Source organism: Balaenoptera ricei, chromosome 14 (assembly GCF_028023285.1).
Source record: "Balaenoptera ricei isolate mBalRic1 chromosome 14, mBalRic1.hap2, whole genome shotgun sequence".
In the NCBI taxonomy this organism is placed as follows: domain Eukaryota; kingdom Metazoa; phylum Chordata; class Mammalia; order Artiodactyla; family Balaenopteridae; genus Balaenoptera; species Balaenoptera ricei.
In genome coordinates this window covers 9105773-9177861 of record NC_082652.1, presented here as the reverse complement: position 1 = coordinate 9177861, position 72089 = coordinate 9105773, and the positions used below count along the sequence as shown (strand labels likewise).

The 72089-nt window shown below is 43.9% G+C and overlaps 1 protein-coding gene across 2 annotated transcripts; it reads left to right on the top strand.

The window, feature by feature from the left end:
- The first annotated feature begins 32418 nt into the window (after positions 1-32418).
- Positions 32419-53080, top strand: PPP1CC (protein phosphatase 1 catalytic subunit gamma). Of its 2 annotated transcripts, XM_059894738.1 has the most exons (8): positions 32419-32668; positions 42993-43124; positions 44017-44247; positions 48832-48936; positions 50039-50262; positions 50474-50608; positions 51825-51885; positions 52779-53080. In XM_059894738.1, the coding sequence occupies exons 1-8, from the start codon at positions 32614-32616 to the stop codon at positions 52847-52849; spliced, it is 1014 nt and encodes a 337-aa protein (XP_059750721.1). In that variant the 5' UTR covers positions 32419-32613; the 3' UTR covers positions 52850-53080. The 2 variants fall into 2 exon arrangements, with proteins under 2 accessions (XP_059750721.1, XP_059750720.1); XM_059894737.1 differs by having other exon boundaries at positions 51825-53080.
- Positions 53081-72089: the final 19009 nt, after the last annotated feature.

The window sequence follows — 72089 nt, the reverse complement described above, 5'->3', positions numbered from 1 at the left end:
GGACTCCCTCTCACCCTCCCTCACCCTCGGATCCCTCACACCTTGCCTCACCCGGGGCTCCCTCTCACCCTCCCTCACCCGGGACTCCCTCTCACCCTCCCTCACCCTCGGCTCCCTCTCACCCTCCCTCACCCTCGGCTCCCTCTCACCCTCCCTCACCTGGGACTCCCTCACACCCTCCCTCACCCGGGACTCCCTCTCACCCTCCCTCACCCTCGGATCCCTCACACCCTCCCTCACCCGGGACTCCCTCTCACCCTCCCTCACCCGGGACTCCCTCACACTCTCCCTCACCCGGGACTCCCTCACACCCTCCCTCACCCTCGGCTCCCTCTCACCCTCCCTCACCCGGGGCTCCCTCTCACCCTCCCTCACCCGGGACTCCCTCACACCTTGCCTCACCCGGGGCTCCCTCTCACCCTCCCTCACCCTCGGCTCCCTCTCACCCTCCCTCACCCTCGGCTCCCTCTCACACTCCCTCACCCGGGGCTCCCTCTCACCCTCCCTCACCCGGGACTCCCTCACACCCTCCCTCACCCTCGGCTCCCTCTCACCCTCCCTCACCCTCGGCTCCCTCTCACCCTCCCTCACTCGAGACTCCCTCTCACCCTCCCTCACCCGGGACTCCCTCTCACCCTCCCTCACCCGAGACTCCCTCTCACCCTCCCTCACCCGGGGCTCCCTCTCACCCTCCCTCACCCGGGGCTCCCTCTCACCCTCCCTCACCCGGGGCTCCCTCTCACCCTCCCTCACCCGGGGCTCCCTCACACCCTCCCTCACCCAGGACTCCCTCACACCCTCCCTCACCCGGGGCTCCCTCACACCCTCCCTCACCCGGGACTCCCTCTCACCCTCCCTCACCCTCGGATCCCTCACACCTTGCCTCACCCGGGGCTCCCTCTCACCCTCCCTCACCCGGGGCTCCCTCTCACCCTCCCTCACCCGGGGCTCCCTCACACCCTCCCTCACCCGGGACTCCCTCACACCCTCCCTCACCCGGGGCTCCCTCACACCCTCCCTCACCCGGGACTCCCTCACACCCTCCCTCACCCGGGGCTGCCTCACACCCTCCCTCACCCGGGACTCCCTCTCACCCTCCCTCACCCTCGGATCCCTCACACCTTGCCTCACCCGGGGCTCCCTCTCACCCTCCCTCACCCGGGACTCCCTCTCACCCTCCCTCACCCTCGGCTCCCTCTCACCCTCCCTCACCCTCGGCTCCCTCTCACCCTCCCTCACCTGGGACTCCCTCACACCCTCCCTCACCCGGGACTCCCTCTCACCCTCCCTCACCCTCGGATCCCTCACACCCTCCCTCACCCGGGGCTCCCTCTCACCCTCCCTCACCCGGGACTCCCTCACACCCTCCCTCACCCTCGGCTCCCTCTCACCCTCCCTCACCCTCGGCTCCCTCTCACCCTCCCTCACTCGAGACTCCCTCTCACCCTCCCTCACCCGGGACTCCCTCTCACCCTCCCTCACCCGGGACTCCCTCTCACCCTCCCTCACCCGGGGCTCCCTCTCACCCTCCCTCACCCGGGGCTCCCTCACACCTTGCCTCACCCGGGGCTCCCTCTCACCCTCCCTCACCCTCGGCTCCCTCTCACCCTCCCTCACCCTCGGCTCCCTCTCACCCTCCCTCACCCTCGGCTCCCTCTCACCCTCCCTCACTCGAGACTCCCTCTCACCCTCCCTCACCCGGGACTCCCTCACACCCTCCCTCACCCTCGGCTCCCTCTCACCCTCCCTCACCCGGGGCTCCCTCTCACCCTCCCTCACCCGGGGCTCCCTCTCACCCTCCCTCACCCGGGGCTCCCTCACACCCTCCCTCACCCAGGACTCCCTCACACCCTCCCTCACCCGGGGCTCCCTCACACCCTCCCTCACCCGGGACTCCCTCTCACCCTCCCTCACCCTCGGATCCCTCACACCTTGCCTCACCCGGGGCTCCCTCTCACCCTCCCTCACCCGGGACTCCCTCTCACCCTCCCTCACCCTCGGCTCCCTCTCACCCTCCCTCACCCTCGGCTCCCTCTCACCCTCCCTCACCTGGGACTCCCTCACACCCTCCCTCACCCGGGACTCCCTCTCACCCTCCCTCACCCTCGGATCCCTCACACCCTCCCTCACCCGGGACTCCCTCTCACCCTCCCTCACCCGGGACTCCCTCACACTCTCCCTCACCCGGGACTCCCTCACACCCTCCCTCACCCTCGGCTCCCTCTCACCCTCCCTCACCCGGGGCTCCCTCTCACCCTCCCTCACCCGGGACTCCCTCACACCTTGCCTCACCCGGGGCTCCCTCTCACCCTCCCTCACCCTCGGCTCCCTCTCACCCTCCCTCACCCTCGGCTCCCTCTCACACTCCCTCACCCGGGGCTCCCTCTCACCCTCCCTCACCCGGGACTCCCTCACACCCTCCCTCACCCTCGGCTCCCTCTCACCCTCCCTCACCCTCGGCTCCCTCTCACCCTCCCTCACTCGAGACTCCCTCTCACCCTCCCTCACCCGGGACTCCCTCTCACCCTCCCTCACCCGAGACTCCCTCTCACCCTCCCTCACCCGGGGCTCCCTCTCACCCTCCCTCACCCGGGGCTCCCTCTCACCCTCCCTCACCCGGGGCTCCCTCTCACCCTCCCTCACCCGGGGCTCCCTCACACCCTCCCTCACCCAGGACTCCCTCACACCCTCCCTCACCCGGGGCTCCCTCACACCCTCCCTCACCCGGGACTCCCTCTCACCCTCCCTCACCCTCGGATCCCTCACACCTTGCCTCACCCGGGGCTCCCTCTCACCCTCCCTCACCCGGGACTCCCTCTCACCCTCCCTCACCCTCGGCTCCCTCTCACCCTCCCTCACCCTCGGCTCCCTCTCACCCTCCCTCACCTGGGACTCCCTCACACCCTCCCTCACCCGGGACTCCCTCTCACCCTCCCTCACCCTCGGATCCCTCACACCCTCCCTCACCCGGGACTCCCTCTCACCCTCCCTCACCCGGGACTCCCTCACACCCTCCCTCACCCTCGGCTCCCTCTCACCCTCCCTCACCCGGGGCTCCCTCTCACCCTCCCTCACCCGGGACTCCCTCACACCTTGCCTCACCCGGGGCTCCCTCTCACCCTCCCTCACCCTCGGCTCCCTCTCACCCTCCCTCACCCTCGGCTCCCTCTCACACTCCCTCACCCGGGGCTCCCTCTCACCCTCCCTCACCCGGGACTCCCTCACACCTTGCCTCACCCGGGGCTCCCTCTCACCCTCCCTCACCCTCGGCTCCCTCTCACCCTCCCTCACTCGAGACTCCCTCTCACCCTCCCTCACCCGGGACTCCCTCTCACCCTCCCTCACCCGAGACTCCCTCTCACCCTCCCTCACCCGGGGCTCCCTCTCACCCTCCCTCACCCGGGGCTCCCTCTCACCCTCCCTCACCCGGGGCTCCCTCTCACCCTCCCTCACCCGGGGCTCCCTCACACCCTCCCTCACCCGGGACTCCCTCACACCCTCCCTCACCCGGGGCTCCCTCACACCCTCCCTCACCCGGGACTCCCTCTCACCCTCCCTCACCCTCGGATCCCTCACACCTTGCCTCACCCGGGGCTCCCTCTCACCCTCCCTCACCCGGGACTCCCTCTCACCCTCCCTCACCCTCGGCTCCCTCTCACCCTCCCTCACCCTCGGCTCCCTCTCACCCTCCCTCACCTGGGACTCCCTCACACCCTCCCTCACCCGGGACTCCCTCTCACCCTCCCTCACCCTCGGATCCCTCACACCCTCCCTCACCCGGGACTCCCTCTCACCCTCCCTCACCCGGGACTCCCTCACACTCTCCCTCACCCGGGACTCCCTCACACCCTCCCTCACCCGGGGCTCCCTCTCACCCTCCCTCACTCGAGACTCCCTCTCACCCTCCCTCACCCGGGACTCCCTCTCACCCTCCCTCACCCGAGACTCCCTCTCACCCTCCCTCACCCGGGGCTCCCTCTCACCCTCCCTCACCCGGGGCTCCCTCTCACCCTCCCTCACCCGGGGCTCCCTCTCACCCTCCCTCACCCGGGGCTCCCTCACACCCTCCCTCACCCAGGACTCCCTCACACCCTCCCTCACCCGGGGCTCCCTCACACCCTCCCTCACCCGGGACTCCCTCTCACCCTCCCTCACCCTCGGATCCCTCACACCTTGCCTCACCCGGGGCTCCCTCTCACCCTCCCTCACCCGGGACTCCCTCTCACCCTCCCTCACCCGGGACTCCCTCTCACCCTCCCTCACCCGGGGCTCCCTCTCACCCTCCCTCACCCGGGGCTCCCTCACACCCTCCCTCACCCGGGACTCCCTCTCACCCTCCCTCACCCGAGACTCCCTCTCACCCTCCCTCACCCGGGGCTCCCTCTCACCCTCCCTCACCCGGGGCTCCCTCTCACCCTCCCTCACCCGGGGCTCCCTCTCACCCTCCCTCACCCGGGGCTCCCTCACACCCTCCCTCACCCAGGACTCCCTCACACCCTCCCTCACCCGGGGCTCCCTCACACCCTCCCTCACCCAGGACTCCCTCACACCCTCCCTCACCCAGGGCTCCTCACACCCTCCCTCACCCGGGGCTCCCTCACACCCTCCCTCACCCGGGACTCCCTCTCACCCTCCCTTGACAGCGCTACCTCACACCATTCCTCACCCTTTTCTAATTTTTAATGTATTTAGACATATGGTATTTGGGCTTCCACTTGCACTCTTATCTCAGACTGTGCCAGTGTTTCAGGCAGGGACTAGATTCTGGTAAAGGAATGGCAAATATATGGCAAACACCACCACGACTGCCCCCTCCCAGAGCGTGGCAGACATCAGTTACAGATCTCAGCATTCTTTCTCCCTGAGACCTGGCCTCAGAACTCCTTTTTACGCAGCACTCTGGGAAGCCACCATGTGAGAGGTACAAGGGGATTTCCTTCCCTGTTCTAGTACTTTCTACATGGCAGTCTGCTCTGCACCCCACAGCATTGATCAAGAAGTCTCATTCTTGTCTGGAAACTTTTTTTTCTCCTGTTAAAAAGAAACTGCTGATGCTAGATATTTGTGGAAAGTAGATCAACCCTCAAATGCTGTCTTTGGTGCTCCTCAGAATGTTCTGATGTTATAAAGAGAAAAGGAAAAATGAATAAAATAATTCCCCATTTGGGGAGCATTTACTTATATCAAAAACGTTTTGTAAAGCCCACTCTTTCCTCTGAAAAGATTAATGTTCTGCATTAAGGCCTAACACAACTCACTGTGGCTCCCAGGATTTTTTGGCAGAACAGAAAATCCTGATGGCTCTTTTTGTTTGAATGGTTTATTTTATTTCTCTGCGTGGATCTGTTTCTTTGCCTTTTTCTTTTTGTTTCTCTCGTTCTCTGTCTCTTTATATTCTCTGCTCCGTGTGTGTATTTGTCTCTCCCAGTCTCAATCTCCTTGTTTTTCTCTACCTCTGTCCCCCTCTTTCCCAGTGGCCTGGCAGCCCATCTCTTATGTGAATCTTCCTCTTTGAATATTTCTGTGGGGGGGGGGGATGGGGTGGGTGGGTGTTTGTCTATGTCTTCCTTTCCATCTCTGTATGTGGATTTCTTGCTTTCATTCTGTCAGTTTCTTCCTCTTACTCTGTATGTTTGTGTCAGTCTTTCTCTTCCTGAGTCTATCTCATCTATTGTTCTACCTCTTCCTTTGTTTTTGTCTCTGTCTCTATATGAATTTCTCTTTCTCCATCACTCTCTCTGTGTTTATCTCTCTTCATCTCCTTATCTGAGTTTCCTCTTCCTTTTTCTCTCTCTTCCTCCCACTTCCTATCTATCTGTCCATCTGTCTCTCTCCCTCTATCTTTCTGTCTTTGTATGTTTGTGTCTGTCTCTCTAAGTGAATCTCTCCCCCACCCCACTTTTTCCTCTCACCCACCCCTTGCCTCCAATCCACCCTCAATCTCTGTCTCTGTCTCTCTGTCTTTGCCCTTCAATCTCTCTCTCTCTCTCTCTCTCTGTTTTTTCCTCTCCCCAACCCCCTGCCTCCAATCCACCCCTGTTCCTCTTTTTCTCCTCCCCCTTTTCCTCCTCTAGAGCCCTGAGGTTGGGTCCAGACAGCAAGACAGTGAATATAAAATGAAAAGTCACCCAGAGGTTTCCAGGCCACCAGATGTGCAACATATTTAGACAGAACAGCTGGATAATTTAACAACTTCCTTGTTTTCCCCAGAACATCGGCCACCAGGGCGTCTCAGACAGCGTGTCTGTGTGAGGATGCACACGTGTATGCACCATGTGTTCCCTTGTGGGACCCTGTCCGACAACGCACATATCCCCATTCTCTCAAAGCCCCCACTCGTATACTTTAATGTAATCTGATTCAGATTTCTTTCCCTACAACGTCCCTCTTTTTCCTCTTCTTGCGCTGTCTGGCTTAGACATCTCATCTTAAGCATCTCAGAGAACTTCCACCTGTGTCCTGTGATCTTCATCGTGATCTCTTGAGTGAAGTGTTTGGAAAGAGAAAAGAAAATGAGGTAGGAAGGTCTAGAGGAGGACCTAAGAAGAAAGCTGGAAAGAAACCCCTCAAAGGCAGAGCACTGTGTTATTCTTGGCCCCATTTTACAGATGAAAAAGCTGATAGGCAACTCTGGGGCCCAAAAATTCAAGAGAACTAGTTCTCTAACCCAGAACTGTTAACTCCCAGCAAGCAACTCAACTCCCAGCATCACAGACCAGCAAAGCTGGAGAAGACCTTACGTGAGGCAGCGTGGTGCAGTGGGCGTCACCTCGGGCTCTTGCGTCAAGCAGACAGCATGAGTGCACATCCCTCCACTGGAAGGTAGAAGCTGTGGCCTTGGGCAAGCTACTGCAGCTCTTTAAGCCTCTGTTTCCTCAACTGTAGAAGGGAAATAATAGTAGTATCTTCCTCACAGAGGGAAGTCTGATGAAATTAAACATGTAAAGTTCCTGGGTGATAGGAAGTACTCAAAAAAATGTATATTGCTGTTGTTAGTATTAGTAATAGTATTAGTATTAGTATAAAACTGAGGCCCAAGTTCACACAAATTAGTTGATGGCAGATCCAGACTTAGCATCCAGATCTCCCAGCTCTCATGCCAGTGTATTTTCACCAAGAGAGTCTCCTGCTACCCTCTCCCCACCAGAAATCTCAAAAACATTTCTTGAGCACTTTCTAAATGCCAGACATGATCACAACACCTTCCACACTTTCACTCATTTAATCCTTAAAACAACCCAGAGACGGAGGTTCCATTATCATCCCCATTTTATAGATGAAGAAACTGAGGCCCAGAGAGCATAAGAAACTTATTCGAGGTCACCCAGATAGTAGATGGCAGGGCTGAGGTGCAAATGCAGGTAGCTGGCACCAAAGCCCACTTGGTAACCCCCACACACTCACCGTGTTTTCTGTTCAAACTCTTGTGGATTTACCTCAAATCATGGTTACTTTTCTTTGCCTTTCTCTATCTCTCTCTCTGTATCTCTTCCTCTATTGACTTTTGCTTACATAAGTAACACACGAACACATTCTTGGTGGAAAAAATTAGGGGTGTTATTGATAAAACTAAAGTCTGCTTTGATGTTACCCCTCATTTCCACTGTTGACAATTTGGTGAAAAGTCTTCCGGACTTTCTCCTACACATTTACGTACGTACTTGACTATTACCTTTCAGATCCTTCCCACTGGGCCTCTAGAAAACAGTAGTTGAGGCAGCAAACCTGAGATTGAAGAAGGACAGTGGGGGCTGGAGATGGTCTTACTTTCCATTTTCTGAAGATCAGTTACCTATAAATACTCTGAAAGCTTCCGGCAGATAGACTTGGCCAAGGTCCCAGAGATTTGGATGCATAATCACGTTTCTTTGGCTCTACACATAGACAAAACCAGAGAAGGATGGCTTATCGCTTATGGCATTCACATGGCAGCCATTCCTAACATGTGGTTCTGAGACTTTGATATTGCTGGTCCAAACTGAGATGTGCTGTCAGTGTAAAATACACACCGGATTTTGTAGCCTTAATGCACTAAAAAAGAGTACAAAATATTTCATGAATACTTTATTTGATTACATATTGAAATGATAATATTTTAGATATATTGAGTTAAATCAAATATATAATTAAAATTAATTTCACTTGCTCTTTTTATTTTTTTAATGTGGCTACTGGAAAAATTTTAAACTCCATATATGACTAATATTTTACTTCCAGTGGCTAGTACCCTTGTAAACAGTTTATCAAGGAGACTATCTATTTTTAATTTTTATTTTATTTATTTATTTTAAATTAATTTATTTTATTTATTTATTTTGGCTGCATTGGGTCTTTGTTGCTGCACGTGGGCTTTCTCTAGTTGTGGTGAGTGGGGGCTACTCTTCATTTTGGCACATGGGCTTCTCATTGCAGTGGCTTCTCTTCTTGTGGAGTGTGGGCTCTAGGCGCACAGGCTTCAGTAGCTGTGGCACGCAGGCTCAGCAGTTGTGGCGCATGGGCTTCGCTGCTCCGCGGCATGTGGGATCTTCCCCGACCAGGGCTTGAACTCATGTCCCCTGCATTGGCAGGCGGATTCTTAACCACTGTGCCACCAGGGAGGTCCCAAGACACTCTATTTTAAAAATTTCACTGAGAATGGTAATAATAGTTCAATTATATCAGGTGCTCTTGGGCCAGACTGAACACTTCCCATCTGTGATCTCATCCCTCCTCTCACAATAGCTGTACAAGGAAAGCACTGTTCTTAACTCCGTTTCACAGAGGAGGAAATTGAAGTTCAGAGAGGTGAAGTCATTTGCCCAAGGTCACACAGCCAGGAAGCAGCAGAGCAGCAGTCTGAACCCATCATTCATGGGGCTAACCCTGTGCAGTGACAGAACAAGAAAGCCATTCATGGGGACTCACCTCAGAGATGAGTGTAATCAGAAGGAAGCCTTTGAAAAGTTTGTTGGCATTGGGTAAAGGGCAGAAGCCCCAAGAGAAATGCAAGCCCATGTCATACTAGCGTTCTAAGGAGGGGCTTCATTTTGTTAATCTGGGGGCCAGAGGAGAAACCAACCAGACCACTCCCACACTTCTTTCTCTGCCCTTCCCCTTGCAAAGTCCAGCCCCTGCTATAAACTGCTCTAATATGTAGCACACATTTGAAGAGTAGTGGTTTTATTTATTTACTAGTCTGGGGTGCCAATAGGCTTGGTGAGGCCCTCCCTAGAAACTTGTTCCACAATATCTGCTCCTTTTTTTGTTCAGTAGTAAGACCAGATATGGCCATCCGGAATAGAGACTACACTTCACTGTAGTTCCACTGCAGCAAGATATGACCATATGATTACCTTCCAGCCTATGGGATGTAAACAGAAGTGGTATGTGTAAGTTCTAAGAAGTGTCCTTAAAAGTAGGGGACATGCCCTTCTTTTCCCCTTAACAAGCTCTCCATGGTTCAAATGCAGACATGATGGCAGGCAGCCATCTTGTATCATGAGCTGGCAGGCACATGTTGAGGATAGAAGAAAAACAAGATGGAAGGAATCTGGACATCTGATGATTCTAGGGATACCATATAGCCCCAGGTTCTGTATTTGTATCTTCATATGAAAGAGAATTGTTTCTATCTTATTTCAGTAACAACTAGTTGGTGTCTCTTTGTTAAAACAACTATACCTTTATTAAAATGAATGCAGGGACTTCCCTGGTGGTTCAGTGGGTAAGACTCTGCGCTCCCAATGCAGGGGGCCCAGGTTCAATCCCTGGTCGGGGAACTAGATCCCACATGCATGCTGCAACTAAAAGATCCCACGGGCCTCAACGAAGATCCCATATGCCGCATCTAAGACCTGGCACAGCCAAAATAAACATATAAACACATAAAAATCTTTTTTAAAAATAAATAAATAAAAATAAAAAATAAAATAAAATGAATGCAGAACCATTGCTCAGAATGACAAGCTGTAGACTGAGTGGAGTGGGGAAGGAGAGGTCAGTGGGATTGTTGGGAGAGCATGGTACTGGATTGCTTCAGATGGCACCTTCAGCATTAGAAGTGGGATGGTAGCTATAGAGATTAAAAGGTTAATATCTTGGGACTATAAACCATCATGTAGGGTAAGCAAGGAGGAGTTATCTCAGTGGTTAAGCAAGTGATTCTGTGAATTGAGGTCAGGGACAACCTCTCCAAGCCTCAGTCTCCATATCTGTAAAACAGGTTGATAATGCTAATGAATGGAATAAAATAATAAAAAGGTGTTGGGAGATTAAAATGAGACATGGTTCTCAACACGATACCTGGTCCATCAGAAGTACACAATGTATATTAGCTGCTATTATTATTATTACTACTACTGTCTCTTGCTATGACTGGCCTAGCTGGTCTTCTTGCTCCCCTACAGGTTGCTGCCATGGGAGGCTGAATGAGCGACAATCTATTCTGTTCCTCCCAGATGGTACAAGGTGCTGCAGAAGAGGCTTCCAAAGGCAAAAATATCTTAGCAAATAAAGCAGAGACCGTCACAAGACCTAGATTCCAAGCCTTCTGTCATGACTAGATGCGACTTTTTGAGGTGTCTTCCTGGGATTGGGAGGGTGTATTTTAAGTGCAGATGGGAGAGAAGTAAATATTTGTGACCAAGAGGGCAAACATGGTAGATTGCATTCTTGTTCTCAATTTTTCACTCCTTCCTCCTTTGCCTGTAAAAGGATTGTACATCTCTGTCCCCATAGAGTTGGCCAAATGACATGCTTTGGGTAATTGGATGTGAGTAGGAGTAATGGACTTCACATCCAAGCAAGCGGTTTCAGAGGCATTGCTAGAGTTTTCTCCTGCTTTCTTTCACTTCCCTTCCACCACAAGAATGGGTATGTCCCATGGGGCTCAAAATGAGAAGACACATGGAGCAGAGCCCAACAGACCCACAGCTGTAGCCAGTGACATTAACAAGAGCAAAAAATGCATGTGTTTTGTAAACGACTGAAATTTTAGGGTTGTTTGTTATGCAGCAAAGCTGACTTACACATCCACCCCCAGCTTCTGGGAAGGGCTGAGATCTTTGGAGGAAAACAGACTTTGGCTCAAATCCCAGCTCTGCCAAACGTCTAATGCTGGGTGACCTTGAGCAAGTCACTTCACTCCTTGGGGGCCCATTTTCCTCATCTGTGAAATGGGATAATAACAGTGCTTATGGGACTTCCTTGGCAGTCCAGTGGTTAAGACTCCATGCTTCCATTGCAGGGGGCATGGGTTCGATCCCTGGTTGGGGAACTAAGATCCCGCATGCTGCAAGGTATGGCCAAAAAATTAAAAAATAAAATAAAATAAAAATAACAGTGCTTACATTTCATGGGGTTATAGTAAGGATTAGACAAGACAACATACATAAAGGGCTTGGTGTTGGGAAAGGGCTCGATTAAAAGGAGAGAGCAAAGTCTAAGGCACAGTCTTTTCTCTGAAGTGGAAGGACCAGTTCAGCTGACATTTCAGATCCCAGGCCTGACCAAGGCTTGATCCTGGGCCTCAAACTGGGATTGTAACCTGAGTCAGGCTCTGACAAAGTACCGCTAACTAACCTGGTAAAAATATATGTAAAATGTAGGTTGACAAGAACACCACAGCAGCCTCCAATTTAAGCTGCATCAGTTTCCTTCCTCCAAGCTTCTCTTCCCAGCCTCGGGCCTCTGAAAGAAGCCCTCTCCCACCAAAAACCCCAGAAGAACAGAATACCCACAGGTGGAGGTCCTCTGGCTTGAACTCTGAAAATTCACAACAAATGGCAAATTAGTTTGTGCTGATCTTATCTATAATAGATGCCCTTCCTGTCAAACTGTTTGGAAAGAGAAATTGGTTCACTCTTCAAAGTTTGCCTGCTCTTGGCTGGACTGGATGACCTTGAGCTTTAAGGTAAGAAGCCCATCTGAGAGGTCTGTGCACACACAACTTCACACCTATGCACACCTACACACATGCATATACTGCAAGATATACACATGCACACAAAGATTGATTTAGCCAGTTCCCTGTTTAGGTGCCCTCCAGGTATTTTCTAAGTTGCTAGTTTTGTTTGCACTTACAAATAACCTTGATATATGTAGGCAATCTGTGTAGTGGTTGGAACTTGAAGCTCTACTTAGTTTGAGTTCCCCCCAAAGACACTCAGAGGCAAAGATTCTACTGCAAATTGTTTATTGGAGGGATGATTCCAGGAAATATCAGGAAGGGAGTAAGGAAGGGAGACAGGGAAGGAAATGAAGTTAATAAAATGGTACAAAGTACCACTGTGGGCAGCTGGGGCTCTGGAGGAACACTGGGAACTGTGTAGAACATGATCCCACCTGAGGGGAGGGAGCTGGGGTATTTATCCTTCAACTCCTGTCAGTCATTGGTTGAGGAATGCTCCCCAGGGGATGTTAACTCCCTGGCACTTCTGATGTGCCCCTACACTTGCCCAGCCAGCCCCGGAGGACAGAGCCAAGTCCACGTTCTGGCAGTTAGCAGGTCCAGGACTAGAGGGAGGTGAGTGAGGTGCCCAGGTTATAAAATTTAAGGCAGCACTCACTCTTAGGGTTGTTCAAGTGCAGGGTGGGAAGTGTGAACCATCAGATCGGCTTGCACAAAAAGGTGATTGCTGAAAGGATATGCGGGAGGCACGGACAGCATCTGCTACAGGCTTTGCAGTCAGGCTGCCTGTGTTTGAATCCTACCTCCGCCACTCAAGGACTACTTATTTAACTTCTCTGTGACTCAGCTTCCACATCTGTAAACTGGGATAATTATAGTACTTAGGATTGTGCATGAGGATTACATGGGATGATTCACATAAAATGCTTAGAACAAAGTTGGGCATACAATAAGCCTCCCATAAGCGTTAGCTCTGATGACTTTGCAATGAATATTATAGTACTGACCTTTTTTGAGAACCAAGGAAGCAAGTTCACCTAATAGTTAAGATCCTTTGGAGTCAGGCACATGAGGGTTCAAGTCCCCGATCCCTGTGTGACCTTGGGCCAGTCACTTAAGCTCTCTGGGCCTCAGATTCCTGATGTTTAAAATCATTATTAAATAATAAGATACTTCACAACTAGAAAAAAAGATGCATGCAAGATGCTTCTCTAAGCAGTGTGCCTGACTTGAAAATGTGCAATAAATCTTTGCTGAGATTGCTGCATGTTCAATTTTCCATACCAGCAGGAAGTTGCTGCTGTGTTGGAGCAGCCAGGAAGATATAATTCACTTGGCAATATTTACTGCACACCCGCAAGTTGCAAGACACTTAGATGGGAAGTGAGGGCTCTTAAAAGGAAGTGTTAACACTCTGTCTTGGCCCTTTTGGGGGACTGGAGTTCTTTCATTTCTCCGGTAATGGAATCACACATTCACGCCCTTGCTTTGCTCCTCCCTTGAGTGGGCAGAGTAAACTTTCCAGCAGCCTTGAGATAATAAGCCAAAAGAAAGCAGAGGGCAAAGTTAGAAAAATGGTCTTTGATGACTTTGTGGCAACACAAGCCCTGAGTTGCCCACCCATGAACTTGTTTTAAGTGAGAGAAAAACAAACTAATATGTACTGAGTTTCTGTTATATGCAGCCAAAGTTAATTCTATGGTGTACATCCTTCTTTGTATTCTATTATTTTTTATGCTCTGGGCATGGCATAGGAGGAGAACTGTGTTATCTGGTGGTTGCCCAGGAAAGTTCTTAAGTCTTGCAAAGAGGAAACAATTTCCAGGTTGACTCCTGCAGACTTTTGCTGCCCTGTTCCCACCCTGGAGTCCAGCCCTCCTCTTATCGCTGTCACCTTGTTACCTGTCAAAGGGATCCAACCAAGTGTCTCCTGCTTTCTCTAAAGACACAAGGGGAAACATCAGCAGCAGCATCAGATCATGCCTGAGGGGGTGGAGCGGCCCTGAAACCACATTAGCCTTCTTCCCCTCCCCCTTTGCCCCGACCTCACTGGGTGTTCATTCTACTCACGGTACACCTGTCCTTCTTCCTGCCAGGCCCATTAATTAAGCAGCTAGGCCTTTATATCCTGACTGATACTTCTTTTTTGGCAGAACACACCAGAACTGCTGAAAAATTTTCAGAAATAATTTTCTGACTCAGCCAAGGATAGACAGGTTAGAACTTTGGAAAAAGGAAGCCAACTACTCCCTTCAAGTTTGGCTGACATCTACTGACCACCTACTCTGTTTCTCTACCCACCCACCCCCGTCTTTTCACCCTCTTCAAGGAACAACACCTCAATTTTCCTCAGGACATCCCCTCCCCCAACCAGTGATTCTTTTGGTCTAAGTGATAGCAACTCCACTTCCTATGACCAGGATGGTCACGTGACCCAGACCTGGCCAATCAGAGCCTCACATTCCTCTGGTTGCCATGATTGCCAACTCAGTTTGGACCACTGAGAGTCAGGCCAGGACTTTTGTTCTGTCTGTTAGGGAAAAGCTGGCTCTCTGCTCTGCTGGTCTTGGTGTTACGAGAGTGGGAGCTGCTGGCAGCCATCTTTCCACCCACAGGGCAGCATCTAATTGAGAGAGTGGAGTTAGCACAAAGGGAAACTGAATGGAGTGACGGGAGGAGAGAGACCAGCCCTGATATCATCATTTGAGCTCCTGGATCAAGCCACACCTGAATGTTTTTTAAGTTGTTCATGCATTTTTCATGCACATAAGCAATTAAATGTTCTGCTTAAGCCACTTGGAGTTTGGCTTTCTGGTTCTTGCAAATAAAAGTCCCAATTTTCTATCCCTTTTCCCTCATTATATAATCATATAACATTCTCTATAGTTTGTTTATCTTGTCTACTGTATTCCCCTACCTCTTCCCAGTGCTTCTTTTTTGGGGGGAGCGGTGGTCTGTTTTGCTTACTGCCATAGCGCTAGAACCTAGAATAGTTCTTGGCACATAGTAGATGCTCAATAAATTTTTATTAATAGAAAAATAAAGACGCCTGAATAGTCCTGAATAGAGGCTATCACATATATATATATATATATATATATATAAAAAACCCCATTTGGACCTTGCCCCCATTTTACAGATAAGGAAAACTGAAGCTGAGAAGTTTAATGTGTCCAGAGTGACTGGCCTAATTAATGGACAATCTAACATTTATACTGAATCATCCTGGCTCAAAGTCCACTGCTCTTACATTATATTGCACTGAAGTTCCCTTATCATTCTGAGGACAGTATAGTCACCATGACAACTACCATTTACTGAATTCTTGCTGCTGCCAGGGAAACTCTCAGCCCTTTACATGAATTGCCTGACTGAATCTAACTCCCCAATCTCCCCCAAGTAGGTGCCATCATTATCGCAAGTTACAGAGAAAAAACTGAGGTTCGTAAATGGGATTAGTGCTCTTATAAAAGAGACCCTACAGAGCTCCCTTGCCCCTTCTGCCATGTGAGGACACAGTGAGAAGACAGCTGTCTATGGCTCAGGAAGAAGGCTCTCACCAGACACCCAATCTGCAGCACCTTAATCTTGGTCTTTCCAGCCTCCAGAACTGTGAGAAATACATGTTTGTTGTTTATAAGTCACCCAGTCTATGGTATGTTTGTCATAGCATCCCAAACAGACTGAGACATATGTATTATTACCTCATCAGAATATTAAATTAAAAGACAGAATTTAAAAGTGAAAAATAAAAAGTGCCAGGTATTCCAAAGGTCAGTGTTTTTCAAACTTCTTCACAATGTTTGCCATATCTTTATATCCTTTGTACCATTACATATTTAATATGTTTAATCAACATGCAATTTTTGTATTTAAAATTTTTTTTTTTCTTGGCCACGCTGCACGGTTTGTGGGATCCTATTTCCCCTACCAGGGATAGAACCCCAGCCCCCTACAGTGGAAACACGGAGTCCTAACCACTGGACCGCCAGGGAATTCCCGTAAAATCAATTTTTTAATATATTTATTTATTTATTTGGCTGCACCGGGTCTTAGTTGCAGCATGTGGGATATTTAGTTGCGGCATGCAGGATCTAGTTCCCTGACCAGGGATCGAACCCAGGACTCCTGCATTGGGAGCTCAGAATCTTAACCACTGGACCACCACGGAAGTTCCTAAAATCTATTTTAAAAAGAAAATGTTCGTAAATGGAAAACCAGTGTCACTTGCCATAAATCGAAGATAACTGTAAATATATATAGTATTTAAAATCTAACAGGATCTTTTCACACCTAAAGGCTGGACCTGATGTCTAATCTCCCTTTGTTAAAAAGAGATTATCGGGACTTCCCTGGTGGCACAGTGGTTAAGAATCTGCCTGCCAATGCAGGGGACACAGGTTCGATCCCTGGTCCAGGAAGATCCCCCATGCTGCCAAGCAACTAACCCCGTGTGCCACAACTACTGAGCCTGTGCCCTAGAGCCCAAGAGCCACAACTACTGAAGCCTGTGTGCCACAACTACTGAAGCCCACACACCTAGAGCCCGTGCTCCGCAACAACAGAAGCCACTGCAATGAGAAGCCTGTGCACTGCAATGAAGAGTAGCCCCCGCTCAACGCAACTAGAGAAAGCTCATGCGCAGCAACGAACACCCAAAGCAGCCATAAATAAATAAATAAATTTATTTAAAAATATAAATAAATAAATATATAAATATATAAAAAGAGATTATCAAGGTTAGGACTTATCAGCAATAACTGAGACTTTCTCCTTAAGGTAATCATTGCTTCTAATTAAAATATTAAATTATATTCAAAAGTAAATAACTGCTCTAAACCAAGGGTTGTCAGACCAAACCATGGACATGTCACGTTTTTATTTTTTTAATTTAGTTTTTAATTTATACTATTTATTTTTGGCTGTGTTGGGTCTTCGTTGCTGCACGTGGGCTTTCTCTAGTTGCGGCGAGCGGGGGCTACTCTTCATTGTGGTGCGCGGGCTTCTCATTGCGGTGGCTTCTCTTGTTGCAGAGCACGGGCCCTAGGCTTGTGGGCTTCAGTAGTTGTGGCTCGCGGGCTCTAGAGCGCAGGCTCGGTAGTTGTGGCGGACAGGCTTAGTTGCTCCGTGGCATGTGGGATCTTCCCGGACCAGGGCTCGAACCCGTGTCCTCTACATTGGCAGGCAGATTCTTAATCACTGCGCCACCAGGGAAGTCCCCTGTCACATGTTTTTGTAAATAAAGTTTTATTGGCACATGGCCACACCCATTCATTTACATATTGTCTGGGATGCTTTCATATTACAGTGACAGAATTGAGAAACTGGGAAAGAGGTCGTTTGGCCCATAGTCAAAAATATTTACTATCTAGCCCTTTATGGAAAAAGTTTGCTGACCCCTGCTCTAAATCATGTCACACTCAAATTCTTTGGTGTGGATTTTTATCACCTTTAAGGGAAGCATCTCCTTGTAATAAAAAGCCCACAGCAATCTGAAAGGCCAAATGCCATCCAGTTTGTGTGAAGCAGGCTCTTTATATGCAAAATTCTTCCCACCTTTCTGAAGGCAATAGCCAGGAACGCCTTCCCCAGAAGGAGAAGAGTGGTCAGAGCCCCTTATTTCTCACTCTGAGCCAGAAGTGGCATCTTCCTGTGGGTTTTGCTGGGTGGTAGAATTATGTATGATTTTATCCTTTCCACGTTTCTTCATTTTCCAAATATTTGATACATTGTATTAGTTTGCTTGGGTTACCATAACAAAGTAGTGGTGATTTAAACAACAGAAATTTATTTCTCGCAGCTCTGGAGGCCAGAAGTCCAAGATCAAGATGTCAGCAGCGTTGGTTTCTTCTAAGATCTCTCCCCTTGGCTTGTTGATGGCAGTCTTCTCCCTGTGTATTCTCCTAGTCTTTCCTCTACGTGTGTCTGGGTCCAAATTTCCTCTTCTTATAAGCACCCCGGTCATGTTAGATTAAGGCCCACCCTAATGACCTCATTTTACCTTAATTACCTCTAAGGACCCTATTTCCAAATACAGCCACATTGAGGGACTGGGGGTTAGGACTTCAATGTATGGATTTTGGGGAACACAGTTCAGCCCCTAGCGCATGTATTAGATGCATTACTTAAAAATGAGTAGTAGAATGTTAAATATTTTAAAAGGTAGACTAACAATCGTGGCCAACATTTTAGCCTGAGACTTTTAGTATGAAAGTAATGTGTGTCCAATACTTTGAACATTCAAACAGTGCAGAGAGTGGCACGGGCCTAGTTGCTCGGCGGCATGTGGGATCTTCCCAGACAGGGGCCCGAACCCGTGTCCCCTGCATTGGCAGGCAGATTCTCAACCACTGCGCCACCAGGGAAGCCCCCACCACCTCTATTCTTGCTCCGGTTTTTGTTCGTTTGTTTTGTGGTTATGTTTAAAAATAAAAACAAGGTCCTGATCTTTGGTAATAGTTACTGAAATATTTATGGGTGAAATGACATGATGTCTGAGATTTGCTTCCAAGTAACTTGTTTGCAAGTTGGGTTCTTTGGAAGCAGGCATTGAGATGGAGGTTGAAGATGCAAGATGTATGTACTGCTTTGAAAACAGACAATGATTTATCTATTGTTCGGTGTAAAAAGCAAGTTGCAGAGCAGTAATAAAACATCATCCTGCTGTGCAAAATAAAAAGCATTGAAGGTAGAGGATATTTCTGGAAGGATATGCAAGAAACTGTCAACAATAAAATAAAAAATTTAAAAAAAAAAATTAAAAAAAAAAATAGAATTACTATATGACCCAGCAATCCCACTACTGGGCCTATACCCAGAGAAAACCATAATTCAAAAGGACACATGCACCCCAGTGTTCACTGCAGCACTATTTACAATAGCCAGGTCATGGAAGCAACCTAAATGCCCATCAACAGACGAATGGATAAAGAAAATGTGGTACATATATACAATGGAATATTACTCAGCCATAAAAAGGAATGAAATTGAGTCATTTGTAGAGACGTGGATGGATCTAGAGACTGTCATACAGAGTGAAGTAAGTCAGAAAGAGAAAAACAAATATCGTATATTAATGCATATATGTGGAACCTAGAAAAATGGTACAGATGAACCGGTTTACAGGGCAGAAATTGAGACACAGATGTAGAGAACAAACGTATGAACACCAAGGGGGGAAAGCGGCGGTGGGGGGGAGTGGTGGTGGTGTGATGAACTGGGCGATTGGGATTGACGTGTATACACTGATGTGTATAAAATTGATGACTAATAAGAACCTGCTGCATAAAAAATATATTAATTTTAAAAAAAAGATATTTTATGTCTCAACCCAGTAGACATATATACAGACGTAAAACTTGAACAAAAATTTCACAAGACATATTTACCTTACTATGTATCATACACTCTGATTATTTTTTAATCCTATCCTATCCTTATTATTAAAATGCTGGCTGTGACCGTGTAAACTGATTTTGAAAAATACCAGTGTAGGAATATACCCCATGCAGTAAAAGTATAAAGACAAATGAGAAAGAAACATACAACATTCAGGAAAGTGTTTCCATGTAGCGAAAACATAAAGACACATTCATGAAACACATCATATTTAGGAGGAAAGGAGAAAGGAGGAGATTGGGGAGGGGTACACAGGGGTGCAATTTTCTTTCTAATGTTTTGTTTCCTGTATTGGAAGGTGGGTATGTGGGAGTTTGTTATCTTACTTTTTTAAAATCAACTTCATTTGAGGTACACCTTGCATACGATAAAGACAACCATTTTAAGTGTACAGTTTAATGAATTTTGACCAATGAATATGCTCATGTAACCACCTCCACAATAAGATGTAGAACATTTCCAATACCCCCAAAAAGTTCCTCCAAGCCCTTTTGTAGTCAACCTCTCTCCACCCCCAAACCCCGGTCCCAGGCAATGACTGATTTCCTGTCTGCGATTATAGACTATAGTGATCTTTCCTAGAGTTTTAGATAAATGGGATCATACAGAGCGGGTTCTTTTTGTGCCTTGTTTCTTTCACGCAACATGTTTTTAAGATTGGTACATATTGTGTGTGTCAGTGATCCATTCCTTTTTATTTCTGAGTAATATTCATAGTATGGATAGATAACAATATGTCTATCTATTCACCTGTCGGCAGTCATTTGGGTGGTTTCCAGTTTTTGGAAATTTTTTTGATAATGTTCATGTCCAAGTTGGTTTAATAAAAAATAAATATACAATTTGAGATAGTTCCAAAATAATAAAAAGAAAAGGGAACCACAAAAAACAAACAAAAATAATAAATATAATCTACAACACCCTCTCCCCACACCCGCCATGTTATTCTGGAAATTTTTCTGGTGTCACATCCCCGAGTCAACGCTTCCTCGCCAGCAGTCTGGAAAACCACTGTAGGTCGCCTGCAGCGGAAGTTAATGATGGGCCACTGGGCAGAGAAACCGGAGGTCCCTAGAGCCCATCTTGGTTTTTGCTCTGGGCTGGCCTTTTCTCCTAGGAAATATCGATCACAGTAAAGGGGCTGCTGGCTCGGCTTAGAAGCCTTCTGGGGATCTCGGATCTGTGAGGTCTGGAATGTCCAGCCCTCCAGCTCTCTTGCTGAGGCTCTGAGCCACACACTGACGGTTTCTGGAAGTGCTTTCCACCAGCCCTTCCATCTGCCCACACACTGGCCCCTACCCAGCCCAGCAGCGAAGCTCCATCCACATTTCCAGGCCCTCCAGAGCCAAACCAGATCAGGCTACCAGGGCCTGACTCAGAGCAAATTGTCTTTTTTGCTCATGAGTGTTCAAACCTCATCTCCTCTTCACAGCCCTGAAATTACAGTAAAGCTGTGGCCTTGGACATAGTTGGGAAACAAAGGATAACCCTGGGGAGGGCAGAGGGCTGTGAGTGGGCTCAGAACAGCCAGTTCTGTGCTGCTGGCTGTCCCCTCTCTGGGTTCACCTCCAAAGGCCATTCTCTGCCACCCCCATGTCTGTCCCACCGGGTGCTTGCCTGTTACCTGGAATCAAACTCCAGCTCTTTCCCCTTAGTAGCTGAGTAGCTTTGGGCAAGTGACATCGCTAAGCCTCAGTTTTGTGAAGTGAGGATAGTGCAGGACTGAATGAAATGATGTATGTGGGCTGCTTAGCATGGTACCTGAAACATAAGGTGGCGGACTGTATTTTCTAAAATTGGCCATGATGATATTTCCAGTCCCATTTGCTCTTCTATAACCTTACCACTCCCCTATCAAGAGATGGAATCTAGGTTCCCTCCCCCTTGAGTCTGGGTGGGAGTCTCTACAGTGGAAGTGATGCCATGTGGCTTACCCTGCTGGGTCTCAAAAGGTAATGTACACCATTGCACTCTCTCCTGGCCTGAAATAAGTCAGACAGAGAAAGACAAATCCTGTATGTTCTCACTTATTTGCTGAGTCTAAAAAAGCCTAACTCAGAAAAAGAGAGTAGAATGCTTGCCAGGGAGTGGAGGGCTGTGGACGGGTTGGGGAGATGTTGGTCAAAGGGTACAAACTCCCAGCGATAAGATGAACAAGATCTGGAGGTCTAATGCACAGCATGGTGACTGTAATTAATGAGGCTGTATTGCATACTCACAAGTTGTTAAGAGAGTAGAGCTTAAATGCTATCACCACACACATACAAAATGGTAATTATGTGAGGGAATAGAGTGTTAACCTAATTGTGGTAATCGTTTTACAATATACACATGTATCTATCTGATCATCACATTGTATACCTTAACCATGCGTATGTTACAGGTCAATAACATCTGGATAAAGCTGGGGAGAAAAGGTAGAATGACCCCCCCAGCTCTCTCTGGGGACACTGGCTCTGGGAACCCTGCCACTGTGCTGTGAGGAGGCTAAGGCCACATGCCGAGGGTCCAGGCAGATGCTCTGGCTGCAGCCCCAGGTGAGGTCCCAGTTAACAGCCAGCATCAACCATCAGACATACAAGTGAAGAGTTTTCGTAAGATCCCATCATCAAGCAGTCCTTCCAGGCCCCTTCCCTTACAGCAGTCCCTTCCCTCCACTCCGGGCAAAGATGAGCTAAGTAAATGATCGCTATTGTTCTAAGCCACCAAGCTTCAGGGTGTTTTGTTGTGCTAACCAGAGCACAGAAAGGCCACAATAAACCTCGGTGTGTCATTATTGCCGTCTGTCTTTTGCTCACACTCCATGTTCCCCGTTTACAGCAAATCCAGACACATCCCAAATCCAACCCTTTCAAGCTCAAGCCACCATCACCTCTGGCCTGGAGGACTTAAAGTAAACTGTTTCTACTTTGCCTTCCTGTTGTCTCTTCTCCACCCAGCCTGTGAACCAGCTCTTAGAAACAAAAGTATGGTCATGCCTTTCTCTGCTCTGAAGCCTCCAATGGCTTCCGGTCACACCTGGAATAAAATCCAAACCCTGACTGTTGCCTACAAAAACACGGGTGTGCTGGTTAAGTGGTACATCTGCTCTCAAAAAAAAAAAAAAAAAAAAAGCCCTGATTTATAGCATTTGCCAGCTCTTAGAGTCCATATGAACAAGCCTATGACACACGACAGCTGCCAGGCCCTGCGTCACACTCCAGCCTCAGACTCTATCTACCACCTTCCGCCTTGCCACTGGCAACCACTCTGGCCTCCTTGCTATGCCTCAAACATTCCAAGCACGTTCCCATCCTGAAGCTGTTCCTTGGATAGAAATACTTCACCCTAGGTATTTGCTCCCTCTCTCCATCCAAGTCTCTGTTCAGCTGTCACCTTGTCAGAAGGCCTTCCCTGACCACCATACCTAAAATAGCCTTCTCTCCCCAACCCTTCTGTCACCCTTTCTCCCCTCACCTTGTTCTATTTTTCTCCATGTCACTCCTAGTTATCTGCCATTGTATTATGTCTTTGTCCATCTATTTTCTGTCTCCGCGTGGGCAGGGATTTTGTATGCTTGGTTCACTGCTATATTCTGGGTGCCTGGCACATCCAAGATGCTCAGTAAAAATTTGTCAAACAAACAAATACATCGAAGCTATTGAAACAGAGAAGAACAAACCTGACTCCATATTGAATCTATTCCTGTAGCTCTAACCTTCGTGTTTTGTTGCTTGTGCTGAGTCATGCTGGCTCTGCACCTTTTGTAAAAGAATGTTACCTATAGACTGAAATATACAGGATAGCCCAGTTCTCAAGGCTCTGACCTTAAAGCTATAACACTTTCCCATGCATATAGAGATTAAAAGTTGCAGAACTAAGAATAACATTTGTCTAGTTGGAGGTTTATAAGGAACATTGTGACCAGACCTATGTGGACAGCTATAAGAACAAAAAATTCCAGCACCAATAAATTTGCAAAAACTAGCCACAGCCCCTCCCCTTTTAATATAAAAGAAGCCTGAATTCTAACTCTGGCAAGATGGTTCTTTGGGATACTAGTCCACCAACTTCTCCCTCTGCTGGCTTTCTGAATAAAGTTGCTATTCTTTGCCCCAACAACTCATCTCTTGATGTACTGGCCTGTCCTGCAGAGAGCAGTGCAAGCTAGGATTTAGTAACACTGTTAATAATATAGCTGCGGGACTTCCCTGGTGGCAGTGGGTAAGACTCCGCGCTCCGAATGCAGGGGGCCCAGGTTCTATCCCTGGTCGGAGAGCTAGGACCCACATGCGTGCCGAAGCTAGGAAGCCTGCATGCTGCAGCTGAGAAGTCCACATGCTGCAACTAAGACCCGGTGCAGCCAAAATAAATAAATAGATAAAATAAACTGGTCCCTTTAAAAATAATAATAATATAGCTGCAAAATGGGGATAATAATAGTTGGGGCAGAATTCAATGAAATGATGCAGGTAAATGCTTAACACAGCACTCTGAGTAGGAGTGTGTTGTAAGGTTGTTATTTACCTCACATCACAAGACTGTCTGAGGCCCAGGGGACAATACCTGGGGACAGTGAGGAACAGTGGTCATCTCTGTGCATTTCATGTGGCGGAGTAGGCCTCCGCCAGGTACTAGAATGTCCATCATTGCAGGGTAAGAAAGCAGTCCCTAGGGCCGAGGACACTCTCTCTGGCCTCACTGCTTTATAGGCTAAGGATGGAAGAGCACCAAAGGGATTCTTGGGGCTTGAAAAACCTTGCTTACTTTGATGGTAGGAATGGAGGTGAAGAACAAATGGCTCTTTATTGACTTTATTTTCCAAAGTTCCAAATCAGCATTGCAGTATCATCAAGAGAAATAAAAATTAAAAGAATCATCATCTCCCTTCCCCAAACCACCACCTCTATTCTTTTTTTTTTTAAAGATTTCCATAGCCCTATAATTAGGTCTCAGTCTTTTAGTGAGAGTATTCTACCAGACTGTGAACTTCACAGGTGTTTCTCAGTTTTTTTTACTCCCCACTTAGGTGACAGAGGGGACTAGTGGGTCCTAGAGTTGGGTGTTTCCCTACTCCCACCTGAAAGCCTAGGAATGAAGTTAATTGGGAATTTCCCTTCCCCCAGGTCACTTAGTCTCTGATAATATCACAGTAAAGCTAGGCTCTGGTTAACTAGCGTTAATAAGGGCAGGCCTTATTAAGAAATATAGATTGCTCTGGTATATTTCTTTTTTTTTAATAAATTTATTTATTTGTTTATTTTTGGCTGTGTTGGGTCTTCGTTTCTGTGCGAGGGCTTTCTCTAGTTGCGGCAAGCGGGGACCACTCTTCATCGCGGTGCGCGGGCCTCTCACTGTAGCGGCCTCTCTTGTTGCGGAGCACAGGCTCTAGATGCGCAGGCTCAGTAATTGTGGCTCACGGGCCCAGTTGCTCCGCGGCATGTGGGATCTTCCCAGACCAGGGCTCGAACCCGTGTGCTCTGCATTGGCAGGCAGATTCTCAACCACTGCGCCACCAGGGAAGCCCCAGTAACTCTATTTTTAAAATATCTTTCTTACAGAGCACTGTGGCCCCAAAAAAGTTTAAAAAACACTGTCCTAATATATAACATAATATATTTTGTCATTTTAACTTTTATGTAAATAGTATGGTACAGTCCTAATCCTTCCCCAGCTGGCTTTTGTTCACTTGACATTAGCTTCCAGATGTATCCATATTGAGACATGTAGCTTGGTTTCATTCATTTCCATCACTGCATAAACATGCCACAAGTTATTTTTCCATCCTCTCATTATAGGATTTTTTTCTTTTGCCAAATGGAACATTTCAAAAAATAGCTGTCACTATCACCACCATTTCACTTTAGGAAGGACATTTTAATATAAATAAAATTGGAAAGCCCTACTCTCAGAGTCAAAGATGGTCTTTTTAATGGAATAAATCTGGCTTTATAAAAATGCATTTGAGGGACTTCCCTGGGGGTCCAGTGGTTAGGATATGGTGCTTTCACTGCTGAGGACCTGCAAGCTATGCTGCACAGCCAAAAAAAAGAGCATTCCATTTATCCCCTGGGGGGTAAGGTTGTTGTTAGTTCCTTGTTGATTGTTAGTTTGTTCAGTATACTGGTAAGAACACAATCACCTACACAACATCTCCGGCAAGGTCCGCTGGGGAGGGGGGAGGAAGCGAGTAGAAGGGAGAAGGGGTTCAAAGGGAGTCTCAACTATAATGCTTTATTTCTTTTGTTACCTAAAAAAAGTCCAAGTCAAATATGGCCAAATGTTAGCATTTGTTAACTCTGGATTGTGAACAGGGTAATCCAAGCTTTGCTCTAAGCGTTCAGTAGTTCATTAAAAATGTTTTCATCATCAACCAGTGTTGTTAGGAAATTTCCAGTATAGATAAGACAGGTAAAAGACAGTTCGGTCTTCATAGTTTAAAATCCAGAACCGCCAGCTTGTCAATTCCTCTGTGATGTTGGTGAAGTCATTTAACTTTGCTGGGTCTTGTGTCCCTCATCTGAAAAAAGGGCTGGGCCAACCCAAATGTCCATCAACGAATAAATGGATAAACAAAATGTGGTCACTGCATACAATGGAATATGACTCAGCCATAAAAGGGAAGTACTGACACAGGCTACAATGTCAATGAACGTCAAAAACATGATGCTAAGTAAAAGAAGCCAGGCAGGGCTTCCCTGGTGGCGCAGTGGTTAAGAATCCGCCTGCCAATGTAGGGGACACGGGTTCGAGCCCTGGTCCAGGAAGATCCTACATGCTGTGGAGCAAGTGTGCCACAACTACTGAGCCCGCGTGTCACAACTACTGAAGCCCCCACGCCTAGAGTCCATGCTTCGCAACAAGAGAAGCCACCGCAATGAGAAGCCACCGCAATGAGAAGCCACCACAATGAGAAGCCTGCGCACCGCAACCAAGTGTAGCCCCTGCTCGTCGCAACTTGAGAAAGCCCGCGTGCAGAAACGAAGACCGAAAGCAGCCATAAATAAATAAATAAATTTATTTAAAAAAAGAAAAAAAAAGAAGCCAGGCACAGAAGGTCATGTATTGTATGATTCTGCTTATATGAAATATCCAGGATAGGCAAAGACAGAGTTAGGAAACAGGTGGGTGGTGCCAGGAACTGGGAGGAAGGAGGAATGGGGAGTGGCTGCTAATAGGTACAGGGTTTCTTTTTGTGGTCATGAAAATGTTTCAGACCTAGATAGAGAAGGTGTTTGCACAACATTGTGAATGTACTAAACACCACTGAATTGTACACTGTAAAATGGTTTTATGTTATGTGAATTTCATCTCAATTCAAAAAGGGGGTGGAGGGAGGGCTTGTGCCTCCTAGAATTATTGTGGATGAAATTTAAAAGAACACATATGCAAAGCTCCCAGCACCATGCCTCCATGATACCATCATTGTTCAAAGTGCCATCTCGCCCATAGTGGGAGAAGGCAGGGCTGGGCTTATTAAGCTTGTTTCACCTAGTAAGTCAAGTAAGTGGCTTGCTCAAGGCCACACAATGAGTCATGTGTGAACTCTGCACTAGAACTTGGCTTTTCCAACCTGAGAGTCCAGAACAAGTTCTCTCCATGCTGCTTCTCCTACTTGATACCAGAATGGCACTTTACTGTTTATAAAATATTTTTCCCCACATGATTTTCTAACACCTCTGGCTTCAGAGGCTCAGAGTAGCAGAGTGGTTAAAGGGCATGGCCCCTGGAGTTGGATAAATCTGGGTTCAAATCCAGGCTCTGTCGCTTCTTAGCTGTGTGTCTTTCGGCAAGTCACCTCTCTGAACCTTGTTTTCTCCATCTATATATGGAGAATAATGACTTATGCATTAAGTGGGAATAAAGCTGGAAGATAGATGATAGATAGATAGATAGACAGATATATAAAGCAAGAGTTGGGTCAATGCCTAGCACATAGAAACTCTGAATAAATGACGGCTATTATATCAGTATTAGTAGTTGAGGAGCTACTCTGGCAAAGCACTTACCACACAGGGTTAAGACTGACAGAAGAACAGAGCAACTTCAAAGCCGCTTTGCCACAGGTCCCAGATGCTGCAAAGTGGTGGTTCTCATCCAGGAGTGGGAGGGTGGTGTTTGGTGGCACCTGGAAACATTTTTGAATGTCACTATTGGGGAGAGGGGGTGTGCTTCTGGCATCTGGTGGGTAGAGGTCAGGGATGCTGCTGAACACCCTAAATGCCCAGGACAGCCCCACAACAGAGAATGATCTGCCCCCAAAGGTCAGCTGTGCCCAGGTTGAGAGGCCCTGCACCAAAGTGAGCTTCCCTTTGCCAGACTTAGTTCCAAACAACAGTGTCATACACCCTCTAGATACCGGGAGGACTTGCTACCTTCCCGACCTGGAGTGAGTCATTCTGTGAAGCTAAGGAACACTCAGTTAGGCGATAATCATCCTAATTTCTCCGTTAGGTTAGTCCAGATGGAAATATATTTGGGGCCTTCTTAAACAGAGAAACACCCAACATCAACATGTACTCTATGAGGACCAAGGATGGTTTGAAAGACCCATCTTAATCCCCCTTCTCCAAGGCTTCTGGGAACATCCCAGAGAATCTGCTCTCCTGATTCTGCATGAAGGGCCTGAAGCACAAAAACTGGCACACAGTAAGCACCCAGTAAATGCTAGCTATTACTATTATTATCATCATCATTATCATCATTCTCCTCATTATTACTTTTATCACCCCAGGTACAGGGTAAGGTACATTCTCACAACCTTCTGAGATGGGTGATATATCATTCCCATTTTGCAGATGAGGAAACTGAGGCTCAGAGCAGTGATGCCACATTTTTCATCAGCCCCCTCCCTGATCTCAGAGCTTCCACTCCTGCCCACCTACAGTCCATTCTCCTCACAGACACCAAAGGAATCTCTTAAAAATGAAATCAGATCTTATTTAGGAGAAGATGTTCTCTGGGTAATGATGTTATGTGATATTTTATGACCCAACATTTCTTTATGATTTAAATATCTTGAAAAATTAAGAGCAATGCCATGGTTGTGTAAAATGTTAACATTAAGGGGAAACTGAGTGAAAGGTATATGGAAAATCTTTGTACTATCTTTGCAACTTCGCAGTAAATCTAGAATTATTTTAAAATAAAAAGCCTATTTAAAAAATGAATCAGATCATATTACTCCTTGGCCTAAAACTGAGTGATTTCCCATTCGGCTTAGAATAAAATCTGAGTGCCTTCCTGTGACCTATAAGGCCCTGAGTGATCTGGCCTTTGCCCACTTCTTCAGCTTCCTCTCCTAACACTCTTCCTCTCACTCTGCACTCCAGCCACTCTGGTCTTCTTTCCACTGTTTCAACACTGGAAGACTGTTCCTGCCTCAGGGCCTTTGCACTTGCTGTTCCCTGTGCTGAGAATACTCTTTCCCCTATGGTGTTCTTCCCATAACTTTCTCCTTCTTATTCTTCAGATTTTGACTCAAATGTCAAATCCTCAGAATCCCTTTCGTGTGGTCACATGACCCTTTCTAATTCTCTCACAAAACTCATGACTCTCTGAAATTATCTTCTTCACTGGGTTCTCTGTTCCTCTCCGTCTCCTCCACTAGACTGGTACTTCCATGAGGACAGAGACTGCTATATCCCCAGCTTCTCACACAGAGTAAGGCCTCAATAAACATTTGCCAAAAAAAACCCCCAGAAAAACCCAAAAAACAAAAAACAGTGTCTGCTGGTAATACCACAGGACATTGAAATAAAACGGTGAACTTTGTCAAAGGGCTTTCACCCATATTTTTTCCTGTGGTTCCCTACTCTGTACAAAACCTCCAGAATATCCAGGCAGGTCCAGATCTGCTGGCAAACCTCATCAACAACATTTTGTTTAATCATTTAACAATAATCCCAATGCTTATTAAGTTGGGGGAAGGGAAGGGGAAGAGTTCACCCCCAACCTTCTAGAACAGTATTCCAAATTGTTGGCCTAGGGTCAAATGTAGCCCATGGATGTGCTTTGTCAGCCTTACACAGTGTTTTAGAAGAATTTGAGTTCATGACCAAACTTTAAAAACTGGAACATTTCACATCAAACTTCAGATGCCCAAGTTCTCCTGAAAACTCAAGAGGATCTGGCCCCAGTGGGCCTCAGTTTCCCACAGGCTCCCAATGGACTAGAGCTGGGGTGTGTGCTCTTCAGTTTAACACAGTCCCTATCCAACTGGCTTAATTCTTTCATGTTATTAGCCTGGTCCCTTTAGTCACTAAGATTCCCCCTCAAAGGCTAAAGCATCCTTCGGAATACTACTGGTTTTCAAATATTTTCACTACAGCCCCTCTCTTCAAACCTTACATGGAAGCTCAATGTCTAAAACAGATAATAGTGATAACAGTTCATTTTGATTGAGTGCTTACTGTGTGCCATTGTTCTGCTTTGGTTGACTCAAGGGTTTGGGGATCAGAACCCCATCAGGTCCCCATCATCTTCAGCAGGTCCTTAAGAAAACTCTGTGCATCCAAGGAAGACAGTTCAAAAACTACACTTTTCTTTTTTTTTTTTTGGCCACGCCATGCGGCATGCAGGATCTTAGTTCCCTGACCAGGGATCAAACCCGTGCCCCCTGCAGTGGAAGCGGGGAGTCTTAACCACTGGACCACTAGGGAAGTCCCCCCAAAGTACATTTTAATCCATTCTCCTCACTATAGGCAAACTAGAGGAGGGAAGAGACACTCCACCTGTTGGAACAGTAGCCTTTCTGGCAAATGTTTGTCTGCTAGTCCTTAGTGTTGATAACAGCAGAAAAAAGTCAATAGGCGATACATTCTTTCCTCCCAGAGCTGTTTGCTATTTTCTGGGAGCTCTTCAGGCCTACCCTGTGAGCTCATGCCACTCTCAGGCTCAGAACCAGCTAATTTTCTTAGACATGTTTCAGCAAAACTGGACTCTGGAGGGGAGTTGCCTGGCAGAGAATGGCATGTGGCCCTCCCCGTGTCCCAGTGCAGTCTGAAGTTCTCCTCCAGCCCTGATGATGTCAGCAGATGTTAACACACCTGCTACTTTGAGCATGGAAATTTATGGTACTCTTATTGTCCATAGAGATGTGTTTAGACCATTCCCACATTTGTTATGTGCTTAGTGTGTGCCAGAGTTGTGCTAGGTACTGGGGATTTGCAGTGGGAATTTATTAAATATGAACAAGGGCTTTGGTTTCTGGCTGTCCTGACTTCCAGCTGTGGCTCTGAAACTTACTAGCTGTGTGACCTTCAGCGAACAACCTAGCCTCTGTGTGTCTCACTTCATCTGTAAAATGGGTGTGCTAGGAATAGTACATAATTCCTAGGATTATCTTGGGGATTCAGTGAGATAATTTTCTACACATACAAATAAAACAAGTGCAGTGTTTGTTTTACTCCACTAGTATTTATCAGAAGCTGCTATTTTTATTTGCGTCTTTGTTTTTTTTGTCTGTCTGGCTTACTAGATGACTCTCCATGAGAGAAGGGCCTTGTCTTTCTTGCTCACCCCTGCTTCTCCGCCTAGAACAATGCCTGGCACAGAGTAGGTGCTCCATAAATATTTGCTGAATGAATCGCTGTCTGATATTCCTGCTCTAATTGCCCTTGCCATAATGCGCCTTGGAGGAGTCCAAAGTCTCGTGGACTCCGGGGAGAGCCACCCTGACCTTGACAGCCAGCTGTTCACAGCGGCGCTGGGCATCAACTCTGATGTCACCAACTGGGCTCTGTGCCCTGGGCTGACAAATGACACTTGTGTGTCTTCTGGTGAACAGAGATACAGCGCGGGAGAGTGAGTTGGTGACTGGGGAAAGTGGAGTGAGCAGCTGAGCCAAGCAAGGGGAGCTCTGAACCCTAACGCCCCCAAGCTGGCAGCAGGGAGGCCATAGGTCCATGTGCAAGGAGCCTGGGCCCCACCACCGCTTGGGCCCCCGTGGGTGGGGGGGAGGAACACCGATTTTGAGATTGGATGCCCGGGTGGTGCAATCACCTCGATGGCATTTCAGGATGGGAATTCGTGCATCCTGCGTGCCTTCAGAAACAAAATTAATTCCTCTAGGGGGAGGGAAAGGGCTTTGCAAACTGTGAAGCGCTGCAGGAAAAAGCAGTTATATGAAAAGGTCAGGATGCAAGAGAGCAGATGTGTTTGCTGAGTGTAGACTGCACTTTAAAACCAAGCTAGAAGCGACATACAGCCCCCGGAGGTGGCACATTTTGGAGGGGTCTCCTAGAGAGAGATGCACTTGGGGAGACTGGGAAGCCAAAGGAAATGGGCCAAAGTTTCCCGGGGTGTCTGTAGAACCCGAGACCCGCCCGCAATGCCCGTGGGTGCACACTCGCTCTTCTCTTCTGGCCTCGAGCTCCGACGCGCGAAATCTGCAAATTCTCCCTTTTTCTGCTGCACACGCTCGCTCGTCTTCGTTCTGGCTGGAATCAGGGTAACCGTTCCGATGATTATATAACTTCCCGAGTTCAAGAAAGACAATCCAAAGATAGGGATGATAAAATTTTGTTGAGGGTGGATTAAAAAATTTTTTCTCCAAATGTAAGTTACAGAGCGCACAAAAAAGTACATACAAATACCCATATTTCCAACACTCAGAAAGAATAACTTAACATTTTTATTTACCTGGGAGAGGAGTTTCTTTATTAGTCATCAAATAAACCTTTCCCTTTCCTCCAAATCCCAGCAAATCTGAAACCAAAGAAAGTCAACCTACCTCTCTTTATTATCCTCCCTGTTCACCTCCACCCCAGATTTATCTTAAGGGGAGATTCCAGGACTCCCGAATCCCCTCCGTGGGCTTTTCACATGGCCAGGTCTGCAAAACCTGGCTCCAGTGAACAGCGTCCCGCGGAGCCCGCAATCCTCGGGTACACAGCTACATCTTCTCCTCCAACCCTAACTCCCGCGTACAACTTTGTAACTCACGCTCCCGCCAGGGGGCCTATTTGCTCGTCCCGTTTGGCGGAAGGATTCCGCGCGCTGTCGCAGTTACGCTCAACCATCTCCGCCCCCTTCCCGCGCTCTGGCCCCGCCCCCTCCCGGGTGCCCTATGGCCCATAAAGAAGTCCCGGCCGGGCCGCTGCACTCCCCGCGCGCATCCGTGCGCCGCCCCAGGCTGGCTAAGGAGTCGGCGGCCATTTTGTTCTTCTCGTGGTTCCAGTGGGGAAAGAAGGAGGAAGCAGGGAGCGGGGCGGTTGGGGGGGACCCGCCGCGGCTTTTGCCACCGCCGCCACCACCATCTCTGTGCTCGTGGCGTGGGAAAGGAGGTGTAAATCCCGGGCGCGAGCCGGCGGCGGCGCCACTGCGGGAGGGTCGGCGGTGGGAAGGCGATGGCGGATATAGATAAACTCAACATCGACAGCATCATCCAACGGCTGCTGGAAGGTGAAGGGGGCGGCGGGCGGCTCCGGGGACTCGCGGGGGAAGGGGGATTTGGGAGGCCTTTTGGACTTGCAGCGCCGAGAGGAGTGAGCCCCGCGAGTTCGCCCGCGGGCCGGGGGCTGCAGCGGGAGGGAGGCTGCCCGGGGTTCCGCACTTGGGCCAACCCGCGGACACTCCTGGCTCCACTCATTCATTGCACGAGGGTGCCGCCTTCCTACTGGCCTTGAAATTTGAAAACTCCGCTCCCCACCCCCACGTTTCCGGTACGTACCCCAGTGCGCCCCGCACACCCGACCAATCTTTGGATGAAGGTTGGGGGCCCCAGTCCAACTTACAGGACGGCACGTTACGAACTTTCTGGTCCTCGTTCTCTTGGAAAGTAACATGATGGGGATATGGATTCCACCGGGCTCGGGTGCTTCTTTCCTATCCTGATCATTTTTATTTTTTGTGAGGCTGGGGTCGAGGGGTCCATTACTTGTTATTTGGTGACGAACGTTCATATCTCAAGGGGATGTTGGAACTCATCTCCTCCACGAACGTTCATATCTAAAGGGGATGTTGGAACTCATCTCCTCCTGCCCTTCCAAATACTCTTTTTAAGTTGTCCTTATCTTGAAGAGGTCTCCGCGCTCTTTTCTGAACGTGCCTCTGAACCGAGAAGCCAGCAGTGATGACAGTTTCGTTAGGATCTTTCCAATGTGCCAGGCTCTGTGTTAAGCGCTTTGCGCTCATCGGATAAATAAAGTCATGATATTACCAGCGCTTCTAAAGCGCTTACTGTGTGTCAGGCATTTTTTGGAGCACTTTACACAGATTTTCATGTAATACTCCCAACAACCTTACGAGGTAGGTGCTATTATTTTTTACTGTTTTTCAGAGGAAAATAAGACTCAAAGAAGTGAAGTCACTTGACCAAGGTCACACAGTAACAGTCAAGTTTCAAACCCAGGCAGCCAGGAGCTAGAAGTCATTCAAGTCCCCCTATGTATGAAGGAAGAAGGTGTCCAGTGGTTGAGCAAAGGTTAAAACACATCTTAAATATTGGCTGACCTAAGACTCGTGAGGTGTCTGGCGATTGACTTATATTGATGTGGGAGACGGATGAAGTTCGGATTTTAAGGAGGGACACCGAAATGAAATCACCTCTCACCACCCCCCAAATTCCAGAGCACATCTATTATTATTAGTTTTCTTAATACTAACGTCTAATTCCAAACTTTGAAATAATTCAAATCCCTTTCTTAATTTAAATACTGGATAATGTAGATTTGGCTGAGTTTTAACTGCTTTTTGCCTTTGTACATTTCTACAATATTGTTGGACTATAAATGCTGTGAGAGATGGAGTCGAGAGCATAAACAGTTGGACAGTTCTGGTGTTAGAATTTGCAGATCTTTTGATTAAGTCATTAGAATGAAACTCCTAAAAATATCTCTACTTAATCTCTGTAAGGTTTTTTCATTTTATAGTTTCTTAAAAGAAAAACCCATTAAATAGACCCCTGAAATGTTGCTGCCATTTGTGGGTGAAAACCTTATTTGTTCAGTACCTGGCATTTATTTTAAGAACCACACTTTTTTTTTTTTTTTTTTGCACCTTCATGAATGTATTTATTTTCTTTTATTATTATTATTATTTTTTTATACAGCAGGTTCTTATTAGTCATCAGTTTTATACACATCAGTGTATACATGTCAATCCCAATCGCCCAATTCAGCACACCACCACCACCACCTCCCTGGGGTTTTCCCCCCTTGGTGTTGTCTGTACGCTGTTCTCTACATCTGTGTCTCAACCTCTGCCCTGCGAACCGAAGAACCACACTTTTAATACTAGTTACTACAGTTCTTTGATTTATGTGAGGCAGCAGTGGGTCAGAAACAGATTAAAACAGTTTGCAATAAGAAAACAACTTAAAAATTCTTTTTTTCATTCAAAAATTGTAAATTTTGCATATCTATGCAGGGACACGTGTGACGAGTTAAGAGTTGGCTTCATTTCGCTGAGAAGTCAGGAAAAAATGGAATCTGGATTAGAAACATTAGAATTTTAAGATTAGTTAAGTCTTGTTAAGTTCAGGGTTGCCCATAACTCTTGTATTCATATAACATTTTGTTAATTTTAATCTTGTTTTTTAAATTGTGCTAAGAAATTTGCCTTGATAAACTTGGATCATTTATAATGAGATCAATCTTTGTTTATTAGTAATTTCTATACATGTTTTGTACTTGAAAACCAGATTTTTTTAACATTTCATTTTTTTCATTGAAATTAATAAAGCATTGTGTTTTAATTCCTCGGGAATAAGCTAGCTGCTCAACAGACGTAAATTTCCTTCTTTTCTAATCAATGTTAAATTGGCAGAGAAATGGTTGAAAATGATCCATTGAGTATATATATAATCCAAGGTAGAAAAGGTTGATAATAAGTTCTGTGATTCCTTTTTTTAATGCCCCACAAACTTTTTCCTCTAAAAATTTTAATTAAGATTTGAGTATATCTGAAAATGGAGGGAAATGTGAGTTTTGTGGCCTTGTTAGAATTGTTTACATGTTAGAGATTGTCTCCTTTTTTAAGGTGGAGGACTGTACAAGCTAAGTGAGAAGTAGCTCGGTAATAGTACTAAAAAGACCATTCAAAAGTGAAGTCTTATTTAAGAGAATACCATGTTGGTTTTAGATTTTAGTCACTACAGCTTTGCAGTTCTTTTCTACTCTAAACTTTTTAGTAGATTTTCCTTAAGGAGGCATCACTTCTGCAACCCACCTCAGAAGATCTCTGCCTTGTGGGTGATAAAACCTTAAGGTTGTCACTCCTTCGTATCATTCATGTTCACTTATTTAAATAACTGCACAGTAAAACTTCGGATTTAGAGACTAAGCCAGCTGCTGATTTGTCTCATAGTCCTACTGTGTTGGAGAAAAGCAAGGTTTGAGGCAGAGTAACTTTGTAAGTGATCTCGTTCAGGGAGCAGTGATGGCTAGCGATTTTATTGCAAAGCAGGCAGTTGTAACTTATTTTCACATCCTGATTTGCCAGAAGCATCTTGGCTCTGAAGATGGCGGTTGTCACACTGAAAGACTGTGCCAAGCTCTGCACAATTGCTTGACTTGCTTTAGTGATTTAAATATGACCTCTGCCCTGGCCCTCAGACAGCATTTACTAACTTAATCCTCTGACTTGTAAAAGTAACCCATGTGTTTAGATTTTCGGTGTGAAATGAAATACGGTTATATTGTAATGTTTAAAAGACAGTGGTCCTGAAGATAATAAAGGACAAACGTAATGGCAAAAAGAAAAAAAAATCTGAAAATGCTGACCAAAGAAAACAAAAATAATTTTTCCTAATGAGACCTCTGCAATTGTTTTTTCTTTACACATCAGATAATTTTACCCATTAGAGGCTTTTCTTGGAATCAATGATCATAGGGCATTTTGTTGATAAAGACAGTAATATTAAAGTAGTGTGTTACTAATACTCTAAGTTACAAGAAGTCTGTGTTGTGAGCCCCCTGCTCTTCCCACCCCTCCCGCATGTCAGTTGTATGCTGCGTCCTCTCCTATAAGGTAAGGCAAGAAAGCTCTTTTAGAGGCATGATCAGCAGCTTGCACCAGTCCTAAACCACGGCATGGAAAGGATTACTCTCCTTGTGCCCACAGTGCCTCCTCGCCTGTCAGTAGCAGGAGGCAGCAGTGAAATCTAACGGGATGGTGTGTGTCATTCTGTTGTGCTTGAGGGAGGGAATGTTAGCCCCAGGAGCAGGAGGCCAGGCTTTCCTCCTCCAAGCTGGGGAAGTGCACGCCATGCTGCACCATGCATTGGTTGCCCGTCTGCGGTAGAGGTTGGTGAGATTGTTTTGTATCTGGGAAACTGCAGTCCTGTAATAACCTATTCTGCAAAAGCATGTGCCAGTGCCAGTCAGTCTGCTTGACTAGGGTGAGGATTACTGATCTTGAAGCAGGGAAATCATTTCACTTAATTTACAATCACGGCTGTTAGTAGACCTTAAAGATTGAATTGTGAAGGAGGTAATATTCTGATATGAATTGCTTTGTAAGTGAGAAAACTGGAAAATCTTATTCAAGAAGAAAAAGGAAGGTTTCAATCTCTTTGGAGTTTATAGAATTCTGGGACAAATTTTTACGTTTTAGGATCAGACCACTGTATCCAAAGCTTGTAAAAATAGATGATTTACTTAATTGCCTTGATGTTTTATCTGAAATCTCCAATTTCACCCCTACTCTGGGGTTTACTGGCATCCCTCATCGAGAGGAGAGTGTATGTCACTGATATTAAGGCTTATGAAAATGAAAACCACTCATTACAAATGTAGGTTCAGATGTGAAGCCTAATCAGTGGTAGTTTATCAGAATTGGTGGCTAGACTGTAGAGAGTTAAACATTTTTCAATAAATTGGCTTCACTCTAGGTGTAGAAAACTCAAGGTTCTTTATTGAGAGCAATAGACAGTGTTTTGCAGCTATATCCTGATTATCTGCCTTGAGAAAATTGGTGTCACCTTTAAATGCCCAAAGTATAACACCAGCAGTTAGGAAAGTCAAGATGGGGGAGGGGTGGTTTAGAAATTAAGATGGCCAGAAAGTGGATGTCTTCCTGCTGGTGACTTTGCAGAGAAACCAAGTGATTCTCGATTAACATTTTTGTGGCTTATATTTTTTGTAGAAAAGAACTCCATTGTTTGCAGGAAAGTTTTAATGTTACAAATATTCACTGTTTTTTGTTTGTTTTGGTTTGAGGTTTTATTTTCCTAAATCTGTCAAATATTGTGAGGTTATTGATTGTCACTGAAATGAATATGATGTGGCATATTGTTAAGATTGCCACCTACTTTAATAGGATTATCTTATTAGCAAAATCTCTGTTGATTTATTTTTACACCGGTTGTGCCAGTTTTAGGTTTTAAAACTAGATTATAGTTCAGCTGAGGCTTTTTGGTGGGTATGCTATTCCTTTTCTATGATCTTCTTTTAACAGTTAAGGGTCAAGAAGAATACTTGCTTATTCCTCATAAATAATCCCGGAGTAGTCTTAAATTTCCCTCTGTGGTTTTCATCTCTGCTTTGTTACCAGTCTGTCAGAAAAGTTAATGTTGTTATGTGAGAAAAAGCTGGCATTGCAAATAATCACCAGTGACATTCTTTTATTATATCAGGTTTTTATCAGTTTGTTTTCAGTAAAATTGCATGGGAGTTTTTATCATGTGCTCATGTTAGTGATTTGCCAGATAAATAAATGATCAGATAAGTCAGAACAGAGCAGTCCTTGCTGGTAACAACCATAGTGCATTTTTTTCTGAATCTACCATTTTAACCAGACAAAAGTTTTCACTCAAAAATCACACGTTTGGGAATTCCCTGGCGGTCCAGTGGTTAGGACTTTGAGCTGTCACTGTCGAGGGCTCGGGTTCAATCCCTGGTCTGGGAACTAAGATCCCATAAGCTGTTCCCCCACAAGTTGCGTGGTGCAGCAAAAAAAAAGAGAGAGAGAGAAGTCACACATTTAAGATCTGAGTTTAAGATCTAAGTTGACCGTTTTGATATATCAATCACTAACCTACATATGTTCACTGTGCCTGCTGATTTTATTTCCGTGCAGTGCCTAGCACCTGGACTTACGAGAAACATTCCACCTGGAAGATGGAATTCTTATTTGTTGGAGTATTTTGGATTCTGTTGGCAATTGTTGAAATAATTTGATACATGCAATTTGAACTACTACTTAGGAAGGTATCATGAGGAGACAGCCCTTGAGTTTCCCACCTAGGGTCTCCTTTTTGTGTAGGTTTCTCCCATCATGCACAGAGCACAGTGAGGGTTTTAAACCACAAAGTAGTGACTGACTTTATTGAGCAGAGCTGTACTGTTTGCATTTTTTCTTTGTAGCTAATAGCGATAAAGTAGATATTCAAGCCTTTGTGTTTTTAATGGTATTGAAGATGTCCCTGAGATAAACTTTTTGTTTCATAGTTTTTATGGATGGCGAGTTTTAGCTACAGCATTTATAATAATCTGCGGTTACCGAGTTTGTCTTATTTTGTGCATCCTCCACTAGAATGTAAACCTCTCAAGAAAAAGGACAGAGTTGTCTGTCCTGTTGCCTGGGTATCCCCAGCATCCAACACAGGGTCTGGCATGTAGTGGTGCCCAGCAACTAGTTTGGTGAATATTTGAATGAAGCATGGTAAAACTGAATATTGAAAGTCTTGAACAGATTACATCATTTAGTTCTTATTTAATGCTTCCTATTTGTAAGGATGCCTTATGATTTTATATCCCATATCAAATTTTTCTTAGGGAGCAATGACTGTATGTTGGAGTTTCAGTAGTTTGTCCTATAAAAACTCCTTTGGTTTAGAAATTTAATGAAGAACAAATTCCTTTTTTTTTCACTTTTTCATCTTTATTATTGCTTATGAATTGGTAAAATGACAAAAACAGTTATGTGTTAGTTTACTTGCTTTCAGTTGTTTTGTTTCTAAGTTAATACCGTATATTTTAAACTTATTTTCAAGATGAAGAACAAATTCTTAATTGGGAGGGTGGTCTGGTGGAAGCACTGCTTCAGACCTAGAGTCAGTCAGGGCCTGGTGTCCTCTTTACAAGCTCTGTGATCTTGGACCAAGTCACTGAGCCTCTTCCAGCCTGTAACCCAAAGAAGTGACAGTGCCTAACGTCATGGGATTGTTGTGTTGAATGGCAGTATAAAGCCTGGGAAGTGCTCGGTTCGTGTTAGCTATAACTAATGCATGATTCTATTTGATGGACACTGAAAATAGTGAAAGTAGATTTTTATGCTGTTAGCTAATAGGCCATTTTTAAGAAATGTCTGCAGTGTTCACTCAGACTGCCAAAACCCATTCTGAAATCTTTATCTTCTGTTGCATAAATTATCTTCAACTTGAAATTGAAGAGTAATCCTAAATTTTCACAACTAGAAACTCTAGTAAAGCCTATGGGGAAATGACACTATTGCTTTGTAATTTTAAGGCACAGACACAATTTTTGTTCTTGTTTTTTGCTAATCAAAAGTATATAGCTTGGAATGCATGCTAATTGTAATGCCACAAATTAACAGAGATTTTTTTCAGACTTCATTCATGCAACAGATTTTGTGCACCTACCATGTACTGACCATGGGCATGTACACTGCAGAGCAAGTGGTGTGGTCCTGGCGTTTACATTCTACCAGGAGGTCCAGATGAATAGGTGGAAACAGACTGGCAATTATAATACACAGTGTGTGCTGGGCAGTGACCAGGTGTTGTGAGAGCATTTCAGAAAGCATAAAGCAGGCTTGTTGAGGGGAGAGGAGATGGCTAAGAGAGGTTTTCCAGAGTGAAGTGATATCTAAGCAGTCACGAAAGATGAGCAGGTATTCGCCAGTTGGTAGATGGTTTTGGCAGTTTCTATTTTTATAATTTTATTTTTTGAGCTGATTGTAGGGAATTTAAGAAGCTTTGGGACTATGTTGTTTTTAATGAGTGCTGTTCATCAAATATAAAATAAATCTTGATTTGTTCTGGAAAAACTGCATTTAATCCTCACTCCAATGCATATATGTGGAATGTAGAAAATGGTACAGATGAACCTGTTTGCAAGGCAGAAGAAGTAGAGACACAGGTAGAGAACAAACGTATGGACACCAAGGGGCGGGGCGGAGGGTGGTGGATGAATTGGGAGATTGGGATTAACACATACACACTAACTAATAGGTATAAAACAGGTAACTAATGAGAACCTGCTGTATAGCACAGGGGTCTCCACTTCGCTGTACAGTAGAAACTAACACAACATTGTAAAACAACAGTACCCCAATTAAAAAAAAATCCTCACTCCACATTAGGAATACTTTTTAAATTGTTAGTATTGTTCTTTACTAATCTCTGTACACTCCCACTTGAGGGACAAACAGAATAAGAGAACTAAAATTACCGTGAACTATGTCTAACGGTGGTAGTGGGAAGCCTCCAAAACCAGTAAAATTTATATAAGCAGCATTGATTTAATCTGATGGCATTGGTGTAATATGATAGCATTCATATTAAAAGAATAGCCTGTGTGTTCCTTATAGGTGTAAGTCAGTTATTACATATTCTCCCAAAAGACTTAGAGTGGGCTATTCACTTACAGGTGTGGGGCTCTGCTGAAAAAGATTCCGGTTGAAACCAGAAGCATCTAGGAGTCCCCTAGCCAAAAATAAAGTTTCCTGTTGGGCAGTCTGCCCAAGCTTCTGGCTGACTTGTGGTAAAATCACTAATGATTGGGGTTTTCTGGCCAGTGAAGCAGGGATCCCACTATCTTTCCATTGAGAGTGTTTCTTGAGTCCTCTCCTTTGTGTGTCTAGAGATAAAAAATTACTTTGGTTCTGAAAAAAAATCTTTTTTTGTTGTACAAATAGCTCAGTTGCTATTGTAAATATTATATATGTGTCTGTTTTGCATAATTCCCTCAAAAGATTATCCTTACTATGCTTTCCCTTTAATTGCTTCTTGTTTCTTAATATTTGATCAGAATGAGACTGGCAGTCATTTAGTTTAGTTACATATTTTGGAGTCCAAAGAGGTGATTTGCCCAAGGTATAAAATCAAGACAGAAACTTGGGGCTTCTGGCTCCCAATGCAGCGCACTCAACATTTTCTTTTTTTTGTGCCCTTCAAGAGTTTGATTCTTCTCACGTGTCATCCTTTCTTATTTATTGTCTTTCATTGAAAAAAAATAACACCCTTCCATTTCTGCTCAAAACTTGTTTCTTCAGGGAATTCAGTTTCAGTGGCTCTTCAGGCTGAAGGATGGCTTCCCCTAAGACAATATTTCTCAAACTTGGACACAGCCCTTTTTAATGGAAAAAAATTCTCAACAGACATCAGAGTTTTTTACTTGTAGTTTTTATTACTCTGTAATGTTACTTAAATATTTACAGAACAAAGCTAGATACAAACCAGTTAAACCTGTTGCTCTTGTTCAGCTATTAGGCCAAATGATTTTGTGATTTTTGAATACAAACAAAGCCTCCAAAACTGATAAAATTTAAATTAACAGCATTGATTTAATCTGCTCATCACTTTATATTGGGTTTAATGGTGGAAAGATGTAGCCTTAGTTCTGTATTTAGTCTGGTCCGGTGTTTTTGCTTCAATTCTAGTTTGGAGAATGCTTGCTTTCATAAATCTTTTGTACAAAACAAGTATTAAGGCTTTGACTGCGAGTTTTTGGCAAGCAGGCCAGTTCATAACTGTGAAATTAAGGTAAATTTAGCAATTCAGTGCTATTTATTATGTATTTAATAACTGTCTAGTCTGTTACAACTGGAATCAAAACAATTTTATTTCCTACTACTACTTACCTGCTGATAAATGAATTGTTATAAGGCCAGAGGATATCTTGTACTTCACTTTGATAGTACTTCACTTTGATAGTGAGTAGAACTCAGAGTGCTCTGATGCGGGCACTTGGGAGTTTAGGACACTTGGTGCTGTGCCATGATTTCTTTTTGCCTTTTCTCAATTTTTATCTGTTCAAATTACTAGGAAACCTTTCTCACAGTACACACTGACATCCTTTGCCCTGTACAGGCATGATTGTATTCACAAATGCAGGCCCAGAAAGTTGCACAGCCAAATATGCACAGCGAGCGTACAGTGTGTTTTAATGAAATGAAAACAACACTTAAGTTTTTTCATAGATAAATCTGGGACCCTTGAGAGACCTGTGGACCTCTGAAAAACACTGATTGAGAGGGAAGATCTGAGCTTTTCCAATCTCACATTTTAAAATGAGGAATTCTTAGAACCAACTCAGTAACATGGCAATCTCTAAAATCTCCTGCTACACAAATACTAATTCATTTATAAGACAGGAGAAGAGAAGACAAGACGAGAGGCAAAAAGAGCTGGCCTGGTGGGCGGGTTATAGGTGAACCAGGCCAATTGTATGTCTTGGATGCAGAACTGAGGCCTTGAGCTGTGCCCAGGGGGAGTCTGATTTCACAAGCGATAAGACTTTTCTAACAGTATTCATACACAGAGAGGATGACCCCTTGATCAGGATACTGTAAAGAAGTCTTACCTTGGTGTAGAAAATGCAAGTAAATCTCTGAAATCCTGTCTTAAGATTTTAAGATTCTAATTAAGCATTAAAATCATGTTCTTTATAAGTGTCCTGAAAATAAAGCCTAGCCAGAAAGTAGTTAAACTGTTTTTGCCTCCTCTTTATTTAAAATTTCTACCTTTTCCGATATTTTTAATTTTTACTTTAAATCTTATTTTGACTTCTCTTGACTGAATTGGGGTTTTTCTCCCCTACAGTGAGAGGGTCCAAGCCTGGTAAGAATGTCCAGCTACAGGAGAATGAAATCAGAGGACTGTGCTTAAAGTCCCGAGAGATCTTTCTCAGTCAGCCTATCCTACTAGAACTTGAAGCACCACTCAAAATATGTGGTAAGTTTTGGCACACTAACAGTTATCTTTGGTTACGTGATTGATTGACTGAGTCAAGGATATATAGATGACTTTGTGTTAGCCAACAAAATCATTTACTATTTATGAGTAACCTGGAACTACTTAAAATTAAATAATTGTAGCTTTAGAATAAATACCTCTAATGGACTTAATGTGCTTAGATGTGCTTCGCATTTTCTTAAAATTATTTCACTAAACGAATATAAACATTGCAGAGGAAAGGAAAGAAATGAAACAGAATGGAGAGCTAAGAAAAGGCCTGAATTATGAGTATATAGGGATTATATTTAAGCTTAAAGCAACACTGGTTATGCCTAAAAATATGCCGTTTTGTAGTTCTGTTTCTACATGATAGATGCAGATAACTGGTATAAAAACTAAACTCTATCTGAGAAATGCTATATTTATTCTTCTAACATATTTGACTGCATTGATGAAGCTTGTGGTGTTTTTGTTTTTAAGTAAAATGCTCTTTGGCATTATCTGGCAGGGAGACATTGAAAGCCAGATGCGTTGGTGGGTGTAGTGTGTGTACACCTTTGTTCACACCGGGCCAGGGCTTGTTAAGAGTGCAGCACTTCTGCTGACACGATCCCCAGAGACTGCGCTGTCGGAGATCTGATATTGATCAGCCAACCTGAAAGGAAAACCGTGTTACTTGGCAAGAAGACCTGCCTAGGCATTAATAATCCTTTCCATAAAATAAATTCCCAATTAGTTGAGTTTTGTGTGAGAGTCTGGATACACACATACACTTAAAATTATCACTAAGCTCAGTTGAACTAAATATGATACAAGTTTGGAAATTAGTAATGTTAGTGGTTTGGACTATGTGTATGCAGACACTGTGTAACAAAATTCTTGCTTCTAGGTGATATCCATGGACAATACTATGATTTGCTTCGACTTTTTGAGTACGGTGGTTTCCCGCCAGAAAGCAACTACCTGTTTCTTGGGGACTATGTGGACAGGGGAAAGCAGTCATTGGAGACCATCTGCCTCTTACTGGCTTACAAAATCAAATATCCCGAGAATTTTTTTCTTCTCAGAGGAAACCACGAATGTGCCAGCATCAATAGAATTTATGGATTTTATGATGAATGTAAGTACTTTCTATGTCTAAGGAAGATTTACTCAAATTGAGATTCTTGGTCATAAACTGAACATATTTCTGTTAGGATTTGCAAGTTTAGATGTAGTGTTGTGATTTCTCATGTTTACTATTTCATTAACTTGTTTTTATCCTGGTTTTTCTTTCTTGGGGTAAAAAATAGCACTCATTGCAGTATAATAATGCCCTGGATTCTTGTATGATGTGATGATTAGATTAGGAAGTAGCGATCACAGTGGTGATTTCTTTAAGATAATTGTTGTGATAAATAGTCACAGATAATTTAATTCTTAGTACAACTCTGAGAATCTGTCCAAATAGTTAGCTTCGTTTTTGACAACTTTGAGATAAAATTTCATTTTGTAAACTTCATCCATCTTAAGTGTACAATTCAGTGATTAAGTAAATTCATAGTTAGGCAACCATCACCACAGCCCTATGCAAGCACTAATCTACTTTCTGTCTCTATAGGTTTGCCTTTTCTAGGCATTTCATATAAATGGAAACTTGCAATATACAAATAATTACTTTTTGTAATTTGTAATGTAGTTTTTTTCCTTCTGGCACATCTGCACCCCAGGAAAAATAGCAGTTACTATCTGAAATTGTGCTGAAAGGAGAAAACAAAATTGGGGAAAAAAGCTAATTAAAAATATTTGTATAATTTATACATTTTATGACCCATTTTGGATTATTTAGTTGAAGGTGCACTTTGAGTTGATAATTGACAGAAACAAGTTTTTGTTTCTTTTTTTAAATGAAGTAAGGCTTTTATTTTTTATTTATTTATTTTTTTACAAGAGTCTTTTCTTAAAATTTATTTTATTTATTTTTTTTTATTGTTTATTTTTGGCTGAGTTGGGTCTTCGTTGTTGCTCACAGGCTTTCTCTAGTTGCCGAGAGCAGGGCTACTCTTCGTTGCAGTACACGGGCCTCTCATTGCAGTGGCTTCTCTTGTGGAGCACGGGCTCTAGGCGCACAGGCTTCAGTAGTTGTGGCTCGCGGGCTCTAGAACGCAGGCTGAGTAGTTGTGGCGCACGGGCTTAGTTGCTCTGTAGCATGTGGGATCTTCCCGGATCAGGGCTCGAACCCATGTCCCCTGCATTGGCAGGTGGATTCTTAACCACTGCGCCACCAGGGAAGTCCCAGAAACAAGTTTCTTAAAGCCTTGAAAATAATCAGTTTTGGTGGAGAGTTTTTTTGTTGGTGCTGCTGTTTTTAAGTAACTATTAAAAAAAAAAAAATCCTTACCTCCATCTTCCTTTTGTATTCATCATTTCTGCCAGCGGGAGAGTTCAGGCTGGGAGGAAAAGGAATTTGAATTACTAGCACTTGCCAGTATAATTATAACAAGACTGGTAAAGCATTGTCACTGTGACCCTCCCCTAGACTGTAATAATAACCTATAGTCTCTCAGGGTATGGTGTTTTTCCATCTCAGTTTCACATAGATGTGTTCAGCTAGCGTATTTGTTAGAAGTACATTGCTAGAAAGGTTATGTTTAAAAGACTTGGCCCTCGTACTCGCAACCTCTTCCATGACTATATATGTTTGTCTATGGCCCTGAGACCCAGCTCATAAGATGAGGCTGGAGGAAATTAATTATACTTCAGTAAAAAATTAAAAGCAAAACAAAACAGGATGAGGCAGGAGGGGTTATCAAGAAGAAAAATCCTGTGGGTTCTGAACTGACTGGGACACCTGAGTTGGGCAGGAAAGATACTTGATATTGACAGTGAGTCTATTAGAGAAGTACTAGTAGGGCAGTTAGTTACTACTCCTTAGGTAATGAAATGAGAGGCAGAGAATTTTATAACATTGTGTTTTAGGTATTTGTTACAGGTACTACTTTTTAGAACAGGTTCCTCTTTACACAGCTGTTAGCAAGTATTTTGATGTTTTCATTAATGAGGTTCAAATCCATAAGATCTCTTCGTTGTGACATATATCCCAGTCTGAGGGTATTGGCTACATCATTTTTGTTTCTGTTTAATGTGAGGCCCTATGATTTAGAAGGTCAGCACTGATTGGAATCAGTTTTGACTCTTGTTCGTCCTCAAGACTGATGTAATGACCTTGTACTCCAGCTTTCCCCTCTCCCATCAGGCAGGTATAATTTGCCACCCAGTCTATTTGTGGGCCTAAAAGTGTCCTTGACTTAGGTGGCTTTCAGTTGATGCTTTGCCGACTTTTTTTAAAAACCTTGATAATTTTGTTAAAATTTTATTGTACTGAAAAATTTTATTCAAATGGAAATGTCCATGGAACAATTTAAAAACCACTGTTTTATGTGGTAGACTTATTTCCTAAGTGTAACAAGCACTCTATGCTACAATTTCTCCCCCGCCACCCAATTTTATGACTGTAGTCCTGGAAAAGCCGAGGTATCTGTTGTTGGATAAAATGTGAATGTGTGTTATCCTTTTCTGATACCAGAGCTGTCTGGTCTGTAGTAATAGGAAACTGCATTAGGGGTTCTGGCTCAGAATCTGAGGATTTGGAAGCTTGAAGAGACCTTGGCAATTATCCAGGAATCCTGGAGCCAGATGCTCCTAGTGGTCTGAAGGGGCCTTAGGGAGGAAATATAGAGAGGAGGGGAAGCAGGAGCCCAGGACTTAGTTGATGCTCAGAGACAACAGGAGGAAGAATCTTAAATTTTTTTTTAATTTATTTATTTTTGACTGCATTGAGTCTTTGTTGCCGTGCGCGGGCTTTCTCTAGTTGCGGCGAGCGGGGGCTACTCTTCGTTGTGGTGCACGGGCTTCTCATTGCGGTGGCTTCTCGTTGCGGAGCACGGGCTCTAGGCACGCGGGCTTCAGTAGTTGTGGCACATAGGCTCAGTAGTTGTGGCTTGTGGGCTCTAGAGCGCAGGCTCAGTAGTTGTGGGATATGGACTTTGTTGCTCCGCGGCATGTGAGATCTTCCCGGACCAGGGCTGGAACCCATGTCCCCTGCATTGGCAGGCGGATTCTTAACCACTGAGCCACCAGGGAAGCCCAAGGATCTTAATTTTTGATAGAGAAGCCAACAAAAATAGCAAAGGAATCCATGAGAGTAGCTGGAGTGCGTTGTGAAACTAAAGAATAAAGGAGTGAAGCAGACTTCAAGAAGGAAGAGAATCTGTTGGCACTGGCAAATGCAGCCTCTGAGCAAAGGAAAAATCCAGGGGAGCCATTGGAATGTTGTTCAGAGACAGGCTTCAGTAGAAAATGGAGACAGAACCAAATCACTTTTATACATAGGGGTTAGGACAGCCCAGCCCAGCCCTGGTCTTGTATTATTACCATTGTTGGAAATTGGAGGTGCACAGGTTCCCCTTCATGCTTTTGTAGAGAGGAATTCTGTTAAGCTTCCAGAAAACTCCAGTGAAGGAAGACATGGGACAAAGGGAATTAGTGGCCTCCAAAGAAATACAAAACAGGGTGAGCCATGGTGAGGATTATACCCAGTCATAGAGAAACATAAACTATTAGGAGAAAAAACAAAAATCCTCTTCTGCAAAGGGAGAAGTCAAATGTTTGTTGAATTTGCATTGCGTTTCAAACCTGTGCTAAACTTTCTCCCTGACTTGATTTGCAGTGGAGTGGAAGATGTGGTTCAGGAAGCCTGTTGCTTGGGCCCTTCTCGAACTCAAAAGAAAGTGTACATTGAAAGCTGTAAACCTTTCAGTGTCCACAGGATAAAAATGGAGAAGAGACTGAGGACAAACTCTTGGTTTAGGAGTAAGATTGTGCTTTGACCTTTGGTGTTTTTTAGTATGGAGTGTACAGGAGACGAAGGCACCCTGACAATTGGGTCTTCCTCATCCAATTCAGAAAGATTTGTATTTCCAGGGTTTATGAGTGGGTTTTTTACTCAGAACATAGTTTTCCTGTGGAAACAGTGCCTTAAAGGTATGCTTCTGTTCAAAGCACACAATGACTCCAGAATGCATGGAATATATGGGTTGGTGAGGTGGGAATATAACCACCCTGTAACATTTTTGGTGGGGGGCATTCTCAGTGTTTGTGCAGCATGTTAGGGCTATCCTGGCGTGCCTGTAATAAGCAATCTGTATTCCTTTATAGTCGTTGTGCTTCCTACTAGAATATTTAGGGGGGCTGGGAATTAAATGGTTCCAGTAGCTTATTGAGGGTGGTGGGAGATGAGATGGGTGTTAACTCTCAGAGGCTTCCTCAGAAGGAAGATTATAATGGCACATGTGTGAGTTCTTCTTAGTTGCCTTTAGAAATAGGAACCTACTTGCAGGTTGAGAGTGGACAAAACAGACTAGATTTCAAACAGAGCTGGTGTTATCAAATCATTGTTGAGATTTAATGGTTATCCTTAATCATTATATCTGGAATTCTGATTTCAGACTTCCATGGAATTTTAAAATACTTCATATGAAACTGTAAGTTGTCGCTTATAAATCAGACATCTCCAAGTATTATATATATCTGATTCTCTCTTTCTTAATAAAAGCATAGTTTTTGTTTACTTAAGGTAGTCAGAACCTTGCCTTGGAGGACTTGTCCTGAGGGAATGTACCCACAGAACACCAGTCTCTTTTTAACCATCCCAAAATTTTTACAGGTAAAAGAAGATATAACATTAAACTATGGAAAACTTTCACAGACTGCTTTAACTGTTTACCGATAGCAGCCATCGTGGATGAGAAAATATTCTGCTGTCATGGAGGTATGCGGGCTGATTTTAATTCCACATAGATTTTGATCTCTTCTAAGGAGTGTACACTTTGACATTTATCATCCCAATGAGTTATCATTGGGATGACTTCCTCTGTCAGGTAACTTCTATATTGCTGTGTTACATCTTGGGTCCACTCTGGCACATCCAGGATCATTTGGATACAAGTCCAGAGTACCCAATTGATTTGTTACAGGGAATTAAGGTTCTGTAACAGCTTTGAAAATAGAGCAAAAGGATTTTTGAATATAAAATAAACAATTAATATGCTGTACCATAGATCCTCTAGGATACTGAAAATGTGAATAGACTTCCCCTTGGTCTGTTTTTGATCCTTTCCTTTCAGAAATTTTTCTGACCTAGATGTTAAAAGTTATTTTGCTTGGTGGTTGTGCTGTATATGATGTAATTAAAATAATAATTGCAAAGAGGATTGATTTCTTTTCATCTGTGGTCAGAAATTAGACAACCATCAAAGAGCCAACTCACTATACTTTAATAAATCCACTATCCCTGCCTTCCTTATATACTTAAACTGGTTTTGGTAGAGTTGGGCATGTGATTTTAAACTCATATGAGAGTCAGCTACATCTGAGCTGGTCTGATAGACTTTATGGTCCTTGGACAGCACAGGTTTCCTAGAAAGCTGCATCACCCGAGTGTCTGCATCCTCTATGCCCAGTCACTACAAATGGTCACCAGGGTGCTCTGTATGTTGGGGTAACTTTTCATATGCTATTTAAGCACACTGTGCCTTGCAAATCAGTGCATGTAATAAGTTCCAGTGCCCCCTGCCTTTTTTTAACCAAAGCTAAATAAGAAAACGTAGCCAAAGATTTAATGTAAGCCTTTGTAAGAGTCACTGGGTGTCTCTGTAGACAAATGGAGCTGTTAAAGTGGTAACATCCTTTTTATTTTTATTTTTATTTTATTTTAAGTAGTAAGGAGCATTGCTACATGAGCCTTTATTTTTATTATTATTATTTTTAAAAATTTTTTGAATTTTATTTAATTTATTTTTTTATACGGCAGGTCTAACATCCTTTTTAAAGTTCTGTTTTTTTCAAATTTTTTTTTTTTTTTCATTTAATAGGTTTATCACCAGATCTTCAATCTATGGAGCAGATTCGGCGAATTATGCGACCAACTGATGTACCAGATCAAGGTCTTCTTTGTGATCTTTTGTGGTCTGACCCCGATAAAGATGTCTTAGGCTGGGGTGAAAATGACAGAGGAGTGTCCTTCACATTTGGTGCAGAAGTGGTTGCAAAATTTCTCCATAAGCATGATTTGGATCTTATATGTAGAGCCCATCAGGTATTGATTTTGAATTTTACATGTACACTTAAGAGCATGTGTGTGAGCACAGATTCTCCTTGTTGATTTTGGTGGGTAGGTATTGCTTATTTTATACAAAACGTCTCTGGAAGTGTGACCTACAGGATATCAGGCTCAACGGGAAACTGAAGAGTGGTTTTACCCACCTAAAATTTGCACCTCCTTATATTGAAAATGTTTTCTCTCCAAGGTGGTTGAAGATGGATATGAATTTTTTGCAAAGAGGCAGTTGGTCACTCTGTTTTCTGCACCCAATTATTGTGGAGAGTTTGACAATGCAGGTGCCATGATGAGTGTGGACGAAACACTAATGTGTTCTTTTCAGGTAGAGGATGCTTTCAGCATTGTTTCCTTTTATTATGTCTGAATTTTACTGATTTTTTAAAAAGTGCTACTTTCTGCCTACTATTCATTTATGTTGAGTAGACTGAATTTTTATTTTCCCTTAACTGGTGTTTGTCCTAGTTCAGTAATGAGTGAATTCCTTTTAAAGGAAAAAAATGATCATAGAACCCTTCCTCCAGTGTTGAATTTAACGGTTTTTACATTATTTAAATACATAAAAACCGCAATATATTAGCTTCGTATGCTTATGGCTCCTTTACTATAAGTCTAAAACTACAGTGTCAGTGCAACGTTCAGCTAAAATTAAATCACCACTTGCACGTGAAAGTAATACTGATTGCCATGTGCCAGATGTGCTATGTAATTACTCACTTCTCCCACCACTTTTCTCTAGTCTAATTTCTATAAAACCTCTTATTGATTCACCATGACATCATTTGGCCTTCACTTGGCACAAAAGAATCATTTACACATAAAGTCTACCTCAGTCTTTTTCTCATTCACTTGTTATGAATAAACTTGTATGACTTCAGGCTAGCCCAATCATAACAAAAATACAGCCACTGAACTCATGTGGCAGTCATCAGTTAACTGAATTAAAACAGGTGTTTTTTGTGTTTAACCAAGTATCAGGGAGAGCTTGCAGCTCCCAGAGATTGTGACAAGATTCCCTAGGGCAGGGGTCCCCAACCCCCGAGGCCAAGTTAGGAACCGGGCCGCACTGGGTGAGCGACTGAGTTTTCATTTGCCACTCCCCACCGCTCCTCATCCATCGCTCGCATTACCGCCTGAACCATCGCCACCAGCCCCGCCCTGTGGAAAAATTGTCTTCCACAAAACCGGTCCCTGGTGCCAAAAAGGTTGGGAACTGCTGCCCTAGGGGTTTGAGGGACACTATTCTAAAGAACTTCCCCCCCCTCCCCATCAGAAGGGATACCTAAAGGTGTGACTTCCAAAAATTGGCATTTTATCCAGAGGCAAAATAATTTGTTCAGCTCATATATCTTAGCTGTTCATCAGAGCATTTATTACCAAAGTGTTTGTCAGCTTGGTTTGTATTAATATGCCAGTGGGGCCTTCCAAGTTGTTGGGTCCGTTTTAAACAAAAAACTTTCTGAACAAAAGATTTGAGTGAAATTTAAGATTTGAGGTTGAGTGTATTTTCCTAAAATGCATGGTCTTTTGAATCTTTGCAGATTTTAAAACCTGCAGAAAAAAAGAAGCCGAATGCCACGAGGCCCGTAACACCTCCAAGGGGTATGATCACAAAGCAAGCAAAGAAATAGATGTCATTTTGACACTGCCTAGTTCGGACTTGTAACATATAGTGTATAACCTTCATTTTTAAAACTGTAATGTGTATTGGCCAGCTTGCTCAAAAAGTGTTTGTGGGCCCCCCCCTTCCATTTTTGACTTAATGAATAGTATTTGCTGGTTATAACAGCAAATGAAAGACTCTCCACTCCCAAGGAAAAATGTTTTGTTTTGTTTATTCTCTGTTCCTTTTTGCAAACAACTTTAATGATGGTGTTAAAGCTGTACACCCCAGGACATTTTATCCTTTCTAAGGGGTGAGCGTACAGCTGATCTTTTTTTTAATTCCGTACAACCCATGAATAATGTAAATGCTCACTTTCTTTAGGATATAAAGAGAGCCCTAGGGTGCTCAATCTGTACATGTTATTGTCATAAAATGCATATTGTTGGATACAAACCACTGTGAACTCTTTTTTTGTTTTTTTTTTCAAAGGGATTGCTTTTTTTTCTCATTGTCTTATCATGTACAAGCTAGTTTTTATAGCTATCAACATTAGGAGTAACTTTCAACCTTGCCAGCATCACTGGTATGTATATTTAATTAAAGCACACTTTCCCCTGCGATATACTTAAAATGACGATTAAAGCCATTATTTTAAATGTTTGTGACTCTTTCCTGAAGCCAAAGTTTCTGTTGAAATATATATTGACACTCCCCTAAGTACAAGGTGGCATGGTTGTGTACATCTGCCGCCTTTTTGGGGATTCAAAAACAGGTTTTTGAGTTTGAATAGCAATTAGTAACATAGTGCTGTTTAAGCTATTAATGATTAAAGTTAATAACATTTTGTACGATTTCCATATAGCCTATTCATTAAGTAATCTTTTTACAGTTACATCAGGCCTGAACCCGTCCATTCAGAAAGCTTCAAATTATAGAAACAATACTGTTCTATACGAGTGACTGATTATGCTTTCTTTGGCCTACATTCTTTATTCTGCGGTGAAGTTGAGGCTTGTAAGTCAAAACAAAGGAACTAACTTACTATCCAGCAGTTTATACAGAACTCACAGTATCTATGACTTTTTTAAACTAAGATCTGTTCAAAAGAAATCTGTTTCAACAGATGACCATGTACAATAATACCATGTGGTGAAAATAAATTCAGACTTATTAAATGATGAACTTGTTAAATTCTCTCAGTGTCAGTTTATCAGCACAGTACACACAGGAGAACTGTTGATGGCATATTGAGTAGCTTTTAATGAATAAATTGCTCTGGAAACCACACAGTTTCAATTTGGATTTGTCTTCCTTCAAATAGTCTGTTTTCTAAGATGGATTATAATATGGATGCTCATATTCTTCGAGTTCTTACCTGGATATAACTAAGTTTCTGAAGTAGAGCGATGAGATTGAACTATCTTCCCCTACTATTTAGGGAGGTGTGGGACTTCATGAGTTGTGACATCATCTGTATCCATAGTTTTCTTTTTATCTGGGTTCGTTTGAACTTGGCGGTAAAATTCAAGAGCTACTTTTTAAATTATGGTAAATCAACCACCAGTGTTTTTATACACAGACCTTTGCTCTCTTCTCCCTTCCCTAATTCATATGGAACACAGTGTTGTGTCCTTTTATATTTGTCACAAGTGTGTCGAATGCATATTAATCTCTCAAGTACATTAAAAGTGGGTGGAGAGAGAGTCATTTGAAAAGCACTTTCTTTTATCAAAAACTGGTGTCTCTTAGGGAGTTGGGAGAGGACCTCCTAGTGAGGGATTGTTTGAACCGACATTTGCTTGTGGAGAGAAGAGAGAGGAGCAACGTCTGCACTACAAGCTCTGGCCCTGAGGCATAGGCTGTGTCCTTACCCCCAGTGTGCTCCTGACTTGAAGGAGGATGACCTCGTGAGCTCTAGCTCCTTCCTGCTCCATGTCTGTGACAAATTCAGAGTTTGCATTATTTTACTTATGATATTCTCCCAGATCTCTTTGACTACAAGAAGAAGAAGATGAACAATAATTGGTGTCAGTTTCATAAATCTTTAATCTATGCCCTGGACATTATCAATTGTATCACTTGTAGGATTTCAAAATCCTATAAAGTTGTAAAATTGGGCCATTTATAACCCATTGGGCTTGGGTTATAAAGTGTGGAGTGTATTATCTAGCTTTAAATTCTTCCAGAAAGAACAGGCATAGCACTGGTAAAGTAGAGAACAAAATCAATCTTTGGTTTTAGGACATAAGATCTTAGGAGAGACTCAAGTAATTTGAAACTAGTATGTGATGACAGAACTCGGGGGCTTTGCCTTGTAAATCCCAATCTGCACTAACCGTACTTTCTCATTTGTCCTTTATCTCCGTGTGCAGTTGAGGTCACATCTGCCTTTATAAGCTAGTGGTTGTACTCAGTCCAGGTCCTAGCTCCTCCCCTAGCTGTGTGATTTGAGTGTGTGACTTAAATGCTGAGCCACAGTGTCCCTAGCTATAAAACAGGGACAGTATCTGCCTCTCATTGTGAATCACTGAATGAAGTAATGAGATACGTTCAGAAGAATGCCTGGCTCAGAATAGTATTCAGTAAATATTTGCTATTTGTTGCCTTATAATTTATCCCAGTTGTTCCATTTGTATGAATATCTCAATTAGCTGAGTTCTAAGTACCACCTGCCTTTTGTTTGTAGCCCTATTATGACCTGATACTGAGCCATAGCTAGCTACACATTTCTTTTTCCTTTTCTTTTTTTTTTTAAATTTCTTTGGTTGCGCCGGATCTTAGTTGCGGCTCGCCGGCTCCTTAATTGCGGCACGCATGTGGGATCCAGTTACCCGACTAGGGATCGAACCCGGGCCCCCTGCATTGGGAGCGTGCAGTCTTAACCACTGTGCTATCAGGGATGTCCCTAGCTAAGCATTTCTGAGCACTGACTGCATACAGAATACCTCTAGATATTTTCAGCAGATAACAAAAGAACTAGGAAATGAATTTGTTGCAATTATTAGTGTAATTTTTTCAATTCTAGCTTTTTTTTGAGTATTTTGTAAAGTATTTCAGTTCTCAAGTTGACAGCACCATTACAAAACCATTCAGAAAGACAGGTATTGCCATCCTTATGTAGCTAAATAGTCAACATAATACGTTTAAACCCATTCACAGAAATTACTGATTTGTACCTACTGGATTAGGCTTGCCCACATCTATCTGCAGTAAACAGCAGATGCTAACATAGCATCTTGTTCTTCAGGCACCTTGATTTAAGACTAGAGGCATTTCAAGTAACATACACATAAGTGGAATATGAGACATGGGAGCTGGGAACAAATGACTGGGGATCCATGAAGAAGGCACGGGATTTAGACTGCTGGAAAGGAAGAGAACCTAAGTTTCCCAGTGTGGAGCCATGATGAAAGGTTGAAAGAAAACTCAGTTTGTGGGGAAGTGAAGATCAACCAGTACAGCTAAGACAAGGTGGGCATCTTGGTACTCAAGAAAGGCGAAAGCCATTGCAGGGAAATGGAAAATGTTAGGTTTATTTTGGCAGAAACACCCTCTAAGGTAAGGGTCTCATCCAAGTTATCATGAATGTAGTAGAAGAGAGGGCATAGAGCTGGGTATTGGCATGAGGGCAAAGAAGCAGTGTTTGTTCATGTCTGGTTACATAGAAATTAAAGAGCTCCTTCAAAAATAAAGTGGAGACTTCCCTGGCGGTCCAGTGGTTAAGACTCCGCACTTCCAATGCAGGGGCACGGGTTCAATCCCTAGTCGGGGAACTAGGATTACACGCAGAACAGCCCCCCCAAAAAAATAAAGAGGTTTCAAGTTCTGTATGCCATTTCCTACCTCTTAAGAAAAGACAGACCCAAAGCTCACTCAGCCTTGCAGACCAGTTAGTGTGAATCTGCAAGGATGGTTCTTCACTTTTTTTTGTTCTGCAAATCAGATGTACACGTCAGCCTACACCAGAAGAATGTGACATCTTCTGCTCCAGGCTTCGGTTTCCTCACCTGTAAAATGGTGGAATTGTGAAGATTAAACCCATAAAAAGTGCCTACAACTTGGCTTACACATAAGCATTCACTGTAGAGTTATAAGACACCAAAGAATATTTCCAAGATTTACATCGATGGCAGCACAAAAGTTACATTAGGAAAATTTGATACAAGTACAGGCAAAAGTTGATTTTCATTCATCTTTACTGGATTATGTATGTGAACTTCAGATGAAGAGTGAAAATGAAGGACTTCCCTCATGGTGCAGTGGTTAAGAATCCGCCTGCCAATGCAGGGGACACGGGTTTGAGCCCTGGGCCGGGAAGATCCCACATGCCACGGAACAACTAAGCCTGTGCGCCACAACTACTGAGCCTGTGCTCTAGAGCCCGCAAGCCACAACTACTGAGCCCGCGTGCCACAACTACTGAAGCCTGCGTGCCTAAAGCCCGTGCTCCGCAACAAGAGAAGCCACCGCAATGAGAAGCCCGTGCACCACAATGAAGAGCAGCCCCCGCTTGCTGCAACTAGAGAAAGCCCGCGGTGCAGCAACGAAGACCCAAGGCAGTCAAAAATAAATTAATTTTTTTAAAAAAATGAAAATAAAGATGTACTATCAGTGCCGTCAACCTCAGCCCAAGAAATAGAATGAATACTTAAAATTTCTGCATCCGTGAATTAGTAAGTCACATTAATGATTGTGTGAACGCGGAGGTGACTGCTGTCCATCTGATCAGCACAATAGCTTCAGTCATTCAGTCATGACATTTGGATTTATTTCAAATATCTGAAAAATTTCAAGTACAGGTAAGCATTTTAGTTGTGAGAATGATGGGTATGTATATTCAGTTATTTGAATGAAGTACATGTTATAGGATTAAGTAAAGCACTTCAGTTCAGTTAATTACAAACACAGTTTTTTAACCAAGAAGTTAAAACTAAGAAAGTTAGAAATAAGTAGGGAAATAGACTGTTACCTAGATAAGTTAAGGATGCACTTTATATTCTTTGAGCTAACAGAAGTTTATAAGGCTGCAAAATATTGGAAATCAGTGTGGCAGCAATCTTTTAAGTGCTTTTAAAGTCATTATCTTACTATTAGGACGCAACACTCAAATTTGGTTGTAGGGCCAGCCAAACGACAACTTATTCCACCAGCTTCAGGTAACGGTGAGCATCTGCCTAGTATTACAGGTGTGCAGATGCTGACCACACGGGGCAGTAAAGCAACTGATGGTGCTAAGAATCGTTCCTGCCTAGTGTCTACTTTGGAAAATTCTGACAATTTTAATAATTTAAGACAGATTTTTTTGGATAAATTTCAAATTCATTCTTATGTCCCAAACAACCAGTTCTCTAGCAGTGATATTTGGCTGTAACCAGCTACTGAATTTTAATAATCATTCAGCCAAGATGTATATTTGATGTAACTGTAGAAGAAATACTAAGGAACCACTTTAAAAATGTGTATTCTTTTTTTCTCCTAGCCAGCCAGTTAGCACAGTATCAAATACCATGTCTCCCAGAGATGACCAGTTGTTCAGGGCTGGTGAACAAGAGAATAGTAACCAGTCATTATGTTCTGGGACAGACTGGCTGCTTGACCTTTCCAGCAAAACCCTGGCAAGTTAGGTAGGTGTGGCAGGAGAGCGGGTGGGATTAAGGATGTTCTTGCTGAGGTTGGCAGAAGTTCACATGCCATCTGCTGGAAATGTTCTCATTCACCAACTCCACGAGCCTTTAGTGGAGGCAAATTCTCTACCTTTTGTTTACCAAAATAAAGTCACTTTCCAAATTTTGATGACCCACTGACAAACACCAGTATCTTCCTTCTCATATTTAGGTTTAATCTTTCTGATTAAGGGAAAGCTGGAGTTGACTTCAACAGATTGTAGACTTAATCCCCTGGTTGGGAGGCTATACAGCATAAATAAGACGCACGGATCCAGTGTGGTGGATCAGGGGTTGGCTGGATTTTGCTTTGCTTAGATTGGTTTGAGATTTGCTTTGTGTTCCTTTTGCTGTTCTAGGGCCATTGGGTATTTCTAATGATGATGCACTAAAGAGAGGAAAGTAAACCAGCAATCCTAAAGTTTGCTGCAGTGCAGATTGCTTATTGAGTGCACATTTTGGTCACCATGATGTGCTTTTATAAGATTATTTTTAAAATCCATAATCTTGCTCAGATTAACACAGTTTTCATTTGTATTTATACTGAGACTTGAGAAAGGTGATCTGCATTCCCTTCCAACTCCAGGAAGCTAGGATTCCTGCAGTGCTGTTCAAACTTTTTTTTTTTTTTTGCCAGGTGGAACCCTGCAAACAAAAACGTATCAAAGGCATCATTTGTAAAATAAATAAAATCAGAAAGCCTCTGTTAGAAGCAGAGGCTTATCATTCTATATACTTACAGGCCTGTAAGCATCGGTAGGATGTCAGTATAACCTTCTACTATTAGAGCCTCTTCAAACTTTGTGATGCCATGTCTAAGATCTAACTAGCTAAGTATTCTTTGGGTAGAAAGTCAAACAAGTTAGCACTTTGAGAGTTATTTAGCTGGCTTTCATTTCTTAGCATTGCATTATGGGACACAGTAGATCAGGAAAGCATTCTGCAGATCCTAACAAAACATCCTTTAGGAGACCAGGGTTTTTCACTGAGGGTGTTCCATGCCATTTATGTTTCTTGAGTGTGTGTGGGTGTAATTAAATGTATTCCAATGTGTGTATATAATCATTTCCTTGCTTTTCTTCATTGTATCCCTGAACAATATGTTAAATTTTGCCAATTTTTGAACTTTATGTAATGAAAATTACACTGTGTATTCTTCTGTAAATGGTTTCTTTCAACATGTTTTTTTTTAGGGGTTTATGCCATGTTGACATGCTTGATTCCCAGTTTTTGGTTTTGTGGGCGTGTGGTGGGGGGTTCTCCTCCTTTTTGCTTTTCTTTTCCTCCACTTGTTTTCTATTTGAAGTTATGGTCTTTATAACTCACTGTTCTTTAAGTGGTTACTCTAACAAATTTAATTTAAATTATTAGTGTTAGAAGTTATTATCTTTGCTCTTCTTCCCATTCTCCTTTGACATTTACAGCGAGATATGTGTTAGACCTCATTTTTCCATTTCTCTTTAACCTCTCATTTTTTTCCGTCTCTGTCCTTATGATCTGCATTCTCAAAAATAGCTTCAGCTCTGTCTTCTAGTTTATTAATTTTCTCCTCAGTCATGCCTAATCTATCTAATCCATCCACTGAATTTTTAATTTTAATCACTATATTTTTACTTCAAGTTTTGTTTTGTTTAGATTTCAAAATCTGCTTGGCTATTCTTTGTTGTCATTTACTCCCTCCTAATTAATTATTTATTTATTTATTATAAATTATTTATTTATTTTTGGCCGTGTTGGGTCTTCGTTGCTGCGTGCTGGCTTTCTCAAGTTGCGGCGAGCGGGGGCTACTCTTTGTTGTGGTGCGCGGGCTTCTCATCGCGGTGTCTTAGCTTTGTTGCGGAGCACAGGCTCTAGGCACGCGGGCTTCAGAAGTTGTGGCCCACGGGCTCAGTAGTTGTGGCTCGCGGGCTCTAGAGCGCAGGCTCAGTATTTGTGGTGCATGGGCTTAGTTGCTCCGCGGCATGTGGGATCTTCCTGGACCAGGGCTCGAACCTGTGTTCCCTGCATTGGCAGGCGGATTCTTAACCATTGCGCCACCAGGGAAGTCCTGCTAATCTTTTTAAACTTAAGTGTTATTTCCCTGAATATGGTAAAATGGTTGTTATCCCAATATCTGAAATCTTTGGGAGTTTCTTTGTTGTTCCTGCTGGTTCTCATTTCTGTGGGTTTTGTGATATTTTACTTGGAGTTGGCGGTTTTACTTGTCCATTTATCTTTATCTGTGGGGAGTCTCTGCAGCCTGGATTGAAGTTAAGTTTCCCCGGAGAAGATAGGAGTTTGCCTTTCTGGGTAAACTGGGGCAGTAGCACCATAGAATCTTTAAATTCCTCACTTGATGTTTTTCACATCATACAGGTATCATGAAATTAAGCCTCAAACGTTTAGGTCCTATTTATGAATTCGTAGGAAAGAGCTTTTTACTCCCCTCTACCCAGTGCCAGGGTCAAGATAGGCAAGCTTCTTTGCCATCTCCTGCATGGCAGGGTTATTTCTTCTGTTTTTAATGCCATATACCCAGCTGTAATTGGGGTCTACTATAATTAGGTTGAACTATGGGGGAATGCCTACATAATTCAGCAATGTCATAAAGTTTGGGGCCTTAAAAAAATGGCAGCTTTCTAATAGATTCCCTGCCTTGAGTAGGTTCTGGGCTTTATGCCCTTCCCCAGCACCGCTAGAGCGTTATAAAAACTGAAGTGGAAGGTCTCCAGGGTTTTGAAGAAGCCTTTAAGACAAAGCCATCTTGGTGCCCATGTGCTTCCCAAAGTTCAAGATTCCTATTTCCACTTTGTTTAGGCATCAGTCTGCTAATCTCTTTCCTGCCAGCCCTATAATTTATTTTTTAACATAGTTTTTACATTTCATTTAATATTTTAGTTATTTTAATTAAGAGAATCTTTCAGGGTCTTTCTCCATCCTTTGGTCTCTTCGAGTCTCTTTAGCTCGTTTCTATTTCAGTAGTTGATCTAATTAAGTTGAATCCTTGGCATTGTTTTATGAATTCAAACATACCACCACTTAAACCCAGAGACTTTAGTATTCAGGTGCCTGTCAGATTTCTCTTTAATAGTTCCATTCTTTGATCCTGGATGCCACTTCAAGTGGGAATTATTTTTTACTTTATATTTAAATTGTTTGAAGTTACCACCTGCAAATCCTTTTAAGATCAGAGTTTGATGTAGGAAATAATTTACTGGGTGGGTGTATTTACTACTATTTTAAAGACCCATGTTGGGCTTCCCTGGTGGCGCAGTGGTTAAGAATCCGCCTGCCAATGCAGGGGACATGGGTTCGAGCCCTGGTCCGGGAAGATCCCACATGCCGCAGAGCAACTAAGCTCGTGCGCCACAGCTACTGAGCCTGCGCTCTAGAGCCCGTGAGCCACAACTACTGAGCCCAAGTGCCACAACTACTGAAGCCCATGCGCCTAGAGCCCGTGCTCCACAACAAGAGAAGCCACCACAATGAGAAGCCTGCGCACCGCAATGAAGAGTAGCCCCCGCTCGCCGCAACTAGAGAAAGCCCGCACACAGCAACGAAGACCCAACACAGCCAAAAATAAATAAATAAATAAAATAAATTTATAAAAAAAAAAAAAAAGACCCATGTTGATTTGCTATGCAGTTTACCTTTTATAAGAATTTATTATACACTTGGATTCCACACCAGGAAGTGAAGCGGCTGTGGTGGAAAGACTATCAGGATTTAGGTCAAAGGAATTGAGCAGCGAGACCAGGCAGTAGAGGTTCCTCACTCCATAATTCCACAGTTCAGCCTCTGGAGTTATTGATCCGGGTCTGTGAGCTCCGTGAAATTCTGTGCAGTATATTACCTGTGAATCTTTCTAAGGAAAGGATTTATAGCTTCATCAAGTTTGCATAGTTTAGAGGGGGTAAGTGCTGGTTTGAATGAGTGAGTGGGCCTGGGTCCTACCTCAGACTTCATTTGGTTTGAAGGTGGCCATTCTCATGATGACTACTTTAATTCTAGAGAGGGTTTCTAAAATACAAAGAAAATTCCCAGGCCTAGAATTTAATTCTCCCTTTTTTTTCTCTTTAAATCTCGTGTTTTAAAATGGTATTTATGCACTCTTTTTAGTAATTATCTCACTCATGGCCAAGAGTAACAGAAATCCCGTTGGTAATAACTTTTTTATTTATGTTGAGCAGATCTGTGTTCATTTTGATGAAAAAACAGTAGAATCATACATCTTACAGCCATAAGGGAACTTTCTGAATTGTTAGTAGTTTCTTTACAATATAGATGGGTGAGATTCAATTTAAGCTTCCTATTCCTTTAGGAGTCGTTTGTTACAAAGAAGTAGAAAAACTAACTCAAAATTATAGGGTTTTCTGCAAACTGCTGCTCAAGCTAGTTCTTACATACGCAGAGGTACCCATTTCTATAATGAATTTATGGATATGTGTGGCCTTGAGCTAGTTACACTAGCTCCCAAGTCTGCAGAAGCCCACATATGCAGCAGCTCGCAGCTCTTCCCTTTCCTAAGGGCCGTACTGGGTAGTGGTTAGAGCATGGACTCTGCACCCTAGGGTCGAGGTGGGAATCCTCACTGCCACTGCTGATTGTGTGGCCTTGGGCAAGTCATTTAACCTCTTTGTGCCTCAGTGTTTCCCTTGGTTAAAAAAATAGGGATGGAAACATTACATCAGTGATTGCTGTAAAGATTTTAAACATTAATACATGGAAAGAACTGAGACCCAGACCCATAATAGCTGTGTGGTAAATATGAGACATTACTATTTTTGCTTGACTGCATCCTGCCACCAAACCATGTAGCATTAAATGAAAGGTATAAATCAGTTAAAACAGAAAACTCTAATCCCAGCCTCCTTACTGTCTTATAGTTGATAACCAAAAATGGAATTACTTAGCAAAATGCACTGTTGTGAAATTCTGTTTTACAAAGATCCACAAGCTTTCTTCAAAGTCACACCAAGCCAACCAGGAAACTGAAGGAAAAATATCAATAGTTTCACACACAGTCTCAACAAATCAATTACAACTAATTAATTCTCTTTTTTTAAGGCATGTTTTAACCTTTTAAATTAATTCACTTTTTGCAAAGGTGTAATGCACGTAAGTCATTTTCCAAAACACTCTAAAATGTTAAAGTAAATCTTCCATTCTCCCTGGCCCCTCGGCCACCCTCCCCAGATGAAGCTGTTCCTGTTTTTTTTTTGCACTTTTCATGGATATGGCTACTTACACCAGTGTGTATGAGTATATATCTTACTCCATCTTTTTTTTTTTTTTTAATGCCAGTGGTATTGGAACATTGTTTTTACTATGGTAGATTTTCCCATATTAGTATATTATACAACTACCTCATTCTTTGAACTCAACTCCTGGTTCTAATTTTTCAAAAAGCTTATTAAAAGAACATTCTTCCTCCCTTTGTGGAAAATAGAGAAGTGTGAAGTCAGGAATACAATAGTAAAATGTGGGGAGGAAAATCCTATCACAATCAGACACAGAAAGATGTTTTATGCCAACAGAACTGATAGTATTTACCTGTAAACATTTGTTCTTTGTAACAAGCCACATTCCCAGCCCTGGTTTCTCAAGTGCAGGTTGAGGAGTGCCTTCTGAATCAGTTCCAAAAGACAGAAATATGATCAGCGGGCCCCAGTACAGCTCTGTGATTGTGCCAGAAGGAAGCAGCAGGGACCGCACCCCCAAAACCAAGCAAGGGCTGGGCACAAGACAATGAGGGGGCCTAGGGCACCTGCCAGGTGTGGCAGCTCACTCAAAATGATGGTTCATTAGCTGCTACCCCTGTGCCCATGTACCCTAGAGCATCTTGTTCAGATTTTCTCATTGGTTTTATGTAGTGGATAATGGCCATGCATGTGGTTAAAAAGGATTTTTTTTTCCTGAAGGTAGAAAAGGATAGATACTGAAAGGTCTCCTAAGCTTCAGTTTTCCTCCTCAGAGACAGCGAATCTCCAATTCTTTGTATTTGTAAGTTGATCTTTTTTCCTTACACATTAATTTTTAACACACTTCTACATTTTGGTTTATGTAAGTATATTAACCTATACTCAGTAATCTTGGAGATCATCTTATATTATGTGTACATATTGCTGCCTTATTCTTTTTTAGAGCTATTTGTATATTTTTACCATAATTGATTTAACCAGCCCGCATTGGATGGACTTTTAGGTTGTTTGCCCTTGTTTGCTGCTATACTAATGCTGAATAAATATCCTTGTCCATAGTGAGGTGAACACATGTTCAACTCAAGTGCTATCTGTTGAATAGACTCCATGAAGTCAAATTGTTAATCTGAAGGGGAGGTCAGGTTTTTCAACTTCTCATTCTGAAAAAATTTCAAATATGTAAACAATTAGAAGAGTAGTGAACCCCCATGTGGGTGTCTTTCAGCCTGCACAGTCAACTTAGAGCCGAGCTATGTCATTTCTACTTAACTCCCCTAACATCATTTTGAATTAAGTCCTAGATATCATATTTATAAATATTTCAGTTTGTACCTCTAAAAGATGATTTTTTAAAAACATAACTATGATACCATTATCACACCTAATACCCGGTCAGCATTCAAATACACTGAAAGACATAATGATACTAAAACATTAGGGATTGGAAACTGTCCATACGCTGACATTCTTTCTTCATTTGTTACCAAGAATATGTCTCTACAGAGAAACTTTCCTTCCTCTGCTCTATGATTACCCTGAGTTATAATGTGCCAGGAAAGTCAGGATAAACACTTGACTCTTTCCTTTTATTTACCAATTAAAAAAAAATTTTTTGGCCACGCCACGTGGCATGTGGAATCTTAGTTCCCCAACTAGGGATGGAATCCACACCCCCTGCAGTGGAAGCGCGGAGTCTTAACTAGTGGACCGCCAAGGAAATCCCTTATTTACCAGTTTTCAAAATAAATGTGTCACCATCCTTTCAGAGGTGACCAGAGAGTCAGGATTTGTTTTGTTTTGCTCTGTTTTAGTATCATTATGAACTCATGGGCTTCAATCCGTTGCAATTCATATTCTCAAAGTTTACCTTTTACCATCCTTAGTCAGTCAGAGCCTCTTTGAGTTTCCCTGCATCTTTTTTTTTTTTTTTAAGGTTTATTGATTGATTGATTGATTGCTATGTTGGGTCTTCGTTTCTGTGCTAGGGCTTTCTGTAGTTGCAGCAAGCGGGGGCCACTCTTCATCGCGGTGCGCGGGCCTCTCACTATCGTGGCCTCTCTTGTTGCGGAGCACAGGCTCCAGACGCGCAGGCTCAGTAGTTGTGGCTCACCGGCCTAGTTGCTCCGTGGCATGTGGGATCTTCCCAGACCAGGGCTCGAACCCGTGTCCCCTGCATTGGCAGGCAGATTCTCAACCACTGCGCCACCAGGGAAGCCCCTCCCTGCATCTATTTTTTTTTTTTTTTTTTGGCTGTGTCCTTTTTTTTTTTAAATTTTTTTTTTTTTTTAATGCTATTCTTGTCTACTTACATTCTTTTTTTTATGTATGTATGTATGTATGGCTGTGTTGGGTCTTCGTTTCTGTACGAGGGCTTTCTCTAGTTGCGGCAAGCGGGGGCCACTCTTCATCGCGGTGCGCGGGCCTCTCACTATCGCGGCCTCTCGTTGCCAAGCACAGGCTCCAGACGCGCAGGCTCAGTAATTGTGGCTCACGGGCCTAGTTGCTCCGCGGCATGTGGGATCTTCCCAGACCAGGGCTCGAACCCGCGTCCCCTGCATTGGCAGGCAGATTCTCAACCACTGCGCCACCAGGGAAGCCCTGGCTGTGTCCTTTTGACGTGACTCTACCATGGATTTCCGTGCCTTCTGCCCTGACAAGGTGCTAGGTGCATTTTGAACTTTTCTCCATTTCTCCAGAGCCACAGTTCCCTTCAGTGGGAAATGGCTTTTGGTCATTTAGTGTTGGGGTTGGAGCTCGTTGCTACTGAGTTTATTTCTAGGCCTTTTCAGTGAACAAAGCTAGGAAGTACGTATTTTTAAGAGAAACTAGATCATTAATTCATGCTGATATTTCCAATCCAAATTTAGGATTACATAGTTTTACTTCTTTGATTTTACATTTGTGTCTTATTCTCTTATAATGAAAATATTAGTTCCCAGCAATAGTAACAATTATTTATTTGCTTCATCCTATATGACATATAATAGTTTCAGAAAAATATGAATATTATTAATAATATGAGTACTGAATTTTTTAATAGCTCTTTTTGTCCTTAGAGCCCTTTTAAACCCTACTGGATGCACAAATTACCATGTTTTACAGTCACCTGAGACAATTCCTCTCAGTGGGATTATGCCAGAATAAAACAAAATTGTTCATTTGTTTCATCTTGCTTCTCCTTTTTTTTGGCTGTACCACGCCGTTTGTGGGTGGGATCTTAGTTCCCTGACCAGGGATCAGGGATCAAACCCAGGCCCTTGTCAGTGAAAGCACAGAGTCCTAACCACTGGACTGCCAGGGAGTTTTCTCATCTTGCTTCTTTAAATTTATTTTTATTTAAATTTTGCTTTTGTACCTAAGGATAAACTATTTACATGGTCCCAAAGTCAAATATACAAAGCAAGTTATATTCAGAGAGGTCTAACTTTTCTCCCTGCCCTCTCCACCCTGTCCTTACCTCACCCTGTTTGTTAATCCTCCTAAGTGTGTGCATATGTGTGAGTTTAATATAAGTAAATACATCTGTATATTCCCAGATCCCCTCTCTCTTGGAGAATGGAAGTATATCAGGCACACTTGCTCACACCTTACATTTTTCCTTAACAGTTTCTCTTAGAGGCCATTTCATAGCAGTATTTGAGTTCCTCTTGCACTTTTCCAGCTTCATGGTCCTCCAGGGTGGGGATGGAATGGTTTCTTCAACCAGTTCTCTATCAGTGATGCTGAGGCGGTTCCCAGCCCGTGCTCTCTCAGTAGCACTGTGGTGAGTAACTTGCACATACATCTTTCCATGTCACTGGCCCGGTGCCTTTGGGGTAAGTTCATAAGAAGAGTCAAGGGGTAAATGTATATGCATTTTTTAAATAATTTGATATATTAACTTGCCTTTCAAAGAGAGCACTGCCTGCCTTCCACCAACATCCTTTGAGAGTAGACTGGTTTGAAATGCTTGTTTGCATGGCAGTGACATCCAACTCAGTGTCCCTGTGTGTTACAGGTGTCCTTGCTTCACCCCTTGAGCCCTGATGAGTCACCATGTCACAGGAGGTAGACCCGGGGCCACATAGACCAGGCACAGACAAGGAAGGGTGGCTGGGCTGTGCTGTATTAAAACCAAAAACCAGGGCCATTTAGATGCCAAATCTTCCATGGTCTTACATTGCCTTTCTGTTCTTCTAGATCATTTATTTTTATTTATGAGCACATGTGTACTTGTGAGTGGATGCATGTCTGGATGTGTCAGACACAAGTTGCAATGATTTGTCAATAAGTGCCTTCTGATTACAGGTCAACACATCCTTAGTTCTTTCCTTTAAAAAATATATTAATTGAATGGCTGACATGTCCTCAGCATACATTAGAGGTCCCAGAACAGATTCTTCATCCTTCCTGGGGTTCAGGGTTATTTCTGTGAGGGTAAAACTGGACATGATTGGAAAACAACAGGGCCTTCCCCACAGGTGTTCTGGATGGGAATTTCAGGCTGAGGTAGTAGTGTTTGATGCATCGCTGGGCTCAAGTATCCCTTCTCAGATTTACTTTGGGAAACTCTGTTGCTCACCCTTAAAAATTTCCCCAACTTTTGGACAGTACAGTTGTCTCCCAACTTGCACCTCCCCCTCTCCTGTATATAGAGCCGAAAGTGGGACAGAATTAATCCCACTACTCATTGGTAGAAAAATTGGTCTAGTCATGGTCAGCCCAACCCAAGCCACCTAACACATGGTACTTCCCTGGCCAGAGTGTGTTGTTCAGGAATAGAAAGACAATCCAGATTGGTCTAATCAGAACAGAAGGAAGCCCAGGACCATTCTGTGATGGGGGTGTGAGGCAAGAAGGCCTCTAAGTTGTAGTATGCTAGTGTGAAGTCTAGAACTGCTACATTTTGCAACAAGGAGGAAAACTAGTCTGAGGACAAAAACCAACCCAAGGAGAATAGCAAGGCCAAGGAACAGCAGAGAAACAGAGCCAGAGCCTTGATCAGACCATACCTGAAGCCTGTCCTACCACTGGACTAGTTCAGTTAAGTGACACATTTCCTGTTTGAATTGAGTTTTCTGTTATTTGCAGCCAAAATGGGCTTCTGGATTTTCCATCAACTTATTTCGTGCAATGATAGGAAACAAAGCAGCTTCTCAACAGAATGGTTTTAAAATGCTACCAAATATCAACAGCTGTATCATTCAAATACTTATATATTTGGGTTTCCCAAAAGAAACCTTCATAAATTTTTGTGCTCCGACCCAGTCCATACTTTCCGGTGGCAGACTGGATGGAATTGTATGAGAAGATTGTTTTAATGTGCTTGTTTCTCCCCCTACTTCCTTCTCCAACAGCTAGAATTAACAACCAGTAGAGGAGTGAATTCCCCCACATTGATAGAAAGACAGCACCTTCCAGAGAAGTTGCTTTTGTAATCCTGCCAGATGAACAGCCAAGCCTAAAGTTAGGGAGTGCAGAGAAGAAATAGTGTTGCCAGCACAAACTGGTGCAGCTTAGGAAACTGGACATTCTATCCATGGCCCAGGAAAAGACCCAGCAAGTGCTGGGCGATGCCCATGTTTTGTTTGGTATAAAACCCAGAGCCTGTCCCGATATTGGCCCTCATAGCCCCCGCTACTGTGTGTGCCAGGCACCACGTTGAGCCCTGTCCCTGCATTAGCTCATTCTGTCTTTCCATGCCCAAGGTAGGTACTCAGATCCCCATATTATTAATAAATAAGGAAACTGAAGCACAGATTGTTATTAAGGCAAATGATGTGGGATGGTTTTTTTTAATATTTATTTTATTTATTTTCCTTTTTTTTTTTTTGTGGCTGCGTCGGGTCTTAGTTGAGACATGCGGGATCTTTTCGTTACAGCGCATGATCTGCTTGGGTTTCTCTCTAGTTGTGGCGCACGGGCTTCTCTCCAGTTGTGGCGTGTGGGTTTTCTCTCTCTAGCTGTGGCGTGCGGGCTTCTCTCCAGTTGTGGCGTGTGGGTTTTCTCTCTCTAGTTGTGGCGTGCGGGCTTCTCTCCAGTTGTGGTGTGTGGGTTTTCTCTCTCTAGTTGTGGCACGCGAGCTCCAGGGCTCCTGGGCTCTAGTTGTGGCGTGCGAGCTCAGTAGTTGTGGCGCGCAGGCTTAGTTTCCCCACAGCACGTGGGATCTTAGTTCCCCGACCAGGGATCGAACCCGCGTACCCTGAATTGGAAGGCAGATTCTTTACCACTGGACCACCAGGGAAGTCCCTGGTTTTTGTTTTTGTTTTTTTTTTTAATTTTTATTTATTTATTTATTTATTTATTTTTGGCTGTGTGGGGTCTTCGTTTCTGTGCCAGGGCTTTCTCTAGTTGCGGCAAGCAGGGGCCACTCTTCATCGCGGTGCGCAGGCCTCTCACTATCGCGGCCTCTCTTGTTGCGGAGCACAGGCTCCAGACGCGCAGGCTCTCTCTAGTTGTGGCACACGGGCCTACTTGCTCCGCGGCATGTGGGATCTTCCCAGACCATGGCTCGAACCCGTGTCCCCTGCATTGGCAGGCAGATTCTCAACCACTGCGCCACCAGGGAAGCCCCTCTGGTTTTTTTTTTTTAATGAAATAAAGATCAGCCAAATACATAGTAGGCACTCAGTAAATGTTTGTCAGGTGAATACGTGTTACATATTTTACTGGGGTTGCAAAAGGCTGACACTTCATTAGTACCTTTCTTCATCTAGGTACTACAGCAGTTACTGTGCGATAGGCCCTGGGAAGACAGGAGTCCTGCCCTCACGGAACTCAGTCTGGTACAAGAGACAGGCATTAAGCCGAGAACTAAATAGTATGGATCAGCGTGAGCGGGGGAATGACCAGGGACGGCCTGCTTTGGGGGGTTGAGGGTGCGTTCCTGAGGAAGTGCCATTGCAACAGACTTGAGCGTGAGAAGGCACTGCCGGCCGCACCCACGTGGCAGGCCAGCGTTTCTACAGGAGGAGTAACAGGCATGCCAGCCCTGAGTGAGGAGCCTGGTGCAGGAGAGGAAATCAAGGCAGGGCAGCAGGAGCAGAGTAGGGGTGCGGACGAAGCTCAGTGGAGCGGGGCCCAGGCCAGGCAGGGAAGGCCTCCTTGGCCACAGGATTTTAATCCCAAGAGCAAGGGAAAACCAGTGAAGGTTTCTGAGCTTTGTGACTCAAGAAAAATACTTTATTCCTTAACCTGGTGGTGAGGACATGGCTGTTTTTATAATATTCTGTATAATTTTTGGATATCTGCGATATTTTTTAAGAGATATGATTTTGCAAAAGTCGCTCTCAGTACTGGGTGGGGAGCGCAGGTCTGAGGAAGACAAGAGTGAAAGTAGAAAGACTGCTGGAAGCAGCAGGTGGTGGTGACATGGCCCAGGATGGTTACAGTGAGGACAGAAAGAAGACAGACACCAGGGGGTAGGAAATGGGTTTCGGGGGAGTTATCAGGGTGGGGCGGGCGGTGGGTGGAGCAAGGAGGAATCAAGACTCCTTTTCTTACATGAGTAAAAAGTCCACGTGCCCAGCATGTAAAAAGTTCTATTTTCATTCTAAAGATAGAGCAGGTAGTATTGGCAAGGTGCTTACTAGTGGGGATTTTGGGACAGACAGAAACTGGTTTTAAATTCACCAACAGAGTGACATTAGGCAAGTCAATAAGCCTCTCTGAGCCTCCATTCCTTTCCTTAAAATAAAGATTTTCAGTGGTTGTGAGGATTACATGGGGGCGCGCACACATAACGCATTTCCACAGCACTGTGCTGGGCACCCGTGAAACAACGAGTCAAGGGAAGGGCTCTGTTTGGCTGTTACTGGAAATCTAAAGAGACTTGTTGTAACGTCCAAGTTGGTGGCAGGATCTTTGTTGGATCCCAGGTCACCTGTTTCAGCCATTGCTTCTCAGATTGGGTGACACGAGAACCTCCTGGCGTGCTTGACAAAATGCAGAGTCCTGGGCCTCACCTCCAGAGATTTTGATTTGGAAATTGGGACCCAGGAAAGTGCATTCATCAAGTTCAGTATCAGAGTGACGCAGATACTGCGGGTTCATGGACCACACTTGCAGAAACTCTGCTGTAAGCCCTACTACTTTCATAAAATACACAGATACTCCCCACCTCCTCCTAGATGGTGATAAAAAGAGGGCTGACATTTCTACCTCTGTTAGTTGGCAGTGACAGGAATACCAATCAGACTGGCTGTAGCAAAAAGGGAATTTGTTGGGTTGTGCAACTGACATGACCAGGGCTCTGAGCACAGCTGGATGCAGGGCCTCAAATGAGATCAGCAGAATGCAGCCTCCATTTTTCCATTAGACACCTCTGCTCTCCTCTGTGTTGGCCTAACTCCCAGGCAGGCCTTCTCCGCATGATGCCCCACAGGTCCAGGCTTACCCATCCTTGCAAATAGCAGTCCCAGCAGAGGACTTCTCAGTGAAGAGTTCCAGCCAGAGTCCTCTGTGGAACCCCACTGGCCTGGTTGGGTCAGCCTCTCTCAAACCACCTGGATTGAAATTAGGGGATGGCTGGGACTTCCCTGGTGGTTCAGTGGTTAAGCATCCGCCTGCCAATGCAGGGGACACGGGTTCAATCCCTGATCCGGGAAGATCCCACGTGCTGTGGAGCAACTCAGCCCGCAAGCCACAACTACTGAGCCCACGTGCCACAACTCCGGAAGCCCGCACGCCCAGAGCCCATGCTCCTCAACAAGAGAAGCCACCGCAATGAGAAGCCCGCGCACCGCAACAAAGAAGAGTAGCCCCCGCTCGCCGCAACTAGAGAAAGCCTGTGCGCAGCAACGAAGACCCAGCACAGCCAAAATTCCATTTAAAATAAATAAATTTATTAAAAAAAAAAAAAAGAAAAAAGAAATTAGGGGATGGCTGACATTACCAGGAGGCGGGGGACGATGCCGAGCAGGGAAACACTAAAGAGGGCCACCACGCTTTCTAAGGGAGAAGCCTGACTAGAAATACGCCCAAATACAACGAGCTGTCTCACAGGTAATGAGCTCCCCGTTGCTGGAGATAGTCCGGCTGTGACCAGGGTGCACTTTATAAGACGCTACCCCGAGAAATGATTTTCTTTCCTCTAGACCTCGGCTCTTAACAAGGTCCTTCTTTCCCCTTTTCCCAACCGAGAAGACCCAGCTTAAATACCACTTCCCCCGAGAGGCCTCCTCCCCGCAGCTGCCCTGTGGCTCTGCTTTCCTCTGTGTGACTGTAACCACAGCTCCCGTGGACAGTGAGGTCATGTCCTGCCTCGCCACTTCATGGCTGGGTGACCTTGGACAAGTGACTTCGCCTGTCTGAGCCTTGTTTTTCTCATCTGTAGAATTACTGGCCGTTTCCCAAAGATCTCTCTCCACTTCTTCAACA

Excerpts from the sequence above, each read along its gene's own strand:
- PPP1CC (XM_059894738.1), top strand. The coding sequence starts at position 32,614 with ATGGCGGATATAGATAAACTCAACATCGACAGCATCATCCAACGGCTG. Across the intron at positions 43,125-44,016 it reads AGCACCACTCAAAATATGTG|GTGATATCCATGGACAATAC; the intron begins GTAAGTTTTGGC and ends TCTTGCTTCTAG. Across the intron at positions 48,937-50,038 it reads AATATTCTGCTGTCATGGAG|GTTTATCACCAGATCTTCAA; the intron begins GTATGCGGGCTG and ends TTCATTTAATAG.